Here is a 70,512-nt window from a genome sequence, read left to right as displayed (position 1 = left end):
CTGCAGACTACGCTGTCTGCTTAACGCCGCAACAAGCAGCCTTCATCTCTTGCCTCTGTAAGCAGATGACTAGTGATAGGTGTAGTGGTGGAACTGGAAAACTTGGTTTGAAACAATCACTTTTCTTCTAGACAATGCTGTTGTGTCTGTCCCCTATTATACAGCTTTTAATATAATGAGCTTCCGTATTCTTTTAGATACAAATGCTAATCCCTGTTGGCATCCCCAGTCTGTTCTTTGCGGTGTACTCCAGATAGCATTTCACAGCGTAGCTAAAAGAACTTGGTGCCATTAGATCAATTATTAATTTCTTAATTTAGTGTGTGCCCTAAAATGTGTAGAAGATAATAACCCCTGCTTATACAAGAAGGTCTTGATATTAACACTGTATTCCTGTATGATTATAATGTGTAGATTATTATTTAAGCTACTCTGTGGGTAAGAAACTCAAGTCGCATCCCAGCATCCCATGGTGCCTGGTACTGTGTAGGTGCAGATTAACCCCCTGAAACAGTGATTGAATTTACAGAACTATTCTCTCTCCAGAAGTTATCTACTATTTTAATGTTATCGGTCAACCATTCCATGATTCTAAGTATCTTTCTCTTTTCAGCTATGAAATCAGAATTTTTCCTACTTTAATATATGTACTAAAATGATTACATTATACAGTAATGTAGTATTGCACAACTGTGTGAGCAACATGAGTAATTCTTAAAAATAACTTGGCGGGTTTTAATGACCCTTTTTAGGTTGCTGAAGAAATTGCACAGAGCGGTTTGGTTTCAGTCTGCTCTGAGGTTCAGCTGACAAAGTCGATGAGATATATCGTTCCCTTGACTGGGTGAATCCAATCTGTTCAGCTCAATGTTTCCTTGGGCAAACATTGCTTCATTACTTTCTGCTTCCTTCCACTAGACCAGTTTTTCTCAGTTACCCTTCATGGTCCCTTAGAAATAGTCCATGGACTCCTAGGAGGTCAGCAATTACAAAGCGGTGCTGAGCCACGCTGAAGATGGAGGATGCACAGGTATCCAATGACCTGGAAATTTAGGATTTGCGTCAGCTCACAAGACATCAAAAGACAGACTTCAATGAGGATGCAAAGGCCTTAATCAGTGATGTGGACTTTCTCCCATTCCCATTTTGTGAGGAGTCTCCTGGACTGGGCTGAGACACCTAGAATAGTCCTTTCTGGCATCTGCACTTTGCAAGAGAGGTCATAGGATCATGGAATCGTTTAGGTTGGAAAAGACCTTCAAGATCATCCAGTCCAACCATTAACCTAACACTACCAAGTCCACCACTAAACCAACTAAGGGGAGAGTAATAATTTCATGTTTCCTGGCTTGGTGGCTGGATTTAGTCTAGTCTACCCTTGATTGGCTTAGAGTAGACTTGAAGGTCTTTTCCAACCTAAATGATTCCATGATTCTATTCTACGATTCTATGATTCTTTTTTAATGAAAGTAAAATCAGGAATCACTAAGGTTGGAAAGGAGCTCTAAGATCCCCAGTCCAACCATCAACCCAACACCACCATGCCTGCTAAACCATGTCCCAAGGTCAAAAAATTGAAACAGGTTCAGCCCAGCAGAGAAAAGGTCTGTGATAAGGAAACCTGCCCTCAGCTTCTCCAGGGGAGGGGTGAGATGACTTCCACCTAGTTTTACATTTTTCTCCTTTGACAGTCCGTGGCTCCCAACATCTCGGTCTGCCTTACAGCAGTGAACTGGTCCGGCGAAACCAAATGACCGAGCAAGCTTCACCAGGTCTGTTCCTCAGCTTTGCCTGGAAGTTTAGGAGAGCATTTAGTGCAACAAAATGCTTCAGCTGACCACCAAAAATGGCTTATAGCGACCCAGGCGAGAAGCTGTCAGAGCCATCGATGCCCGTGCCACGGCTGCACGGGGAAGGCCGGGGCTGCTGTGACAGCCACCCTGGTTGTACCCACAGGGCGATGCCAGCGGTGCTGCATACGGCTGGGGACGAGTGCCCGTGTCCCCGGGCAGTGACATGGCCATGTTCCCCACAGCTGCTTCCTACCCCGGCCAGCCCCGAACCCACCTAATTGCTGCCTGTTTTGGTTCGCAGATCATGTTTTCTAACAGAGATGCTGACCACCCCTGCAGTGAGTTTACCTCTTCTGAAAATCTTCTGGCTTTTCTTAACTATTGGTCATGGACCTTTTCCGTAGTCTGTGGAAAAACATGGTTCTGACTTGCCGGCTGACTGCCAGCTGTGTGCTGTCTCTTGAAAGTGGGAAATACAAGTTTAAAAATACTTCTAGCAGCAGGCAGTATGGAAATTAGATTTCCCAACTCCTCTGCGAATGCCCAGAGAAATTCCATAGAAGTTCCTCACCAGTCGTCTTTAAAAAAAGGTAACAAACCCCAAACCCCAAGAGATCAGCTTGGCTGAGCTGCCAGGAGCAGTAGGTTCGGGGCTGTTAATCACAACGGGGAAGTGCCTCTTGATAAGCCTCACTAAGGCACCTAATTACCTCCGTGGGACTTGCAACGTGTCCCAGTCCTCGGTGTTTCCCTGCTGCCTGTGTCTGGAGAGCTCAGTGCTGCTTCTTGGCGATGGTTTTTTCCAGCGTGCTGGGTTTATAGGTCCGGGTGGAAGGAACAGGGAGCGTGACCCCCCTGCTGCAGCGTGACCTACAACCCTGCTCCAAGCAAGGGCCACTGCACAGGAAAAGACAATTTAAAGTCCTCGCCTCCCCGCCGAACACACAATGGGGAGCCACAGGCATCTTGCTGCTCTGCCGATGGGGCTGCTTAGGTAGGAAGAAGTGGCTCTGCTCGTGCCACAATTCAGTTGCTCAGTCCATCATACGTGAATAATTTTGACACTGGAATTATTTTTCTAAGACCTTTAGATAAAGGTCTTATTGGGGCAAATGGGACAGGATGGGGTTTTTTCTCAGCATGGTATCAGACCTGACTGCTGTTGCTCGTGCACCGTCACCATCGGTCCAGTGCGCCCGCAGGCTCTGCCGCGGCCGGCTCTGGAGTACGGGGGAGTTACGAGTGGCTGGGGGTGCAATGCTAAACCTGAAAGCTGAATAGTGACTTCGCTGCAGCCGAACCCAAAGGTGTCAGAGCTTCCTCTGCAGCGACAGCGGGGACTGGGCAGTGACTGCCACCTGTCCATGCGACATAAACTGCCCTGTATTAGCGAGGTCAGTAAAGCAGTCCCAGTCCTGTCCCAGGAGGAGGGAGCATGCATGGGCAAGGAGTGGGACCAAGCGTGGTACACGTAACCCTGGCTAGGTGCTGCTCTGCTCGTCCGTCCACGGGGCTACGGCTTTCCCCAGCATCCGCCTGATCTGCGGTCTCTGCCTGCGACGAGCAGATGTAACCCACGACGCGACTGTGGCACTGGCTTAGAACAGAAATAACTCTCCTCCTTATCCCAGTGGAAGGCTAATGAGCACGGAAACACGATTACATGGCAAACGAGTTGAAATCCACTCTTTCGTAATCGCACACCGTGGCACACGCTATCTTTCGGCTCCTAATGATGTCTCCTCCCGCCACTCACGCAGCGCAGCTCACAGGCAACGCAGGGAGGACATTCAACAAGAATAGCTGTCTCCATCCCACTGGGATGAAAAAGTCTCAGTCAAAGTAAGGAAGAAATATCCTCCTCTCTGAAAGAGCTTTTAAAAATCTTCACAGCCAGGTCCCGGCGTTATTCAGGGACGTTAGCACTTGCTGGAAAGGAGGATGGCAGAAATGTGCGTTAAACGTCCGTTCCAGCTGAAAGGCCAACAGAGCACAGATGGGTGGGTGTGATGTTTTCAGACACACTTCATCCTCTACTGGCAACGCGCAGCGGAGAGGCAGGACAAAATGGGATCTCCAGGGCCAGCAGCTCCCGCCCCTGCCGCTGCAGGGACACCGCTCCCCGAGCCCCGCCGAATGCAAAGCTCCCCCGTGCAGGGTGGGCACTCTCGACCTCGCCTTCCCTTTTGTGCGTGAATCGGCCAGAAAAAGATTTTTTTTTTAAGCTGATATTCTCCGTTCAATGTGGTCTCTAACTTGTTTGATCGGTTACTTATTCATTGAAATGTGTTTTGTTCTGTGGCCTGCCAATTACAAATTGTGCTCTGAATATTCAGTATTCAATAATTTAGCCCAGATCACATGCTAGAGCTAATGTTGCTCAAAATTAATTGTCTTTGGGCAAGTTATACCAAGTCATGTACTTTAAATTACTCAAAGGCAATTAATTTTGAGTGGCACCTTGTCACAATTCAAAATTCACAAGTAGTCAGTATTTCAAGTGTTTGAGGTTTACATTTCTTTTCCATGAACATTTATGTGGCTCCTTAACGACTGCAAATAGAGAAGCAAAATTAAAAAAAAAAAAAGAGAGTGTTGAAATTTCAATTTAAAAATTAATATTAAACACTATTTTCTTGTTCATAGTCATCTCGAGACACTACCTTTTATTTTAAGAAAAACTATCTGCATAATTCTCTTCTCATAAGGTACAGCACTGGGAATTAGATCCTCAAAGCAAAAGAGAAACAAACAGAAACTTTTACTGGTAAAAACTGGTGTGTGCAAAACTGTGAAGACATCAGAGACAAGAAGAAAATTGTGCATCTATAGCTACGAGTTCTTGCAGAAAGGAGGCTTAAGCTGCGCCAAGCGAGCCTTTTACCTCTCATGAAGATTATAAAATATTGATGGATTGTTTCCATGGAAAATAAAAGATATTAGCTTTCTAAAGAGAACAGGATCGCCCTGTGTAAAGCCTCACACGCTGTTTGTGCTCCAGGCACTAGCAGTGAAAACACCAATACATGAGACCTGCAAATAAAAAGCAAAAAGAAGAGGAAGACAGAGAAATAGGAATAACTAGTAAAAGGCTTGGACAGATCCTAAAATATTTTAAAGCAGGTTTTGACTGACAGTCACGGAGTGTTTCAATGCTTATATTCCCCAGTGTCTACCCAAGAGCAGGCACCGTCGGAGGCTCTGTGTCCCCCTGCTCTTGCTGCTCTGCTCACGGGGAATGAACTCCCGCGAGCGCTCTCGGGCCAGCATCACACCAAGAGAAAACCAGCAATATTCTCAGACCGGGAGGATATTTTGTTTACCTACAAAATCAAGGCCAAGTGGTTTGTGCTGTGCTCCGGATATAGAATCATAGAATCATCATAGAATCATAGAATCGTTTAGGTTGGAAAAGCCCTTTAAGATCATCCAGTCCAACCATTAACCTACACTACCAAGTCCACTCTAAGCTAATCAAGGGTAGACTAGACTAAACCATGTTCCCAAGTGCCACCTCTGCCCGTTTTTTGAACGCAACAGCGGAGGGACCTCGGATAGCCTGGAAAACGCAGAATGAGAAACACAACCATCGCAGAGCCTGGGGAATGATGTGAAAAAGGCCGATTTCCTCCCGTTCATGTCCGTTGCATAACAGTGCCTATGGGTAGAGGGGAATAACTAAATAACGTAGGGGGAATCTTGAGCAGGCTGTGATGAGTACACCTAGAGCACGGTCGGGGTGGTGATCGACCACGCGCAGGGTCCACCGGCAGCCCCAGCACGGCATGCACGGCACGTCTCCCGTGCTCGATGGAGCACTGAGCAGCTATTCAAGCTCATTTGGATGCCCAGGCCAGCGGCTCCCCTGGACTGCAGCATCTCCACACATGAGCAGCTCTGCAGAAGCCACCCGGGACCCAACTGGGTCAATGCTGAGCAGGAGCTAACAAGGCTTGATGAATCTGATTTGAATTTGCGCCGCTGATTGCCTCTGCGGTGAATCTTTATTTCGTGTCTTACGCTTTCATTTAAATGTGAAGAGCCACTTCTCGGCAAAGGTGCGGAGCACCAAGGCCACATTTGTTCCTTCTGCGCCAAATCACCTGTTCCTTCTCCAAACGAGGTACAAAGTGCTTGTGAAGCACCTACGGCACGCGTGTTCCCACGTATTCCTGTGGCCCCTCTTGTTCCGATGTGGGGGAGCGACCCAGTTCCCCGAGCTCAGGCTGCAGCTGTGGTTTAGACCCCATCGGGATTCGCATCTTGCCCCCACGTGCTGCTTCAGCAGACAGGTCACCCCTGCCGTCCCCGCCAGCCCAAGGACGTTCCCCAGGCAATGCCGTCCTGCCCGCTGGGGCACATCTGTTGCGTCAAGAGAGGCTTTGGAAGGTCCCCAATTTATCGTTATATAAGTCCGGTCGCATTCAGTGCACTGAACTATCACAATTACGGATTCACAAATAACATAGGCACCTTTCGTCTAGTCGTGCTGCATGAACTATCACGGCCACACTTAAAGCGTCTGGTCGTGTTCAATGACCACTATCACGCTAGACCAATAAATCAAAGCAATTTATTAAAGCAACAGACACACAGGTTCTTTGGATTACCAGTGATAAATTCACTGACTGCAAGGCACATGCAAATACCAAAGCTTTGGATAGTACAGATGCATCACAGGACCTAAAAGTGACTCTATAGAGGTTTCTAAGTTTCCCGGGGAGGCACTTGGTACAACCAAGTGTTAGATTCTTACCCAAAGGCGTCCCGATGGGGGGGAAGAGAGGCTCAGCCCGGCGACTGATCCCAGAGGTCAGAGTAGTACACGATGGTATCTTGCCCAACATCCCCTCTCTCTTAGGCCAATTTATAGTACTTTTACCTTTCTGGTGGAGCTTGAGGGACTCTAGTCATACATACTTTTGTTACGATTGCTGTAAAGTTTTCTCGCTTCATTTTAAAGGTACAGGCTCAGAAAAATTCAGAGCGCAGGCTCAGTGAGGAGCGGTCTCACCTTGGAGGCGGATAGGTTTTGGGATGGGAGTGTGTTCTAGTATTATAATGACATTATAATGAGTAAAGTTTACCAAAAGGACAGCATTTTATCAAAATCATGACAGCTTGTCGGCTCAGGGCACCAATTATGCAGCTTATCAGTGCCATGGTGCTCTTCTGAGTCCCTTATCTCAGAGCAGGGCCGTGGTATCTCCACACCACTCCTCCCTCTGGACAACTCTCCTTAGAGCCAGCACACCAGGCTCCCCTGATGTTGCTGACACCCAAGGTTGCAGGCTTAGGGAACTTCCTGTGGGATAGATTCCTTGCATCCAGCTGCATTCCACCTGGAAAGCTTCTTCAATGCTGTGCCTTTCTTGAAATCGTAAATCTAAGTCTGATGTCTAAGTCACCTCCCGCAATTACTCCACACACATCACACAGCCCTTGGCTCCAGCTTCTCGCTTGGCTCAAATTTTATTCTTCCCAGGCAGAGTTTCTGAAGAGAAAGGTGCCAGATGGGGAGCAAGAGGTACTGGCGAGGAGCGACCAGGTGCCCGGCAGCGCTGGCTGCCCGCACCTCGCAGCCAGCAGCCACGCACCTCCAACCACACGCCGCTTCTGCAGGGTTAAATTAGCCAGAGCGCATCCAGAAGCTTTTCTCAGTGGGTCGTAATTTTATGGAAATCTTGTTAGATTAATTTTTAGCAGGATAACGCACTCCTGGTTCTCTGCACTCCACGCTATTTTCCAGCGCCCAGGAAGTCGGGCTCGCTCAGCGCATTAAGGAGCACTCTGTTTCCAGGTTTTGCAGATTAATTTCATTCAGAGCTTTTTAGCCCTCGCTATGCTGTACGTAATAAGAGACACTTCTCGTGCAAAGAAAGATTTTTTTTATGTGATTCCTAGCTAAAATATCTTCCGTTTGATATTCTGGATGGGGGATGTATGAGCATACGTGAATACCTTGAGGGGCTGATGGCTCGCACAAAGCTACCTCAGCGGGTGTTCTGGTGGTGACAGTTGGCTCACATTGTATAGGATCCCCAAATCACCCCTGCCCTCTGTCTCTGTGACCGCCTCACAAAGTCACCCTCACTGAATCACTCTTGGGGACTTGCAAGATGGTCAGAAGAGATCTCCACAGCCACGCTGTCTGCTCGTTCTGGGCATAGACCTGATCTGCCCGATCCTCTTCATCCAGGCAAATACGTTCTGTTTGCACTAGAGCAAACAATTTTGAGCTATTGGTTCAGAAAAGGGGGGCTGTCACCTATATTTTTGCCATTCCACTGGCTCACCTTTTAATTGAATTATCCCATTCTCATCAGTGCATATCCTTGCATAGGATTACTCAGTGCTTCTTTTTCTCCCTTATTCCAGCATTTTTGGCAATGATATTTGCACTGCTTCCTTCCACTGCAGAAGTGCACAACGTCGTCATCCAAGTTACTGGGGTAAACCCTGGTCTTCCCTCATGTCCCTGCCTAACCGCCCCGGATGGCAGAGCAGCGGGGACCCAGGACGTGTCTGCGCAGCGAGGCTGTGCCTTCCCCGTCCTCCCGGAAAACCCACTCTGCGAACGAGCAGCTTCCTTTCCCCTGTCGCTAATTAACTCCGTGCACGAATCAATAGAAAATCCTGCAGTTCCGACACCAACTGGCGCCTCGGGAGACCATGGCTACCACCACGGGAGAGGGGGAACTGCACAAAGCTGGGTGTTTTTCTTCTGCCTGCTTTTCTGAGTTTATAAAAGTGATTCCACCTCATTTTAAAGCAAATTCGCAGCCAGCTCTGTTGAAACGCAGGAGTAGCTTGCTCCAAAGAGATGCAGTTTAGGCCTGCGTGAAATATTTTTCTGTGGCGTTTCATTCTGATTTTGTAATGTTTCTGTAGATAACATGAAAATGTCCAGAGGAAACTTAGGGAAAAGGAACCCGCGCAGACACAGTGTGATAAGCTGTTATAAATCAGCTCAAATGCAGTTAAGATAATGAGACAGGTCTGTTCAAATTAGAGCATTTTTTCCTATCACAACAGCCCCAGGTACTGAAAAGGAACATTATTACATTTCCAACTGGCCAGCACTTACTAATTGCTGCTTCTGCAGCAAGCGAGAGTCACGGGAGACCAAGTCAAAATCAAGGAACTGATGAAGTTCAACGCAAGCTTTATTATACAGCTTTCTTCAGCATGAATAAACGCAGACACACACGGTTCTTTAGGTGCTGATACTCGGTGTTTGCAACGTCAAAGTGATCCTGGTTTGTTCCTGAACAGTTGGGTACATCAAATATTTAAAACACTGTAACACAGGGACTTAGGAAAAATGGGTGCATTTTGAAGTTAAATAACAGATCTGATTTTAAAGAGTGATGCAAATTACTTGCAATTGCAGACTGAATTTTTGACCAGGCAGAAATGATCAAGGTCATTATCTGCTGGCCTTGACAATGTTCTTTTTTGAGGAAAATAACCTTTTCTGGGCCTTAAAAAACATCTGGGGCAACGTTCTAGATGAAAAATGTATTTTAATCCAAAAACTTAGTTGCAATAAATAACTAAATAATCAGGGCTTTTCTTTTTAACGTCGTTTTGGGCAGAAGAAGATATTGGTTTCTGACGAACCTCATTCATTCCTCTTATTCTTAACTAACCAGACCCTGGTTGTTGAATCATGGTGCAGAAAATACGAGCATACCCTGTGGAATTATTATTGCTTAGGAAACATATAATGGATTAAATACCCTACCGGCATGAACTGATGGAGTTTTGTTGAGCTCGGTGGAGTTACGGTGGCAAGCACCAAGAGGTGAGCTCTGACTCTGTGTATGAGTGCAGACATGGACTAGGCTGGACGAGACTATTTCAGTGAGGAGGGACCTACAACAATCATCTAATCCAACATCCAGCAAGCGCATGAACCAGAGGAAGGGGTGACAGGAGCTCCCAGGGACCCGAACCATTCCTGGATGCCCAGCACAACTGGGAGAGGATGTGGGTGTCAGGGGAGTGGAGGAGGAAGGGTAGAAAGCAGGATAGACATATGAGACTTACTCATTAAATAAATCTGCAATACGTGCCTTATCTAATTAACTCGTTGGCCTTGTGTAATTAAGTCAGCTGTTTGCTCCAGATTCACCTTGGTCATATATCTACTTTCTATGTTCTCATCTAAATCAGCTTTTTACAAATGGCTTCTACTACTGCTTGCGAGTAGTAAAGTGGGTGGGTTTTTTTTGCATAGAGGACCATGAAACACGCTTGATACTATTTAAAACATATAGAAAGTTTCTCTTCAAAGAATCTTGGCAATTCAGGCAGTCCTTTGGTCAAAGGCAGGCTGGGAAAGAATATGAACATGGGACACGTTTTAGTAGACGTGAACACTGGGGACATGAACATTGGGACACGGTTTAGCAGGCATGGTGGTGTTGGGTTGACGGTTGGACTGATGATCTTGGAGATCTTTTCCAACCTTAGTGATTCCTAGTTTTACTTTCATAAAAAAATAATCCAGCCACCAAGCCAGGAAACATGAAATTAATTATTACTCTACCCTTAGTTGGTTTAGTGGTAGACTTGGTAGTGTTAGGTTAATGGCTGGACTGGATGGTCTTGAAGGTCTTTTCCAATCTAAACGATTCTATGATTCTATGAAACATGCTAGCAACATTTTGTCATTACTCAGCTCAGTCACGCCTGTCTCTCATTGCTTTCATTAAATACCACTAATTGCTACTGGCAACCCTTTGGAGGGCCACTGGGCAGGCTTATGAGCGTTAAGGCTCCCCACAACAGGCCACGTACCCGGCACATCGCGTGCCCCAGCGACAGAAATCCTGCCTGGTGCGTGTGCCTTGTTCGGCCGCCGTAAGAGAGCAGCGTGCCCCAGTCCTGACGGACCCACACCGAGTGAGTTAAGCAAGGTTACAGCAGATTGAGTGCATTTGCATGAGAAGTTCGTAGTGGTTTAATGAGGTTGAACATACATTCATTTAGCTTGCATTAGTGAGATGAAAAATTACGCTCTTAATACTTTGTGAAAAACCACAACTGAGCCATGAGAACTGGTTTAGGCTTACTTAAAGGCATACACCAGTTTTGCTAAACATAGTTAAAATGATTTTTTTTTCCCCCCTCCAAGTAGTGCAGGCCTTAAAGAAAAAATTTGAATAAGAAATAACTTTCTGGGATAATTAAAGGAAAAACAGGGGGGAGAGACAGAGAGATGGCTGCAACTTCTTCCTTATTGCTGGCGAAGAGTGAAGCTATGCCGGGCGGGCAGCTGCTGCCAGCTGGTATTTGTTCCCGGCTGCGGGCACAGGGAGAACAGGTGAGATAACATATTTGCTTTCATTGTGGTGCAGTATCGCGGCTAATGCAAATATGCTCGTCACAGGGAACATAAATACCACATCCTGCTCCTACTCCCAAAGCAGATCCAACCCTCTTTTTTTTTTTAAAAAAAAAAAGGCGTATCAGGAAATACCACCCTTTCGTTATTAATTTTGTATGGCTTTCTCTAATAACTCTGCGAAGTACTTGTTTAGCCACTGCTGCTTCACATGAAATTTCTCTATCTGGAAAGAACAGGATCCATGCACGTTTCCTGTTCTTGTGAGTAACGCTGAATTTTAATTGTTAGAGGAATAAGCAGGAAACTGAGGTTACTAAGACATTCGCCTTTAATTTAAGAGACCCAAAAGAAACACAACTACCATAGTTTTATTTAACATTTAGCAGCCTAGGGGAGATAAAGGGAAAACTTATCTAGAAACCGCAAGGGCTTTAGAGAAATGCTTCTGCCTGAAACCATCCATCATAGCAAAACATTTCCAGTTACATAAAAAGAGCTGGCAACCAGCAGAGTTACTAATTGCCTGTGTGGCCAAACTGAATCACTGCTGATTGCAAGCCAATTTGTTGGATACTGTGTGGGTGCGAAGTTCTGAGCTGTGAGGCCTCAGAGAAATGTTTGCCAACAGTTTGATCTCCTCTGTCTACGAGCGCTGGGCATTTACCAGCGGGGAAAGGGGCAAACAGACCAGCAATAACCCGTTTACGAATGCTGCAGCAGCTAACGCTGGCAACCGGTCTGACTGATCTTAAACGGAATGATTGCTGTTCCCAGCTGAGCTGCGTGGAAAGTATTTTTCAAACAGGACGTGCGCGCCGTCGGTAAGAAGGTTTATTTGTAAGCGCTGCAGCCCAAAGAACAAAACTGTTCAGAAAAACTCTTCTCATGGCAGTGACAGCACTGTTTTGAGACATTGCCAGCAACAAACCCCAGGGAAGGGCAGGAACCGTTTCAACAGGCCTTGAAGTGCCTGTAAGGGCTAGAAAGTGGGACTGGGTGCAGGATCTGCAGCTGGATCGTCCTCCCGGCATCACGAACGGTTGCCTGCAGCTATCCCAGTTTTGCAGGTATCTCTGGACACACAGAAATCAAAATAGAAAAAATAATGGCAGCGGGTTCCTATATGATCGCATAGGGTATGAGGCTCAAAGTCCCATTCTTTGTTCCTCACCCGACGACGTGCTCTGCCTACCAACCTACTTCACCAGCGCGATACCTCAGCATTCCCCATCACGCCTCACCAATGACCTCACACACAGAGAAATGACATATAGAAGAGGAACTACAAGTTATACTTCCCAGTACGCTCTGCTGAAGCTATGACAGGTCCAAGGATTTGAGTGAAATTGTTAGAACTCACTCTGAGCACGCAGCTCTGCCACCCAAGGGCTTTGCAATGTGCTATAACCTTGCCAAAATATGTACACAGGGTAACGCCAGCCCTTATTTTTCTGTGCTGCCCTGCCTCTGCTGCCTAGTGCCTTCTTACTTTCAAAGCAGATATTTTGGGGCCAAACTATGCTAGCAGTATGTGCCAGTTAGCAGCAGCGTGGTGCAAACGTTGTTCTTGCTTTCCACGTGAATACCAACGCGCGGGCCGAGAGAGAGCACGCCTCTCCCCCAGCCCTGTGAGGCTTCTCAAGCGCTCCGCGATGGAGACGCCAAATTCGTTTCAAGTTAGGGTGAAGAGCTACCCTCGCGTAACGACAAGCCCGTAACACACACACGGGAGCTATTGAAGGACAGCAGGTACTGCACATTTAATGGTTGGACTGGTGTCGTGGTTCAGCCCCAGGCAGCGGCTCAGCACCGCGCAGCCATCGCTCACTGCCCCTGCCCCGATGGGATGGGGGAGAGAATCGGAGGAGTGAGAGTGAGAAACACTCCTGGGGGGAGATAAGAACAGTTTAATAATTGAAATAAAGTAAAATAGTAATGATAATAGTAACAATAAAATAATAATAATAATAATAATATACACAGCAAGTGATGCCCAATGCAATTGCTCCCCACCCGCCGACCGATGCCCAGCCAGTTCCCAGCAGCGATCGCTGCTCCCCGGCCAACCCCCCCAGTTTCCATACTGCCCATGACGCCGTATGGTATGGAATGGCCCTTGGGCCAGTTGGGATCAACTCTCCTGGCTGTGCCCCCTCCCAGCTCCTTGTGCCCCTGGCAGAGCAGGGGAAGCTGAAAAGTCCTTGCCTGGCATAAGCAGCACTGAGCAACAACCAAACCATCAGCGTGTGATCAGCGTTATTCTCATCCTAAATCCAAACCACAGCACTGTGCCTGCTGCTAGGGAGAAAATTAACTCTATCCCAGCCGAAACCAGGACAGCTGGATGATCTTAAAGGTCTTTTCCAACCTAAGCGATTCTATGATGCTATGATTCTAACCGCGCCGTTGGGCTGTGTGAGCCCACCGAAGGTACCCCAGCCCTAGGACTGCCGTGTGGGAGCGCTTCAGAAAGAGCCGCGCTTTAGCTACAAAAGGCTGGTTTGGTTTTTGTTGTTTGTTTTTTTTTTTTCCCCCAGTAGCATGGAGTGATTGGGTTAGCAGTGACTGGATTAGCGCTGGATGAACTCCTGCAGCCGCAGCGCTCGATCCCCACAGCGTCGGGATAATGGAATAGCGGCAGGGTTTGAAACACAACCTGACTGGCCAACTGCCTCGGATTGAGTTTTGGGAATTAGGAGATGGATTAGAGGGAAAATTTGCGTTCACTGGAGCTAGCAAGGCTGTGGAAAGAAGCCCTTTAAATGTCTTCCCCCAAGGATTCAGGGGGGTGATAAGTAATAGGCTACAGCTGCTCTTTGCTTGGGATCAGGCCGGCAATGCCAGAGCCACGCTCAGCCCGGGCCGCTCCCTGAGCTGCAGGTAAAACCTGAAGGCCTATAAAAGCGATGGCAGGTCGCAAGCCGGGGCTGGCCGGGCTGCGGGCCTCGACTCGCAGGCTCCTGCCCTCTCCCTGCTTCCGCGAAGGCAGGGCCGGGCGAGGAAGAGCCGGGTCCCGCTGGGGGCAGGGGCTCTTCCTCAGGGCAAAGGTGCCCCTGGTTTCCTCAGGGGGGGCAAGCTGGAAACGCTCCACTGGAGAAGGGCCGGTTTGCCTGAGGGGAAATCATGGAAAATCACGGAAAGGCACCCCGGTGTGAGAGCCCTTCCTCCCGGTCTCTGCGGGCTTGGGCCTGGCCCGCTCCCGGCCGGCTGGGCCCCGTCCCCGGGCTCTGCCGCCCGCCGCCCCTGAGGGACGGGCGATCCCCGGCCGACCGGGCCCCGTCCCTGGGCTCTCCCGCCTGCCGCCCCCGAGGGACGGGCGATCCCCGGCCGACCGGGCCCCGTCCCTGGGCTCTCCCGCCTGCCGCCCCTGAGGGACGGGCGATCCCCGGCCGACCGGGCCCCGTCCCTGGGCTCTCCCGCCTGCCGCCCCCGAGGGACGGGCGATCCCCGGCCGACCGGGCCCCGTCCCCCGGGCTCTCCCGCCCGCCGCCCCTGAGGGACGGGCGATCTCCTCCCCGCTCGCCCAAGCCTTCCGCGCCTCCCCAGGGGACGCCCGTGGCGAAGCGGGCCGGCGGCGGGGGCTTTCCCTCCGGAGAGCCCGGCCCTCCCCTCTCACGTCCCGTCCCCGCCCCGGCCCCGGGGCGAGCGCCCACATCCGTGCGCCGGCCCCGGCAGCGACGCCTCCGCCTCCGCCTCAGCCCAGCCTCGGCGCCGGGCTCCCGCAGAGGGAGGTGCTCCGCGCCTCGCTCGTCCCTCCATCGCCGCCGACAGCGAGGGAAGAGGCTCCCGGAGCACAGGTCTCTGCCGCCCGCGGGGAGCGGGGGGGGGAGCGGGGCGACCCTTCCCGCCCCGCCGGCCGCGGCTCGGCCGTTCCCGCCGCCCGCTTGAGGCGAGGCCGTGGGCCGGGGCGGCCCTGGGGCTCCGCGCCCGGAGGGAGGGTAAAATGGAGACCGGGGGTGGGGGGCCGGTTGCGGGGCGCTTGGAAATCGCTGGGGTGAGGTGAGCGCGGAGGCCGGCCGGGCGGGAGTCCCACCCGCGACATGCGGCCGCTGTCGCGACTGCGGGCTCCTCATGACAGGTGGGTCTGGGGCGTGCGGATTTCTGGCGTGTCCTGCCTCTTGAGCTGGCGGGTTTGCCAAGGGCAAAGACCCGGCTCGTAGAGAGGGCAGGGCGGTGTAAAGCATCCAGCGAAGGCTGGGCGAAAATGAATGATGCACGTAAAGCGAATTGGTAACGAAGCGCTCTTATTCCGGGCTGCCCAAATATAGGTACCCCGAAATAGCTTTTCCGCGAACAGACGCGTTTTTATGGCGCTGTGTCTGCTGTCACTCCTTCGTTCGGGTGGAGGAGTGAGATGAGAATACGCGATGAAGCGTAGAAAGAGATCAGCTGAACGCACTTTTTCCTTTAAACAACAACAACCAAATAAGTAGCTGGTTCAGAACGACCACGAACAGTATCGTTATGCCAATGTGTGGTTAATGCTCTTTTATACCTGTCAGATCAGATTATCGTGGAGAGGCTGCGTGCGGTTTTATGCACTTTGCAGGGATCAGGGAAGCAGATTTGGTCCCCGAGTTTGTAGCCCAGCACGACTTCTGCAGAGCTGAACTGCACCGTGTTTGCGAGTGGCTGTGGCAGGAGGAGAAAGGCAGGTACACGGAGCAGCAGAGAAATAGTTTGCCTCATCTGAACCCTATTACAAAAGTTCTTTTCAAGTAGCTCAATGCCGTGGGCTGCAGGCAAAGAAAAAAAAAAAAAATTGCCAAAGGTAAAATTAATTGCATACTTGCAGGCATATGGGGGAAAAAAGGCCCGAATCCTGGAGTTATGCTAATTCACACCAGTGAGAGAGAGTGTGACTCCTCTTTCAGTTCTTTAATCAGACTTTGACTCAAAGGAGAAACAGTTTTCCCATGCTGAAAAACTCTTCTCAACAAATCTGGTGGGTTTTGGCTGCGTGTGAAGTTCTCAAGATGGGGTGTTACAAGTAAATGCGCAAGAAGGCACTGTTGGCAGTTTTGCACACAGCGTTGTTGGAAAGCTCTGTTAAAACATGGTGCTAGGGAAGTTTGAGCAGCTGCAGAGAAAAGCGACAGCTCTCATGGTGCGGTGCTTATTTTTGCCTTCAAAGAAGCAGCAATGTATTGCAGCCCGCTAAAATGTGCGAACTGGGGAGTAGCAACACGCTCCCTTAGAGCGTGCCTAGAAACTGCTAAGGCTGACATATCACAACCTGGTCATTACTGAAATACATGCTGTCACTGTTTAAAGCTGGCATAATAGCGTCTCGAAAAATATACTGCCCTTGAGAGCACGTCACAAAACACATTTGTACGCTGCTTACCTGTATATCTGCAAGCCCTGCCTGCTGAAAGTCCCAATTTGCATTTGCGAGGACTGGATAGAGTTTTTTATTTTTTTTCCCCCGGGAGAAGCTGTTCTTTTCTCACTGTTCATGCATTGCAGCCTCAATTTTCCAAGCTGATTTTCCTGTTAGTGTGTGGCAGGTATTTGGCCTCAGAACTACTGCATAGGCGACTGTAAGTATACGTTGTGCTGGTTCCCATGAAAGCTTTGATTTTGCTCTTTCTTTTATTGAGGAGCAAAATAGCTGAGAGTAATTCAGCGAAGTCTGTGTTTTGCATTTTGTGTGTTGAAATGCGGCATGGGGCGGCGACGCTGGCAGTAGCACGGTGCGGCAGGGCTGGGTTTGATTCGGGTGGCGTTAGGAAAAAGTTTGAGCCTGGCAATCAGTCCTTGCCCCGTGCCACCCCCAGGTGAGGTTGCTGGCCTGGGTGGAGGTACCCGTGTCCGACAGCCGAGAGAAAGCGCGATCCTGGGCCTGCAGCCGAGCGCTCCCTGCTGTGATAGTCCCTGCGCTCTGTTCTGGTTAATGCAGCGTTATGAAATGGCCACACAGCACGGAAATAGGCAGTTCTGTGATCTAACCCGCAGCAGGTTTATCAGGCGATGGATAATTCTCTGGAATGACGGGTAGAGAGTAGACCATGTAATCTTGAAATTCTGTTAACAGGAAAGGAGCTTCAAGGTTTATGTTTCCTTTTGAAGAACTGGCTAATTCCCATAGGTTAGAGTGATAAAACTCATTGCTAATCTTGCTTGTGGCAGCTCCTAATTCACTCCTCATTCTTTTCCTCAAAACCTTTCATTTGCTTGTCTGCCCCTAAACTCCTGTGCCCGCTCCCAGCGCCATCGGCGTGGGCCAGGCAGGGCTGGCATTAACCGGGGTGGGGCGGGTATGGCTGTTCCTTGAGAGATAGGAGAAGAACCAGCTAACGTGAGAACTTTCGGAGGTGGTGTTTCTGGTGTCTGCCTGCCACGTCCTCGTGCGAGCAGAAGGCTGCTGGCGCGGAGGGAGGAGAAGCACGCCCTGGGAGTGTGCTGGCAGCGGCGCGGTCGCAGGCACGAGCCTTATCCCAGGAGGAGCATCACGGGGAGTCGAGAAGACGGGCGTGAGAAGACCTTTCTCCTCTCCGGTACAGCCTCAGCTGGGAGAGAGAAATAACTGTTCTCTCTGCAGCTTTAAGGGGTTAAAACTTCTGGGATAACCAATTCGTGCCTGAGCAGTCCCATAGACTTTAATTCCTAAAACCGTTCATGGAATAATCAGATTGCTTCAGTGTTCACATAAGATTGTCTGCCGTAGAAAGAAGAGATGACTTACTGTTTCAAAAGCAGTGATTTACATGTATAATAGCCATTAGCTTGTTAGAACTAATGACTTTCTATCTTGAGGATCCCTCTTTCAGTTCGCAGTCCTTAAAGAGCCACGATAAATGGGATCAGATTATTTGACAAGCCAAACCATTTTGATCGCTGTTGTACATTTTTATTTAAACAGAATGGCACAGGGAGTGGAAATCTGCCTTACGGTATGGAGGGAGGTGTAGCTGCTATTGTGGCTAACAATTATTGCAGGGACTGTTTAAAGGGACACTCCAGGTGTTGGAGCTTTCCGAGCCTGTCCTAAGCAATATGGAACAAAAGGCATTAATTTTCAGTGATGCCAAAAATCTTTACCTGTCTGACAGCAAAAGGGAAACTGCTCTGAGCATCGCAGTTGGACTGGATGATCTTAAAGGTCTTTTCCAACCTAAACGATTCTATGAAGTGCAATCAAATGTATTTACGTGTATAGCATGCCCTGGGATCAGGTGTGAACTGAGTGTGCAAGCGGCAGGGCCGGTCTCTGGCCCTTCAGGGTTTGAGAGAACCGTGTAAAGCTGCACTTCAGCCACGGAAAAGCCTCCGTGTGTTTCTAGGTAAGCCCCTGCACAGGCCTGGGGTACAGCGAAGTGAGTTTGCCACCCTAATGGAGGTTTGATGTTAAAGGAACTGAAAACCTAGCCGAAAGATTTTGGGAAAAGCAGCGATGTGTAGAAATATGGACCTGTCAAGGGTGCAGGCAGCCAGTAGCTTAAACTACTGTAATAGCAGCTTTGCTTTTTATTCACTAAAACAATGTTCTCCTTCGTCGGGTGTGACTGAGATCTCCCTGGCTGCAGTGTAAGCCCAGCAGAAGCAGCAGCAAGCAGGTCCCTTCCCCTCAGTGGCTGTCCTCCCGCTCCGGAGGACGCCGGTAGCGACTGGGAGCATTGCATTTCGAAGTCAGGTCGGCAGTGTCTGTAGCAGGTATCTGTAACAGGGCAGTCTCAAACAGGCGATTCATTTCGGGCAACGTTGTGCATTCAGTTCAGTTCCTGCCAGCCTCAGGCAGGGAAGTGCAGGCCACCTGCAGAGCGATACAAATGAGTAAGTCCAAGGAAGCTGTTTTTTTTAGGAAGAGGATAGCTGTTAGAGGGACCATCAGCTTTACAGGAATGGTGGCCATGGCGTTTCAGAGCTCTCACGGGTGGTGTGGCCAGCAGTAGGCTCCACTCTCTCCTTTCTGTCCATTCCCAAACTGATACAGCTGGGTTTCCTTTTTTTTTTTTTTTAATTCCTTTACTGTAGATACAGCAGCACAAAATAGAAATTCTCCTAGCCTTAAACTTGATGCAGACTTTCCATTAGATACTTTGCTATGAAGATGCTCCGAAAGACAGGTCTGGGTTGATTCGGGGATCAGTTAGAGGGCTAACGATGGCCCCTGGCTGATTGTGGTCAGCCCTGCGTTCCCCAGCGCTTCCGAAAATATTGTTGGAAGGCGATTAGAAAGGATCCACGGTAACAAAATTGAGCTGTATTGGCCAGCCTTTGGGATGACTAACTGTAAACCAGGGTAACTGGTTAGCGGAGCGATGCTGTTTCCTACCGTCAGGGGCTGGCCCCAACTCTTGGGACAGGCTTTCTAAGCCGTGGCGTTGACTTTCCTCCTCCCACCCCCTTGCTTTTTACTCTGTTGATAACTGTTCCTTGCACATATTGATTCATGTACGCAGGAAGAAGGGTAGTGTTATAAAAAACAGCAGTAGCTGGCAAACGTTCAGGTCTTTTGGATGTAATCATCCCGTTTGGAGTCTTCATCAGCATATCAGGGTTCCTAAATTTAAATAGAGATCTGGAGAAAAACAGTGTAACAGTTACGTGCTTGGTGGCAAAGGCTGGGCTTTGTCGAAGGAACTTTACAAAAGATTTATGATGAGTTTTGGATTCAGAACACGAATTTGATAAGGTCAGGGAGAGATGAAGTATGGATAATGATACCATGCTTCTGCAGTTAAAAGGGAAGTCTAGCCCACTTCATGTCTTTCAGATAACTATATTAGCTCATAAATTTTCATAGAATTTCTTTTTTTTTTTTTTTTTTTCCCCTGACACACAGTCAGATAAGTAACATAATGAATGGTAGCTTTCGCTTGCCTTCAAAAGAGCAGGAGAGATGTGGAGGGTTTGAACAGCGAGTCAGCCGGGAGCTACTCGGCGTCTCCTGGAATCTGCGGCGTGTTGGGCTGCGCCGGCTGGGTGGCAAGTGGCCCTGCGCTTGTGACAGCAGTCCCCATGCCCCCCTTCCCTCCCGTTTAACCAGGGGTACTTCCCTGTGCACGTCCAATCCTTGTACACCTTTTGGACTCCCTCAAAGGTAGTTACGTGATCGATACGTGTTTTGTGAGATTTTTTTTTTCAGTGAGCCACTGAAACTTCCTCATACTGGCTTTCTTCCTTCTTAAATACATTCCTGTAAATGTTGTTAATGATTCTGCTTTTTCTCCTTTTTAAAGTGTGAGCAAAAGGTTCGAGTATTTGCCATCTGGGTTATTTTACAGTGGCAGGGATTCTGCTGCCTTTTGCAAAATCCAGTTCTGGCTTGTGTATTTTGCAGGTATTTTGTAAATTATCATTATTTTCTGGACAGTAGCACAGTTATATTTGTGTAGTCAGTCAAGCGTGATAGACTGGATTATGTGCTAAATACTACCGTGGCATAGTCAACCCAGAACTAGTTCCTATACTTACCAAGCAGGTTTTTGAAACGGCGAAATAGAGGAAAATGTGTACGGTCACTTGTGTTGTAACTCACCTCGTACTACGTGGTTGGCCTAGAGGAAAAAAGCACGGGGGAAGTGTCGCGATAACGGCTTCTGGTAACAGTTGGGTGTGGTCCTTGTCTTTGCCTTTTTTTTTCTTTTTTGTATTGCATGTATTTTTCGTATCGATTAGTACTGAAAATGACTGAATTAGTCACTCTTCTCCCTTCCCCACACAAATGTAAATACGTATTTGCTGCGTGTGTTCGGTAGCGAGGGAGTTTTTAAGCGATGGCACCACATCGGCTGGAAGGGAAGGGCTTCAGCACTGCTCTTCCCTCTTTAAGTACAGCGTGGGGTAGCAGAGCACGCCGTGTGAGAAGAGGACCCCAAAAGGTGTGGGTATGTGAACAGAAAACACGGATGGGCGTGGGTAGCTGAGAGCGTGCCGCTTGGTTTATTCTGAATAATATCTGTGGGACGTGCAGCGATGTGAATGGGTTCTAGCTTAGGAAACGCCTGGTGTTTACCCATCTATTTAGGAAGCGGTATTTGGAGATTTTGCTGGTTTTGCTTGTGCAAATGCTCGCTGTGGGCTTCTCATGAGTTGAAGGGGAATTTAAAGTGGAAGTCCTGATGGCTGCTTCACAGGGCACACGTAGCCCTGAGGAGCGTGGTAATGAACTCGCCCTCTTACCTGTGGAGTTAATTCAGCCTGTGCTCAAACGGGTGAAAGCTGACAGTCCATATATTTAAAGCAGAACTTCTAAAATGCAGTACGTTCTGTATATATTTTTTTCCTCTATTAAAAAGGGTATCCTGGCTTACTAAAAGAGAGTAGTGTGTGGCTGTGGCTTGCCAAGAGTCTTTTACATACTGAAGCCTGAAGCTGTCTGTGCTCAAATGCTGCGAGGCATCCGTGCCAGAAAGCGTCCGTCTGGTTCTCCGGGGGTTTCCACTGTAAGGAAGAAAATGAGGAAAGATCATTTCTTTCACACTAATGCTGCATTTGTTATGTATGGTTGCTCACGGCTCCTGTATGGAAATTATTGTGTATGCCTGATTTTTCAGCAGAGAAGCCAGCTTTAATTTCATCTCAGCATAGCTCCAGTGAGTTGTTTGATTTTTTTTTTGAGAGGAAAAAAATGTTTGGCTCATTGCGGGCCATTTACTTGGCAGCTGTGAGGCTCTGCTTTTTTGGCAGATGATTGCAGACAAATTATAGCGTGATGCTGGGATGACTGGACAGAGTTTTATCATATCTTTCCTACATCCTGGCTCTCTCCCACTCAGGAAGGACTTGTGAGACTACTTTCTGATAATGCACTCTTAAATTTAATTCTCTGTCTGTTCCACTTGGCGTTGCAGACGTTCCTGTAGGTTCTCTCTGGTAGGGAAGAGCTGTCTACCGTGGCTGTGTTAACGAGTTTGTTGTTAATGATCTGGTCAGTGTGGGATTCTTTCTTGGATGCCCCGTCGGCGAGCGACATTGTCCCGCAGCAAGAGGGTAACAGGTTGTGGGGTTTTGAGGGCAACAGGGGACTAGAGTTTAGTTCTTCACTGTACTGGTTGTGGCTGGGATAGAATTAATACCAGTCAGAATCGTGAGGATGAAAAAAAAAAGGAAGTTTTCTGGTGTTCCTGCAGAAGACCAGGGGAAGCTTTCTGTGCTGCAGAGCTTTATGTTTCTGTTCAAAGGATGTAGCTAAAGAACTTCAAAGACCAGCCGCGTCCAGGTCGATCTTGGGATGTCTTTCTGCTACAGGCTGCATGATTTCTTTAGGAGGACAGACGGAGCTAGAAATAATGCATTTCAAAACTCTCTTTACATAGTAACTCTGATTTCCAACAGGAACCTGCTGCCATCAGTGTTTTTCATCTCCTAGAAATGACTCTGACAGGAAACCTAGCAGGCAGCCTGTCCTCCCACAGATCAGCTTCACCTAGCTCTCTGCTCTTTTCTTCGTTGGAAGTCTCCCTGCAGCTCTTTGTTTATCAGAGAGTTAATGGTGTGTCTGCGGAGTGCTTGGGGATGAGAAGCGGTCTTCTTGGTGGTACCGTGCTAAACTTGGTCAATGCCCACCTGTCTCTCAGGCCCTTTGCAAAATATTTTTAAACCATGTGTTGGTATTGGGGTCATCTCTCTGCATGCCACGCGTTGGTGCTAAGTGCCCTTGTCACCTGCATCCGATTGCTGACCCTGAAAAGATGCAGGAGTGGCATCTCCGGGGTGAAAGGATGGTGCCACAGTCATTCTGGGGGATCCTGCAGGGCATCTTCACGCGGTCCGGTACCTTTGCCTGCACTTAGGCACGACATCCCGTGACCCGGGGCATGATGGCTCGTGCCGTGCACCAAAGAAAGTTGAATGGGGTCGGTTTGTATTTTTTGATGCTATTGGGTCTACTAGGCTGTTGCTGGGCTCTTGGAACAGCACTGCATTTTCTTTGAGTATCAAATTTGTATCAGCTGATGACACTTCTAGGTGCCAGAGGCTGTCAAAAAAAGGGGAAGTGGTGAAGGTCTTCATGGTGCTGGAGAAGTCGGACTCCGGCCTCACCGCAGCAGAATCGAAGAGGAGCAGCAAGTCTCCCAATGCCAACTGCCGAGGGGAGCGCAGAGCTCGCTCCTGAAGCTTCCCCCTGGTCGGCCCAGGGTTTGCTGATTTGAGTAAGTGATGGTTACTGTGTATGTGTGTTGTGCCTCTGATACAGTCATCCCTCAGTTGGCCCTCAGGACAGCGCTGGTTTTTTTTGTTATTATTTTTACATATTTAAAAAAAAAAAAAAAACTTGGATGAATAGTAGTGGCGCTGATTTATTTTGCCGCATAGGGAACAAATCTCTTGCTGACCAGCTGCTGGTACAATATGTGCGCTGTGATTTTATGTCCTGCACTTCCTAGAGCTAATGCTATTTATGTGACATTTTTATTTGTTCGACTTTTAACTAGTAGCGTGTCGAGGGAAATAAAATCTTATTTTCTGGAACTGACTTTTCTCTCATTGCGCACGTAACTTTTCCTCGATGATATTCCCATTAGCTACTTATGTAATTGTTGGACTCCTTTCAACAGCTCTCTCCATGAATGAGAAAATGGGTTATTAGAAAATCTAGTAGACGGTCTATTTGACTAGGAAAGTCTTTTAAAATTTATAAATCTGCAAAGTTTGAAATTCAGAAGTTGTAAAATTTTTCAAATCTTTTCCAGTTCTGAGAGGCTAAGAGGATGACTAACAGGCAGTGGTGTTAGGTTAGGTTCGTCAGAATTTTAGCCTGCTTACGTTGTTTTTACTGGACATATAAATGTCTTGAGATGAAAAAGGTTCTGAACTGAGACCGTTTTTCTGCAGCGTTTGTTCGCAGCCGAAAGGAATTTTTTCCAAAAGCAAGCCGGCTGCGGTGGGATGTGCCGCTGTGCGTTTCCTCTGTGCCTTGGGTACAGAGCCGCAGAGCAAAGGCACGGTGCCCGAGGAGTAGATTTTCCTCTCCCTGTAGGCTGTAAGGGAATGTCTTAAGGTTTGGTTGGTTTATGTGAAGCCATATCTCTCTATCGAGAAAATGTTCTCTGGAGTATCTGCTGACAAGTGCCAGCTTTTAAATGATCTCTCACACTGTAGTTAGAGAACATTAAATAGGGATGGAACAAAATAATCAATCAAGAAACAAGATGCTGCTTGTGGTCTAGATGGGAATCTTGTCTGCCAAGAAAGCAGAAGAGTGTTTTTTTATATCAGGCTCAGTCTAGATGCACAGCCTGGAAGAACAGCATCAAAACTTCACAGTTCTCATCCTCTGGCTGTTGGCCATGTTGGCACAGGGGTTTGAGAGGGACGGTCGGGAGGCCTGTTTGGGTTTTTGCAAAGCCTGATTGGTAGCATGGTATTAGAGAGGCAGCGCGGGCTTCAGGATCGGAGGGTGAGATGGCATTCGTTGAGCGGAAAGTTGGGTTTGGTCTGTGTGGGCGCTTGCAGGTTGCCTGAGCCCGCGGGACAGACAGCGGGGGAGACCTTGGTGGTCCTGGCTGCTCGGACTGCAGGTGTTCCGTGGTGGAGACACGGTCACGGCAAAACGAGCCGCCGTCGCTGGCGTTACAACTTCAGGTCCATGTAGATGCTCTCAGGATGGTGAGGAGTTGAAAGTTAAGGTTCCAGGCACAGGGGTGTTTTTTGAATGCCGTCATGGAAAATCATGAATTGAGTTGCTTTGTTTTAGCCATGTAAGACTTTGGCGTTACAGCCCAGGGGTGTTTCTTTTCAGTAGCTCAATATATTGAGCCATTTAAAATCAGAGCTGCATAAAGTATATTGCACTTTTATCAAAATGCCTTGTTAATAACCTCTTAGTAGAAAATTCTGAAGTGTTTTTCAGATTTTTGCTAGAAGAAATTCTCTTGAAATAACGTCTCTTTTCTTTAAGAACCCCAAGCCTCCTCCACTGAAGAACCTTGCTTTGTTTCAGATATGGTGTGTGATTTTTATACTTCAGCTGTACGTACTCTTTAAGCTAACGCTTGTCAGGAAACGAAATGAAACATTCAGAATTTTCAAATCCAGTTAATTACAGACACGTTCAAAAGCACGCTTAGATGTTTATCTAATAGTAATTATTAGTAATCAGTAGTAATTTTAACTCTCTCGTTCTAAATGAAATTAAAATCTTCATGCTCAAGTTTCCTGTGGAACGAGAACTTAGTTTGCTGTGCTGCAGCATTTTGGAAGTGGTAAAACAGTAATGATGGCAGGGGATCAGTCTGGTCTGTGAAACTCCCCCCGCGCCCAGGCTTTTGTGAAGCGTGCTCCTCCCATCTCCGTCACGTAGCTGGTCGAGGCAAGGAAAACTGTTTGCTGGCTTCAGGTTAAAATCTGAAGGAATAAACCCCCTTTTGTCCAACTAATTGCTATTTTACTTTCCTGCACGGTACAGAGCATGAGGAGAGCAAAGTCGGAGTAACCTCACCAAAAGACACCAGTTCCCAGGCTGCCTCCTGCCATGGTGGCAGGGGCGACTGCCTCGGCCAGCGCCGGGCTGGGAGAGCCTGCAACGCGTGTCCATCCCTGGTGCAAACGGGCAGGAATGGCTGGAAAAGCAGCCAGCGCTGGGAATAGGAGTGCCCACGGCCTTCTCGTGACACATTTACAAAAATAGGTTTTTAATCATCCCAGTCTGATGTGTATTTTGCTCAACGTTTACAGGTCTGGTAAATTCTGAATATTCTGCTTTGCACATTTGCATAGCAAGGAGATGCTGAACTTCAGCTGCCCGAGAACATGGATATTTGGGAGTAGTGCCTAATCCCAAGTTAATACTTTGTATTACCAATCAAGCATTTGGGGGAGAATCGTCTCCCAAGATACCTTTCTTTTTCTGATTTGTTGCATGAAATGCCTAAAGAACAGTTGTTGCGTTCATCAGAAATACTTTGATTTTGATAATCCTCAAACTTCTGGGGAGAAATTAATCTTGTTCAGTGGAGCCTCGTGGTAAACTTGGGATATTCTGGAAAGGATTAAAAGGCCTTGAATTAATTTCTGTGAAGTTGCTGAGTTGGTGCTCTGGCCTCCCCCTGCCCAGCACAGACCAAAGGCAGTGCAAGGCAGAGCAGCGCTGTCACATCAGGGGCCTTTTTCTCTAGGTTCGTTAAATCTTTATCCTCAGAAGAGGAATTTCTCAAAAGCTTGTCCCACCTCTGGATGGCTCTGTATCTGTCAAAGGTATAAATCTCGTACGATGACACTGCTCAGTACGCAGCCAGCTTTTTTTATCCTTAAAGCTGTTGAAATGCAGGGTAATCAAAACGGGCTTAGTTTGCTATTTTAGTCAAAGCAGGTCAGTACTTGCTAATTTAAATGCTCAGAAAGGTAGGTTTTATTCTGATGGAAATTAAGTCTCTGTCGTGGTTTAGTCCCAGCCAGCAACTCAGTACCACGCAGCCGCTCGCTCACTCCTCCTACCCTGATGGGATGGGGGAGAGAATCGGAGGAGTAAGAGTGAGAAACACTCCTGGGTTGAGATAAGAACAGTTTAATAATTGAAATAAAATAAAGTAAAATAATAATAATAATAACAATATAATAATAATAATAGTAATAATAATATACAAAGCAAGTGATGCACAATGCAATTGCTCACCACCCGATGACCGATACCCAGACAGTTCCCGAGCAGCGGTCGCTGCTCCCCGGCCAACCCCCCCCAGTTTATATACTGAGCATGACGTCATATGGTATGGAATAGCCCTTTGGTCAGTTTGGATCAACTATTCTGGCTGTGCCCCCTCCCAGTTTCTTGTGCGCCTGGCAGAGCATGGGAAGCTGAAAAAGTCCTTGACTAGCATAAGCAGTACTCAGCAACAACTAAAAACATCAGCGTGTTATCAACATTCTTCTCCTACTAAATCCAAAACACAGCACTATGCCTGCTGCTAGGAAGAAAATTAACTCTATCCCAGCCGAAACCAGGACAGTCTCGCACTGACACAAGCAGTAGTTTTTATGAATGGGATATGGCCCAGGGTCTCCTGCTCTGGTACCACAGGAATTAGTCTCAGCATAGAGATCCAAATGGAACAGCTGTTCATCCCTGCTAAGGATTAACAAGATGTTAGGAAAAAGAGAAGGCTTAAATTATGTTGAGAACAAGGTAAGAGGGCATGTAAACTGGGTGGTGTTTCATACGATTCCAATGTTCTCATCGTCAGGGCGTTTCATACCTGTGAATAAATACTTTGTAGGTCTACTTCTTACATAGGTCCCCTTTCCTTCTCCTGTAGAGCTTCATAGCAAATACTAACAAAGTAAATACAGTAATGGGAGCTTTAGGTTTATGGTAATACAACACTCCCCTTGAAATAATAAAAAAACCTGCTGGGGAAGCAGTTCGGCTGGAGAAAAGGTGCTCCTCCTCGAAATGAAGGCTTGCCCAGACTGGGAAGTAGTTTTATGAAGGTGTTCTGCTCAAGCTGGGTGTCCGTGGCGTGGTTCTTGCAGGAGGTTGTGCTGGCAGACGTTGTGCCCTGCCTCGGATGGAGGATGAACGTTTCTGTTGGTGGGAGCCCAAGTGACCCCGAACACAGGTGCTCGGTTGCGTTGGCCAACCGGGAAAAGACCAAAGTAGAAGAAAATGCTGAAAAGCTGTCCGTCCTTTGTATCTGGCTTTCCCTCCCAAATACGTTGTGCCACTTGACTCAGCAGATTGGGAAAAGCCAGGAACTGTTGTGTGGGGCCATGAAAGCCCCATGGAAATAATTTTTTAGCATGCACTTTGCTCTGGGAGCTCCTGCCTGGGCTGTGAAGCAGCCCCGGTAAATAGGATAAATATTTTCCTCTTTCTGCAAATTTGTGTTACTTTCTGACGGGTATATTTGTTTTACAAGTGCTTAAAGAGGTAGGTTTTGCTGCTCTTGTTCACTGCTACGTGTAGAAAAGAGCCTACAGCTGCTGTCGAGGCGTGTAAGCTGTCGGTGGCTTTCTCCGGATGTCGGCCGCTCTCGGGTGGCTCGCTGGCCTGCGGGCGATGCCCCCGCTTGCCATCGCAGCAGCAGCTTAACCGAGGCACGGAGCTGAACCCAGGCGGTGGGCTTGCCATCTGCTTCTCTTGCTTCTTCGCTCCAGTTAGGATCCGCGGTGTTTGATGAGGGGGTGGTTTTGGTTGTGTGCTTCGCAGAATCATAGAATCATTTAGGTTGGAAGAGACCTTTAAGGTCATCAAGTCCAACCATTAGCCTAACACTACCAAATCTACCACTAAACCAGTTAAGGGCAGAGAACAAGGCAGCTCTGCGTTCATCTGGTTATACTAGGGAGTAAACTGCATTTGAGCGCTCTCCTTTTATTAACAGTGGCGCTGGGATAATAGCATCCTCTGCTTTTTTTAATTAGATCTTGTAGGGGGGTGGAAATATTTCTTTTGAGATAAAATACATAGGCCTGATAATGTCACATAATACTGGTTAGAGCTTGAGCCCTGAGGATGGTCCTAGCCATGCCTGAGTTCCCTTCTCATGCCTGTTTCTGCACTACCCTTTTTCTTCAAACTCATAAGAAAATACTTGGAGCAGAAGGATTTAGCCCTAGGTTTCATACCTCTGTTCATTATAGGCCTTATTGTTATCCTCAGAACAAAAATAACCTTTTTGTCCCAAACTCTATCATTCTAAGCTTCGATTTTATTTATGTAGAAAATTGAAAGTGTACACTGTAATATCTCCTGGCACCTGAACTGAAATTGCGAGTTTCGCTGCTGCTTTGTATTAGCCTTTTTCAAAGTACACAAGCATAACTTTCAACCCTGAGCACAGGCAGCAGCATTTCAGTGAACAAAAATAGGAATGAGGCAAGAACAGACAGAAAGGGGGTTTTGTTATCATTAAATCCATTTTTTTTCTCCTCTTTACGTAGGTTCCTAAAGATTAGCACTATGACTGATGGAGACTATGATTATCTGATCAAACTCCTGGCCCTTGGAGACTCTGGGGTTGGAAAAACAACGTTCTTGTACAGATACACCGATAACAAATTTAATCCAAAATTCATCACAACAGTAGGGATAGATTTTCGGGAAAAACGAGTGGTAAGTTGTCTCAGAGGAATGATACCACCTTCTTTTTTTCTTTGTTCATTTCTGCTGAGAGCAAATTTTATGTGATGTGCACTGCCTCTCTTACTGTGGGGTACAGCATGTGTTGATAATGCTTTTCCTGGTCTGGTTTTTGGCTTAAGGCAGTCGTAATTAGGAACTGGATAAAGGGGAAAGGTGCCATTATCCTGGTGTTGGACTGTAAAGTGGTTTATTGCACAACTTTCCAAGAGCAGGTTTCCATAGCGCTAGTGAATGAGGTGTCTTTATGACCAGAAATAACTCTGGCCTCCAAACTCATAATTTAAATAGAAAAATTAAATAGAAAAGATGGAAACTTAGAGAAGCGCAGAAGTTTCGGCTTACTTCCAGATCACCGACTCAGCTAGCGAAGGCACAAGAAGCGGTTCCAGCAGCTGGACCACGCTGCTCCTTCGGTTGCTGCCAGCGGCACGGCTGGGGGCTGAGCACGCCGAGCCTGTGATCAGGAGCCCTCGTAGGTTAGGATCAACGTGCTTCCTAATGCAAGGCGTGCGAGCCTTCTCCGCCATGCTTTTGTCTTGATGTTAAATAGAAGAGGAGTCTTCTGTAGTGTCATTCAGATGCTTTTTGTGGATATGAGGGCGCGCTCGCTTTGTTTTAATGTAATGTGACTAATGTATCTGCTCATAGATCCTGACAACCGATACAGACTAAATGTAGGGGACAAATTCAGCTTTCTAATAGGAATCCCTCTAGCTTGCTTGAACCGTAAAACCATAATAAATACAAGAGATTAGACTCTGGGCAATTATCTTAGTCATTTCCTTAATAAAGAGACATGTAAATACTTGCCCAGTTGAAGGACGGAGACCTCTTTAAATTAGATTCTTTTTAATTTAACATTTTAAGCTCCTCGTATGTCACTAGAATACCATGAAAAGATGGGCATCACTCCCCCATTCACCTTCCCTGGCAACGTTTTCATGACTGCCAGTATTTGTGGCTGCTGTGCCGAGTGCAGTTTTGCCATGCTGACAGGGGCGTGTGGGCTCTGCCTGGAAGATGGGGGTTCAGGCATCCCCCTAATAAAAGAACTGTGGATCTAGATTATGTCTTAAATTTCTCATAATCAGCAGTATGCAAGTTCAGGCCAGTTAAACATGATGCTCAGGTTGGAGTGGAGCCTGGCTGCTTCTCTGCACTGTGGGATTGCGCTGATGTAATAAGAGTAAAATATTAAAACCACAATTTTATTGCAAGGAAATGTCTGAACATGCAAATTGCCAGAATACTCTTTCCCTGGCTGGTCAGACGCTCGTTAACGTGTTTTGAACACGGGTGCTGGATTCTTTCCAGAAGGTTGAACTTTTCTGCTAAAGGTTGCAGACAGATTTCTTCCGTAATTTTCCATTACCATACATTTTGGGGTAAGATAGTTTATAAGCGTGGGAGAAACTACATCTTACATGAAATTGCCAGCTTTGAAACGTCTTGAAGGTCTATCTGATAAATTGTCTTCTAAGAAAGAGATCCAAAAGGTTAAATATGTTTTTCCTGTTGTGTAAAAGTCATATTAAAAAATGACCCTATGAGATTCCTTGCTTATCATGCTAAATGTTACAGGAACATGCTCTAGCAAACAAGTTGAATTCACAAACGTGGTGCGGTTGATCTGTTGATTCTTTTCTGGTTTTCAGATCAAGCACCTGCCGCAAAGGAAAGAAAGGCACGTTGCAGTCGGAAGCTACCTGTTGAAATGACAGCAGTTTAAATAAGTCCACAGAATCACAGAGTAGTCGAGGCTGGAATGGACCTCGAGAGGTCATCTAGTCCAGCCTCCAATTAATATTAACTTGGTTGTGCAGGAGAACCTAAATGCTGTATTTTACAGCCCAGGGAGGGCAGATGAGGAAGTGTTCCCCTTCCCCGGGTAAGGTCAGTGCAGCCTCTGGATACGGACACGTCCATAAAGTCCGTATTCTCTTGATCCAAATGCAAGGGCAAGATTTGCCTGCTTTTAAAATTGCTGAGAGGCTGCTAAACTATCTCAGATAACAAAACCGGCTCATACTTATTTTATCTCGCTGTCTTTTACTGCAACAGCTAATTTACACGCTGTTTCTGTTTAATAAAGAATTGAGCCCCAGCGAAAGGTCACAGTGATTTCTTTAAGCACTATGAGTTTGCAGTTGCAGTTAGTAAGGAAGTCATTAATGTCCAACAGAAGTTAATGAAGAAAAAATAGCTTCTTATAATAGTGGTTAATCCTGTCAGCCAGCTGTAAATTTTGTAAGAACAGCAATGAAACAGAACACAGACAGCTTGCTCAGCACAGTGCTACGCCAAGTTTTAAAGAACTGGTATCTAATTTGAAGTACTAAATATGACCAAACTATCTTTAAAGTGCAGCTTTCATAGGCGTTTCATGTGGCTCCTGGGTTTTTAAATATTATTATAAGCAGCCCTCTGAAGTGGCTTTTAGAAGTAAGAGCTTTTACTGAAGGACTGAACTTTTACTCCTTACTTATTGTTTGTGCAAAATCTAAGTCTGTGACCCACGCGATGGATTTCGGCATGAGCTGTACGGCTGTATTGATTTGACTCTCTTCGTTAGGTATACAACAGCAGAGGACCAAATGGATCTCCAGGAAAAGCCTTCAAGGTACACCTCCAGCTTTGGGACACAGCCGGACAGGAAAGGTAACAGAGTTCAGCTCATTGGAAAGCAGTTCTGAGTTTTTCACTTTTCTGGGTAAACCATTAGTCCATTCGGGTGAAAAATATGAGAAATCCTTGTGGTTTAGGACAAAGACAAATATCCTCCAGAAATAAAGTTTTACAACAACCTTTGTTTTCTTTAATATTGACTATATCGAGTAGCATACATCCGTCGACTAAGTGTGTTGTAATCTCAGCAGGTGAATCCGCTTCTATCACTGGGATCTGTGATACACCAAATGCTTCAGTGTCTTTTTTTTTCTTTTAACCAACCCTGCTCTCTCGGTCTCGGTCTTGCTCTCGGTTAAATCAGGCAGAATTTGAACTCATAGATTAGTCACTGGCAATGTTTATATTCTCACATATAAGCTTCCTCTGGTAAATTACTAACGCACTGATTAATAAAAGTTGACTGGTGTGATGCATCATAGCTAAAATGAAAGTCAAGAAGTGTTTTATTTTGTTTTTACTTCCCAGGGAATGTGTGTCCACTAAATCTTGCAGACTGTTCCGATTTCAAGATATTTTTTAAATAGAATTTTTGCACCAGCAATTCAGAAAAGCTTTACTTTATCTCTTTTTTCCTTTACTCAGTTCAGGCTTGCCAGAAAAGTGCTTACCTTAGAGATCACTTTATATTAATAGAGCTATGTTGTCTTTTTTCTTCCACCTTCAGATTTCGAAGTCTCACCACAGCGTTTTTCAGAGATGCTATGGGCTTTTTGCTAATGTTTGATCTCACCAGTCAACAGAGCTTCTTAAATGTCAGAAATTGGATGAGTAAGTAGAACCGTAGAGCTTGCATTTATCGGTTGACTTGAAGCTTTCTTGTGTATTTTAGGCTTCTAGGCTTTATGCGTGTCATTATTTGTGAGCTGGAAAATGCTCAAAGAAAGTAGTTACGTCTAATGCAGCCATAAGTGGGGTACTTGCAGCCTGTAACTAGGGGTGAAAGCTTCATCAATTTGGAAGGATACATGCTCCTCTTTTTTTTGCATGATAGACCGTTTTGGGCATATGCTTGATAATCTTGTTTGGATTGGGTACAATTTGAATAAATCCATTGCCTCTTGAAAATGCATGGCATTCGACACTTCCTTGGCCATGCCCCATATTTTAGATGATATACAGGAGCTTGGAAACTGTACTTCGGATATCGCTGTTATCTTTATGGTGTGTTTTCTATTTTTAAAGTAGAATGTGATTCCTTCCTGTCTGCTTTGAGGTTTAAATTGAAATTAAGATTGGGCTTTGAGGATATGGTTTGAAAGCGCGTAGTGTTTGCCGTTGTTGGTTTTCCTTCAGACGACGGTTAGAGTAAAAGTGAAACAAAGGTTAAATTCTTAAAGTTTGTTTTTAATTGAGGGTATTTAGAGTGCTGGGAGGACAGAGGCCAGTACATTTCCAGCTGGCAGTTTTCCAGCAAACAAGCTGAAGTGGGGATAACACGAGAATCCAGATAGCTTTGTGAAAACAGCTCCATCTTCTTCAGAGATTCTTTCCTCCCACTAAACAATCCCTGTAATCACAATCTTCCACTGCTTACCAAGCTGTGTCTCTAATATTCTCCTGTGTATGCTGCACCTTCTCAAGTCCCGTCCCCTCAGGATTTAGGCAAATATAGGTAAATGGCTTTGTACAGTTACTTACGAAGGGTAAGGCTGTGGACAGTACTTGTGCCTGGATCTTCCAGTGGATGAAACTGCATTTAAACCATTGAGTACATCCAGGAGAAAAACACGCTGGAGGATTTTGTCCTGTACTTCTGAAGACCTGCGTTTGCAGATGACGTGGGATGTTGTTTGTACTTCCACGATGTCCTTATGAGTCTCGTAGAATAAAAGTTTTGGCTGGTGGAGGTTCTCCTCTGCTACAGCACTGTGTTTAGTCACCTCATTGCAGTTAAGTCTTGTTGTATGTTGGTAAAATAAATACTGGAAATAATTTTCTAGTACCGTTTCTCCTTCCCATTTTGAAAAAATCCCCTTAGCAAGTAAAAGTACGACAAGGAAATGTGTTTGGGGAGCAAGAAAGGTATTTTGAATTATTTTGTCAACAATCTTGGTCTCTAAGGCGTTTCCAGCATTCTCTTAACTGCTGTTTATTTTTGCTTCTAGGTCAGCTGCAAGCCAATGCATATTGTGAGAATCCAGATATAGTCTTAATTGGTAATAAAGCTGATTTATCAGACCAAAGGGAGGTAAACGAAAGGCAAGCAAAAGATCTGGCAGACAAGTATGGGTAAGCGAATTATGACAGAAGCTAAATTTAGTCTATAACTGTTGTAAGTGTAGCTGACGACTGGCTAGAGATACTTGCAAGTATACTTATAAACTTAAAAGATTTGTGGGCATTGCAGTATCACATACACCTATAGTGATATCCAACTTGTCACACTTTCAGATTGACCTGTGTGAATAGGAAATAGATAGAATGAAACACACTGTTCTGGTAGTTTGGCAAAAATATTACAACATGAGAAATAAGGCTGAAATGAAACGTTCTTGCTAGAAAACTGCATTCTTGGGATGCTGGCTTGTCCTGAGAGTTCGGGACAGAGTATACCAAAGGCAGGTGAACACTCAGTGTCATGAACTAACTAACAGTCTTTATAATTTGCTTTTCTAGTTAGTTTGAAAGAGGAGATACCTGTGGATTTTGGTCAGGTTCTAGGTGTGCAGTGGCACTGAATTTATTTGTTTTTCCCTGATAGATAATAAATCTGTTAATGGCCTTTTTCTTGTTCTAGTGAGCCTTCTACATTTCTTTGCACTAAAACCACCTGCAGAGTGCCCTGTAACTGGATAAATTGGCTGATAGTTAGTATAGTTAGTAAATAGTACTGTGGGCAGAAAGAATGTGTAAATTTTTTTTTTTCCCTTAGTTGCCCTTACTGTCCCATGAGGGATGTTCAGAGAGAATTGGGCCAGCAGCAGAAGATGGCCTGAGAGACTGTGAGGAGTAGTAAGCAAATTAGACTTAAAAATAATAAAAGCATATTAAAGAGTTGTCTGCAGCCAGGTGAGGAAGACAGTGACACAGAGGAGAAGGTAGCTCATGCCAGATTTCATATGATGGAAGTACTATCATAAAGAAGAGCAATTGATAATTTTCTCTTCTGAAAAAGATGATTTGGAGGGCAATTTTCTGCATTCAAAGGGGACTTCAGAATGGAAACAGCTAAGTTAAGTTGTGCTTATAAGTAAATAGAGAGGGAGGGAGATAGTACTTACAAGGACTGCTAAATAGCAAGAGTTGTAACTATCTGCCTAAAAAAAAGGTTTCTGGTATGTTCTGTGGTCCCTGAAATTCTCCGTAATGCAGACCTAGGTTTCTCTTTAAAATGGACTTTTTGGTTACCTGAAAGCCTTTTTCAGCCAAGGTGTGTGCTGATGTTACGCAATTTGAAGTCAAAATGCCAGGATACATTTGGTAAATTAAGGTGGCATTTTTGTGCTCGTGTCGCCATGCCACCGTGTGCTAGGAACAGGAGTTTGGGTTCTGCCCGGCAAGGAAATAGAGTCCCGACAAACCAAAAGTCTGTCCCATTCGTGTCATTGCCACCAAATCCACCACTGATAGCCACGCTGAGAGCGTTACAAAGAGCTGAGTCTCGGTTGTCTTGAAAAGTCTCTCCAGCAAACCTTTTCCTTTCCACCGTAGCATACCGTACTTCGAAACAAGTGCTGCTACCGGACAGAACGTGGAGAAGGCTGTGGACACGCTTCTGGACTTGATAATGAAGCGTATGGAGCAGTGTGTGGACAAGACACAGGTCTCCGACACAGCCAACGGAGGAAGCTCGGGAAAGCTAGATTCAGCAAAACCGGAGGAGAAGAAGTGTGCCTGCTAAACATCACCTCTAAACTGTGAGAACGAATGAAAAAAATTTCATCAGAATATGGCTGACCTACCACCAAATTCAAACGGGCTCTCTTGAGCCGTGCACAGGCACAAAGTTACATTGTTTTATTGGGGTTGTGCATTTTTCTCCAAAGAACTGGTTTAAAACTAAAAGCTGTGTTTCAGTGAGGCTCTTGTGCTGAAATGATTCTTCCTGATACGGTGCCATCTTTGTGGAAAACTATCCCACCTCTTCTTCCCCGCTCCCATTCCCCCAGCCCTCATCTTTATTTTTCATGTGATCAGGATACTGAATAGAGGAGAGCAGCTTTATTTTTTTAAAAAAGGAGGGAAAGAACCTATTGTCTGCATACACTGGATATTGAAATTAAAACGGAGGTGGGTGGTTTTCTAGGTCTGTGCTGTTTTTCCACAGAATCCCGTTTCTTTGTAATTCCTAATCTGCATCAGGGACCGTGTGTTTTCTAAGGCAGAGATACAAAAGATTTTATGTGGCTTATTAAGAAAAACTTTTATCACTTGCACAGGGTAAGCAATGCTGTGAATCCGTCCTGGCTGAATCACTGAGATGGGGGGGGGGGGGGGAGGGGGAGGGGTTGTGTGCGTGTGTGTTTTGTGTTTGGGGACAGGAAGTAGGGCATTTAATTTTAAAAAAAAAAAAATAATTATCAGGGAATTGTGCAGCATTGCTTGTGTTGCCAATAATCCAAGCAGGGATTGGAGTGTCATGGGAAAAAGTATGGAGAGGGATTCTGATGCTGCAGGGACAGTTTATAAAAAGAAGAGAGTATAATGTATGGGAACAGAGAGAAACTATATTTTATGAAACAACTTCTTACTATTAGCAAAAAATATTCTCCCCTCCTTAACTTAAGGGAACTATCCTTTTTCTTCTTTTTCTCTGGGTAACTGCGTATCGCAGGTAGGACATAGGGAAGAGCTTTTGGCTGTTGGCACTGCCTAGAAGGGAACTGTAAACTGCTGCGCTGAGAGACGCTCTGAAATTATTGCTACAGCTTTGTGGGTCCTCGGTACACTTAGGTTTTCAACAGAGGACAGACTTCTCATACTCTTAAATTCCCTGCAAGAGGGCAAAGTGGAAAAAAATGTGGGGACTTGGAATGATGGGAGTCCAGAATACGTGACTGATAGATAGAAGTGCATCGCAGAAGTTCGCAGGTATCTCAGCGCAGAGGGTAGGAGTTGCTCCGTTGGTGCGCTGCAGCGGCAGGGTGCAATGCAAAAGATTTCTTCTATGGGTGAAAGCAAGTTCCAGTGAAATAGCAAGTTGCTTATCACAAAGACAGATGCAGGAAAAAATAAAGAAAAAGACTATATTTGTAAGTGTAGATCATTTTCTAAATACAGGTTACAACATATTTATTAGTCTACCCTGTCCTTTTTTGTAGAATAACCGTTCTGTTTTTATACAGGTGGTAGTTAAAGGTCTATTTGTCTTTGTTGCGCTTTCAGCTACTTTCAGATCACTTGGGAGGGCAGATTGGGGGTAAAAACGGATCTCTTTACAAGTCAAGCTTAATGGGTTGGGTTGGCAGGATTGCAGACTTTCATTTATTTAAATGTTTTCAGCTTTGATTGATTCAAAATTGCAAACTTTGTGACTAGCAAGCTCATAAAGTGTTTCAGTGCCTCCCAGAAATGGAGAATTTACCAGATTCACTGCTGAAAAAATAACAGTTTTTTCTGCCCAGCTCCTAAAACGATGTTTACTTGATGATTTGGCATGTTAACAGGGCAGATGGTGCAGCCGTAGGAGCAGACCCACTGGGTGAGTAACCAAATAGCTGCCGTTACCATGCCAGAAATCTAACTTGCAGGCTGTAAAGATTATGTAAGTGATAGACTATACCTAAAGGCTATATAGAGCGTATACTGTACAAACAGGTGTAATGCGGGTCCTTTTGTAGGCTATAAGCAGTCCTAACACCTCAAGAGGTGAAACAGCTGTTGTGGTAGTCCGCAGGTGATTTCCCAGGCAGAAGGTGTAAGTAGACTGATAGCAAACAGGCTGATACTGGGATAGGTTCCTCCGCTACCTGAGATACGTAGACTGGAAGTTCAGGGTTTTCTTTGAAGTGAAGTTGTATTGCTTTTTAATATGTAGCATAAAACGTAAATGTAATTTAAAAAAAAAAATTGTAATATGTCTTGAATTCCTGAAAATGAAGATCTGAGGAGCTCCCTGTCTTGTTTTCAAAGAAATCTCCTTTTGTGGCATCAGATTTTTGTCCCTTGAACAGGAGTGAAAGAAGTGGCTATGAACGGTAAATTACAGTCAACCAAAGCGTGTTTCCCAGAGCAGCTGAAGTCTAGCTTGTCTGAAATCTGTTACGAAGCCGGAAGTGCCTTCAGTAGCAGACAGATGATGCACAGAAAGATATGTAAAGTCCCAAACCTGGCGCTGTTTCAAAGCACCTTGATGAAGCTCGGTTGCTTCTGTTTATCTCTCCACCTGCTGAAACTAGCACTCTTAGGATAATAATAGTTAAAAAAAGAAAAAAATACAGCAGTGATACCCAGAACAGTTTGGTCTGGAGAAAAGTTTCTCCTCACCTTGCCAGTGAGCTTCAGTGACTGAATTGTCAGAGTTGGGATCGGTTTCCAGGGAGCTCCGTTCCGTAAGGATACAGTCTCTGAAACTCTCCAGCACGGATGGAGCGAGCAGCATGGCCACCTCACAGCCCAGTGTTGCTCAGGGGGTCTGTTTAGGAACGACAGCAAAATGACTGTAGTAAAAATTCCATTGCTTGGTTTGTATTTATATACTTGCTAATGCAAGAAACTGATTATTATTCTGTGATGTTTTTAAAAAAAAAAAAAAAGCAATCTGTGAATGCATGTGAAACTATTATCTCGAAAGGATTTTGCCATCAAAACTTTGTTTGGAGGAAAGGAAGAGAAGTTTAAACGCATTTCCTTTCCTGGTAGGTGGTATAGTAGCTTTGAGATTCTTAAATTAAGAGGAACATGATAAGTGATTCTAAATGGCTGCTAACAGCTTTGTTGCTTATCAGGTTAATTCTCTTTGCAAAAAAACTAGATAATGAACTCTTACTAAAAATCACCTTCTGTCCATCATCATGTGACTCTTGTTCCATTTTTTTCATTCATAACTGTTCCTCTTAGGTTTCACACACCCACCAGATTCACATTCTTGTATGTCCACTTGGCGACGTCTGTCTGCCTGCCTGCAGCGTGACGGCTCTTGCGAACGCCCGCTGAGACCTGCAGCCCTGCACAGATGACTCAGGGCCGCTCCTTGCTGCTGTGGTAGGAACTGAAAGCGATAGCAGCGTTAAGGTTCGCCAGTTCTATGTAATATCCAGGAAACAATGGTAACTGCAGCAAAGAACGAACGCTACAAGGGAGCTACTCGCGGTCTTACAGAGCCATGCCTCTATGGAAAGGAACTTTCCTATCCCACGTGCTGGAAGACCCTCTCTCAGTTCTATCCAGCACCCACTTTCTGGTTGAAGGGCTTTCCTTCGCTTCTGCTGTAGCTCTGTAATGGATCCCCTGAGGTGATTTTTCCAACTGCGGCACAGCGAGCCCCTGCTAGCTGCTTGTGACCTGCTGGAAAAGAGCCGGCGGACCGGCGCGGCACAGCCGAGCCGTCTACGGTGGGTAGTGCCGTCCTGCGTCCAGGCTGCTACGACGCCAGCGAGGCGCAGCATCTTGGCCCAGCACTTTACTAGTTCCAGTTCTTCTGACTGCACTGTGAACTCCTGAATGTATCCCTCGCTGAAGCCATGTAGCCTACCATTTTCATCCTCTTCGCACTCCTGTTGCTCGAAGCGTTTCAGCCCTATAAACTCTTCCAGGGCGCCGGCCTGGGATATGAATTTGCTTTCTCTTAACGTCTCTGGTAGGATATAGCCTCATCCCATCCCACTAGAACTTGAACCCAGATTCTGCTCTTGCAAAATTCGATTATACATATTTGAATTGTAAGTCAAGCGCTTGTTTTTGGGCACCAATACAGCTTGTTTGCAAGCCTGCTAGATATCCCGCATCAGGGCTAGAGAGGGAGAGAAGGTCCTGTGATACTTTACCCAGGGTGATACTAAAAATTAAATGTCAGTGCGGGTATTCTAACCCTGTGGGCTTTTGTCTTGAATCTCAGTCCAGGCACTGGTTTCTCAAGGTCTCTTTTTGTGTCCTTTTAGAACTACCTTACTTAGTTTTTCCAGTATCCCTCCAGTAAAGTGCTCTTGCCGCAGACTTTATGGTGCGGCGCGTGTGGTAATTTCTGAACTGAACCGTGCTGTGCACTGACAAAGGTGACAGCAGTACCCACCCTTCGGAGGTGTGACTCGCGGGACCTTATGCTGTTTCCTTTTCTCTCTGCATAGTTCTGCCTTCCTCATCTCCAGCAGCCATCTGGGGCTGTGATATTTACCAAGACGGTTCAAGCTACCTGACTTCTTGTTGTTTCTGTTCCCTTAATCCTCGTGGCGTGTCCCAGTTAACTCGCGTGTACAGCGTAATGGCGTTACGCCTCTTGTCTCGTCCTTAGAGCTCACCGTAGTCCATTCTTCTTCCTGATCTACAAGTGTTCTTGTCCTCCCGCTTTTAAGCGTGAATGTAAAAATGTGGCATCCAGGAATGTTAATACACTGTGCTAGAGTAGTGCTGGAGTGCTGACCTGTGGCTGTAGGCACTACAGTGATCCCCTGGTTGCAGCTCCTTGCGTTCGCCTGCAGCCTTTTGCTCAGCGTGGCTTGGTGGAAGAAACGTGTCCCTTACCCGTTGCTAAATAATTGCATTGCCAAAGCACGGTGCCAAAGTCTGGTGTTGCTGCTCCGTTTAGTGAATTCAGACCTTGGGGGTAATACTTGGAGGAGTGAGGAAACTTAGGAGCAGGGAATGTCTTTAAGCTGAAGTTGCTGCTCTTACTCCGGCCTTTGTGCATCTTTTGCTGATCTTGCCCTCACCTTCCCCAGCCCCTCGCCTTGGAGTAGTAGTGCCAAAACCTTTTTTTAGGAATGCAAGAAGGGAAATGCACTGTTGTCAAATGGATTTTTTTTTTTTTTTAATGTGTAGATTGAAAGTACCTTTTCAGCTGTAGAGACCACTCCAGCAGTGAATTTACACTGCCTGTGTTTACATTATGCTGTGGTGCCTCGGCCAGCCCTGCTACCAGGTGGGCAAGGGGAGATGCGAGCCAGCGCCGGGGCAGGGTCCTGTGCTGCGCTGCATCCTCAGGAATAAAACAAGGTACCCGCAGAGACAGGCGGAGGGGTGGGAATACCTAGGGCTGGCTGGAAATTGCAGGATGGAAGCGGTACTAGAGACAACACACTTTAGATAAGAGAAATGCCCTTAAATGTTTACCAGAGAGCCCGGTTTGAGAAGTTATTTAAGCTTGTGTGTAAGTGCTTGGCTGAATTGGATCTGGAGTGCCTCTGTGAAGTAAGGAGCTATTGTCAGGGCAAAGCAACTGGAGCTAAAATGGTGTAAAATGAAAAAACACTGCACAGAAGTACCTACTCCATGAACATACAGATAGGAATGAGCTTATTTTTTATTATTTTATTTTAAATATTGGCCAGCCATGAAGAAAATTACGCCATCAACTGGAAAAGGCCAGGAGAGCATTAGTGACTGTTCTTCAGTGCACAGTTTTTAGATGCTGAAGCAGAAGTCCTTACAGGATGTATTGCTGACACGTAGCAATGCCCCTTCGGAGCCGTGAGAACGCTGGAAACGGCGGGGGGTCAGGAGAGAACGTGTGCCACGTCATGTATTTTAGGCTTCACAGTCATTTCAGCTTCTGATTTCATTTTAAGAAATATTTCAGGCTTTGCAATCATTTAAGCTTCTTTCATTTTATGAAATATTTCAGGCTTCACAATCGCTTAAGCTTCTCCTTTCATTTTATGAAATATTTCAGGCTTTGCAATCATTTAAGCTTCTCCTTTCGTTTTATGAAATGTTTTTTATCTGCCGTCAGCTAGTAACGTGTGGGTTTTCTCCTTGTTCTAATGACTCATCCCCAAATCAAAGCATTTGACAAGGGAGTGACCCTCCGCTGGGGCAGGGGCCCTGCTCTGCCCTGGCAGGTACCAAACCGCGGTTCGGCGGAGGGCTGCCTCCCCGGGCTGCCCCGGCAGAGCAGCGCATCCGTCTCTCAGCCCCTGCCTGATGCCGTTTCCCCACTTCACCATCTCCTCTGCCAGCCAGGCCGCTGCGGCAGAGCCGGCTCGGAGACCCGGCCAAGTCCTGCGCCCAGCATCCAGCTCCGTGCCCGCCTGTCCCTTGGAGAGGTAGCGGCACTAAAAACCAGTAGCAGGGGCTGAAGTAACTCTGTCTTTTCTGCAGCCTTTGCCTTCTGTGGCTTTTTACAGACGTTTGCAAGAGGAAAGGTATTTGCTTCTCGGAAAAAAAAGAGGGGTTTTGGGTGCCTGAGTGCCTGAAACATGCGGGTTTTTTTTAAAAAAAAAGAGACATAAGGCAAGAACAGGCAATTTGCTGACTGCTCACACGGCTGCGGCTGGCAGTAAGTACGATGTAGCACAAGACGTTTGAGAGCAGCTGCTGTTTCCTTGCTGTCTTGGTAACTTTATAAAAACCGCTTGCCTTAACTGTTTTCTGAAGGCTATGTCTTATTTAACGCTCCGAATGTGCAAAGGGTTCTCATACATACATTTACATTTTAGAGGACTGGATCACGTACGAAACTTTGTTAAAAGTTGTATAGGATGTGATTTTGATACCCTCTCCATAGCGACTCTTTGGGACTGTGGCAAGGTAAGAAGTTTTCTCTCCTGGAACTATTTCAATCTATGGATATAACTAAAGTTTTCAGCCTAAAGTTAAAAAAAAAGAAAAAAAAAAAATCTGGAGCTGTTATTTTAAAATTTGTATTCTTGGCACTATAACTGAAGAAAAGTAGCAAGCGTAAAAAAAATAACCTCAAGTGACTGCTATTTTTATACAGGTGTGAACAGTGTAGGAGTTGCAGACCATGCTCTGATCTTACTTAAAAGGAGAAAAAAAAAAAAAAAAAGTGGTGTAACTGATGCAGAGCTGTAAAAATAAATAGTTTTTTACCTGACTGCTAGGAGACCTGGCTTGAGGCACCTTTAAAGAGAAAGCCAAATTTTCACAGCTTCTTTCCTGTCTTTATAATTCTTCTACTTTAAACATAAATTCCCCCCCCCCAAAAGAAAAAACCAAACCCCACCTATAAACCACCTATATAGGATAAGTTTTGTGTTTGGGGTTTGTTTTTTTTCTTTCTCCCCCCAGAGGATGCTGTTGACTTGGGACTATTCTCTTTGATGCTGGGCAGATCTGTTTCTAGTTTAATATTATCATTATTTCTATCTAAGCTAGTTAAAGGCAACAGAGGAAATGATTCGTTGCTATGCGCTTTTGTTCCGCGCGGCTACCTAGTTAAACGTAACTGTAGAAAGTAGACCCTGAAGTTGTCCATCCTCATCTGACAAACTGTATCCTAGAGGAAGCCTGTTGTATCTTACTCAACTTATGGAAGTTAAACGGTTCTTCTTTGGTTCTGTTAAGGTACCTTTCACCTTCCGGATAAACACTAAGCATCCTGTATCAATTACCTTTTAAGTGTTTCCTTCTGTTACGCTACTGTAGGCATGTTTTACGTTTGTCTACAACAGATCTGTGCTATGCCTAGTGCTATGAGTGTGACTGAAACAATCTTGAACACAAACAGTGTTTTTCATTATAAATGCCCCTTGATTGGACCGTGGCGCTTGCTTACCGATGTTAATGTCACTCTGTTTTACCAAAGTACCCGTGGCTTCAAAACATACTGCCAAACTGATTCACTGGTGTCTGGGTTCGTGTAATACAGCCGAGGAATGTATCCTGTGACTCAGTTTCTGCACTGTTATTTTCAGAATAAAAGTACATTTTTAAATCTGCTGTCTCGGATGTTTTTGGGGGCAAGCAGCGGTTTCTCCCTAAGAGGTACAGCAGCATTACCAGTCTGTCAGCTTAGGAAAACAAGTGGAGGACCAGGGAAAGAGGCTTTTTGGGGTGCATTTGCAGCCCTTGCCCACGGGTCAGCACCCAGCCTGCCCCGTGGCAGCTCGGCATCAGCACCCTGGCTTCAAGTTCAGCTCCCTTTCTCCCAAGGAAGAGGGATGGGTGAGGATGGACCTTGCCCTCACTTGGCAGGGAAACGGCACCATTGACAAAGCTCACGCTCTTAAACGGCAACCAGGTAAGGATAACGCGGCCGGCTGCGTGCTGCGGTGCCTGCCCAAACACACCGCCCGCCTCGCCCTGGCGTTAGAATCATAGAATCGTTTAGGTTGGAAAAGCCCTTTAAGATCATCCAGTCCAACCATTAACCTAACACTGCCAAGTCCACACTAAGCCAATCAAGGGTAGACCAGACTGAACCATGTCCCCAAGTGCCACCTCTGCCCGTTTTTTGAACGCTTCCAGGGATGGGGACTCCCCCACCTCTCTGGGCAGCCTGTTCCAATGCTTGACCACCCTTTCCGTGAAGAAATTTTTCCTAATTTCCAACCTAAACCTCCCCTGGTGCAGCTTAAGCCCATTTCCTCTCGTCCTATCACTAACTACTTGGGAGAAGGGAGAAGTTGGAGAACTTGGGAGAAGTTAAGCAGGTGCCAGGCTTTTATTTGCACCTTAACTCCATTAATCCCGGAGTGACACCGTGTATGAATGACGCAGCTGAAGTTAGGTAAGAAAAGGAACAAACTGAAGCTTAGTGCCTTTAAGCCTTATTTAAGGATCAATGCCTTTATTTTTCCCCCCCCCCCCCCCCCTCCCAAGTGCTGCTGGGTCTGCATGTCGTGGATTAGAAGACGGACCAGGGACACGGCCGTTCTCGGGTTCCCTCTGTCCCACAGCGCAGAGGTAAACGCGAGCGTGCAAAGCCGCTGTCGCTCCCCGGGGACGCGGTCGAGCTGCCGAGGCATGCCGCGTCCCTCGAACGGGATTGCTGACCACCGTAGCACCTCTCCCGCTTTGGGGAGGAGAAGGAACAGCCCTTCCCACTGCGGCAGCTGCTTTCCCCTCCGAAAGGGATTTCAGCCGGAGGAAAGGTTCGGGGAGGAACTTCATGCTCCCGCTGACGTGGGTGGAAAACTTACTGGTTGCCGTGGAAAGGTTTCAGGAAAGCAAGAGCCAGGTTAACCCAGAAAGGGGTCCGCTCGCTCCTTGCCTGAGGACGCTGCGACGTTACGGTGCCGCTACGCCCAAAGCGTGCTGTGCCCGCGGGGTGGAACGCTGGAGGAGAGCTGAGCCCCCCCGAAAGGCCAGGGCCACCGCTCCGCCTCCGCCCTGTGCTCCAACAGCAGGCGGGAAGGCAGCGACTGTAACAACGCACCGGCTAGCCACAGGTTTATTTTGCAGTCTCACCTACGTGAGAGTCGTGGTTAAACTGAGTCTCTGCAGCAGTCTGTGTAGGTGGGAGCCCCTTTGTGCAGGCAGCTGCCCGCCGCTGCCCGCAGCAGGGCAGGTGCAGAGCTGGTCCGGGGGTGCAGCATCCCCCAGGCGTGGCCGGGGCTGCCTTTGCCGCCGGGGCTGCGCGGGCGTCCACGAACTCACCGCCTCTCTCTTCAGCTCTCGCCTTGTTTCCAGGTTTATTCTTTCAAGCGCAGCTCTGCGGCACCGCTTCTGCGCCTACGTGGCGTCGAGAGGCAGCACGTGCCGGCGGTGCTTTGCGGTAGCAAAGAGGCCGTAGGAGCGACGGGTTGCAACGCGCAGAAAAAGTCCTGATAAAGGTAGGAGGCAAACATCCACTCATTCCTTTAGCTCTCTTGCTGCCTTAGCCTGGTGAGCATCAGGTAAGGGGATGCTCTAAAACCTCGGGGGGTGCTGCGGAGGGAAGCACAAGAAGGTAGAGATCGCTCAGACATCTCAGCCTGCCCAAGCCGGGCTTAAAGCACCACAGCCATGTATGAATGTCGGGGTTCAGCCCCAGCTCAGCACCACGCAGCCATCGCTCACTGCCCTGCCCCGGTGGGATGGGGGAGAGAATCGGAGGAGTGAGAGTGAGAAACACTCCTGGGCTGAGATAAGAACAGTTTAATAGTTGAAATAAAGTAAAATAGTAATGATAATAATAACAATATAATAATGATAATAACAATAACAATATCCAAAGCAAGTGATGCCCAATGCAATTGCTCACCACCCGCCGACCGATGCCCAGCCAGTTCCCCAGCAGCGATCGCTGCTCCCCGGCCAACCCCCCCAGTTTCCATACTGCCCATGACGCCGTATGGTATGGAATGGCCCTTGGGGCAGTTGGGATCAACTCTCCTGGCTGTGCCCCCTCCCAGCTCCTTGTGCCCCTGGCAGAGCCTGGGAAGCTGCAAAGTCCTTGCCTGGCATAAGCAGCGCTGAGCAACAACCAAACCATCAGCGTATTATCAGCGTTATTCTCATCCTAAATCCAAACCACAGCACTGTGCCTGCTGCTAGGGAGAAAATTAACTCTATCCCAGCCGAAACCAGGGCAATGAAATAAGTCAGAGCTTTATAACTATGGCCCTGGGTATGGAGAAGCCGATTTCAAATGCCTCTTCTGCTAACTGAGAGCAGAAACTTGGGGCCAGATCTACTACAGCAAGGGACTGTATCCCCCAGAAAAGGCTCCCATTTAATCTTGGACGGATCTACAAGCTGCCGCAGACGCCCGTGGTCAATACACCGAGCTCGCCCCACCAGCCCAGGACCGGCAGGAGTCAGGACTCAGGCTACAGCCATCACACCGCCAGCTAAGTCTGAAGCAGAGCTTGAGTTTTTCTTCTCCTTTCTAGAGAAGATACCCTCTGCAAGACGAAGTTTGGTGGCTCCCAGCAAGGCCTGGCTCAGCTCACTCTGACCCTGCGGGGACGCTGGAGGTGGCCTGCAAGAGCCATGGGCTCAGCCGTTCCCGTGCCACCTCCCGCGGTACTCACTCTGTGCAGACAGCTTTTGAAGCTTTACTCTTGGGCTGGCCAGACCAGAACTCCACTCTGTCTTTCAGTTCTTTATTCTGCAAGGAAAAAAAATTAAAAAATAAATAAACCAAACCCTTCTCAGCATAACGTAGCAGACAAGAGGCAAGCCTGGATGCCAGCTAGGACCTGCTGCTCCTCCAGAAAGGTTTTTGGGGGTCTTGTTGGGGGGGGTATTTGTTGTGTTTGGGTTTTTTTTAAAACCAAGTGAAAGATGCAGTGCAAAGAAACACCACCCCAACAACGTCGCAAGCCCGGCAGCGTGACGGGCCCCCTGACCGTAGAGAACTACTTTTGCTCTCTCCCTTCACATAGCTTTTGACTTCCCAGCCTTACCTGCACTTCCAGCGCAGTCAGTTTCTCTCTCAGGTTTTCTATTTTTTTATCTTGGCTTCTGAGGTTGTTTTTCAGTTTCTCTGCCTGAGAGTTAGGAAATAAAGTTTGTCAAGAGATTTGAAACCTTAACACATCAAAGACATCTCTGTGTTGAACAAAACCACAGAGGTAAACGTCTCGCCGTACCAGGGGAATCGCAGACCATTCAAGTCCCTAGTCTTTTACCATAGAAGTCAAACTAATTGATTAAATGATTTATAAAAAAAAAAATTTCTCAACACACAGTGTCGCATTTTCCTTAGGATAACAAGTCTGCCTCTTGTTGGCATGCGTACAGAAACCTGATTACGAAAGCCAATTAGCGCGGGGCCTTGCCTTAGCTGGCTGGGAAAAGGCAAGCATGTGTTCCACGAGGCGAGGGGAGTTCATACGTACAAAAGCAGCCGGTAAGTAAACCAGCTGATGTCGTATCGTGCCTTTGGGAAGCAGGCTGATTGCTTTGAATTGTGTTGTAGTCTTTCTAGGATGTCGGCCTGTTGGCTTTGCTCATGGGAGCAGCTTCACTGACTTTGTGTGAAGCCAGCTGCGGGGTGGGCACCTCAGGCAGAGCATCCCCGGGTCAGGCAGGTCCCCCTCGGGAGCACGGCATGGAGCGGGGAGCCACGTTCCCCCTGGGAACGCTCTAGGAGAACTCAGGGGTCTGCCTGAAATCGCTGACTCCACCACAATAATCCCATTTTTACAGTGATGCTATTTCCATCTTAACACTGAAATCATAAAATCATAGAATCGTTTAGGTTGGAAAAGACCTTTAAGGTCATCAAGACCAACCATGAGCCTACCTTTAAGGTCATCAAGTCCAACCATGAGCCTAACACTACCAAGTCCACCACTAAACAACTTAACGGTAGAGTCATAATTAATTTCATGTTTCCTGCCTTGGTGGCTGGATTATTTTTTACGGAAAGTAAAACTAGGAATCACTAAAGTTGGAAAGGAGCTCTAATGCGTGTGGGGGTCTGAATGCGGGGTGCACAAAACCAGGCACAGCGTGACAAGCTGCTTGTCCCCAGCGCACGTGCTGAAGGCAAGAGCCCAGAGCCATCTCCCGTTTCTTTTCCCGACCTCTGAAGACCTGCCCGGTGGGATGGCCGCACCAGCCTGACCTCCTGAATCACGCCGTGCAGGCCGTGGTGCTGCGCCTGAATCACGCGCTGCAGGTGGCAGATCTGCTCCTGCAAGGTGGAAATCTGCTTCTGGAGATCCAGGCACCTGCGGACGAGAGCAGAAGCACCCCGCGTTCAATCCCTAGGGACCGCTGACCCGCCCAGCCGCGCCTGAGCTGACCCCGAGGTGGGAAGGCTTGTTGCTAGCGAGGATGTTCTTGAGGATACACAGAACTACACGTATAAAGGCTTTTTCATCAAGCAGAACAAATAAAGCCATAGTCTGAGACATATTTTTCCTGATAGGACCACCCTTACTAGCTGTTGATAAGTAAATTCATAAATAATGAAGGCTTTTGCCTTACCTACTGCCTGCACAATGCCACCAAAGCAGCATCGACTCCACGCGAGAATCAGGAAAGGGAAGCAACTCGTGCATGCAAGGTGGAAGGAAAAGTACTAGGAATTTGGGCAGAATCAATATCTAAGAGCTGCAGGACATCAAGGTCTGTCTTGGCTTCTTCAAGCAATCACAGTAAATCAGGTTTTGAACCAGTTGCTTTCAATCATGAATAATTTTAACTACCAGAAGGAACTTGAGCAAGCGATATCTGGCATTCTATGTGACATAATCCCCCAGAAAGAAAGAAAACCACTTTATCACATGCATTTAATCACCGTTTGCTGTCTTCGGTCCTCGACATCATCTGTTGAAGCATCTTTTCAAGTGCCATTTTCTTCTCTATCAGAGTTTTCTTTTCCTAAGGAAACGGTTCAAGCTATGTAAAAACTGCATTGCATTTACTGTCGTTCAGTTAGCAAGAGAAGTTTGGCTGGACCTTTAACGGTTCCGCTCAGTGTCTGAAAACAGAATTCAGCCATACCCACCCACATCAACCTGCGTCAAGATCCAAACCAGTCTGACCTCTTTGCATCAAATCTGGAAGGGATGACAGTACTGATTTATCATGAGAAAAGTCCAAACTCTCTTAAAATAGCAGTTCTCTAGTTAATTAGCAAAATCCTTAGGTCTTGCGAGAGTCCATGCTCAGCGGCCACGGGATACTGTGTTACTGCTACGTCCACCTCTCAAACCTTGTCCACAGAGGGAACAATCTCAACAAAACTGATGACGAAACCCCTTAGTATCAGAACGATTACCTGCATGTGATGGGGGTGGCAACACCCTCACTGACCCCGTGCTTACAGCAATCCCAGGATAGGGAAAACTTAGTTTTAGAATGGCACTTCTATGGGAGTAATTCCCACTGCTACTGAGCGCGTACATCAGAAAAATGATGCACGGTGCCCTCGCTTCTTCCAACGCAATTAACACCGCCAAAAGAAAAGTCACAATAAAGGAGAAGAAATTTTCTGCAAGTTTTGGTGCACGCGGTTGTCAGATTGCTGCAGCAGTCATTTGCCTGCCCAGGATTTCGGGTACTGACGGTCAATTTTTCTGAGAGTCAAGAAGGAGCAGTGCTAGTTTTTAGTTTTTAGTGCTAGGATGGCTACATTTTCATTTCAAAAGCTAGAAGTACACCGATGGGGGGAGGTGACAGAGCAACTATTCAGGAGCAGAAATCATCAATAGCTACACATTCAGGCTTCTCCCTGATGCTCTACAGTTTTTAAGCAAGTTCTGAAATAACTGAAAGAGGGAGCTCCAATTGTACGGTTTATTTATAGTTACAGCTAAAGGTTCTTAATTTGGTGTAACACGGCAGACGCCTTTTTAGCCCCAATTCCAACAGCTAACAAGCCCCAAACCCTGAAAGCAATTAACTCCTCTTCCCAAGCGCCCGCACTCCCAGGGCAGGTTCCTCGCCTGCGCCGACTCCCGGTGCCAGGATGGATGGACAGACGCGAGGAGCGGCCGGACGTACCTCCTCCATCCTTTGCACGCGCTTCTCCATCTCTGCGATGCGGGTACATTTTTCCCTGACGCCTTCGGCGAGGCGGGTGACGTCTTCTGCGCTTTGCTGGAGCTTCTCTTCTTGTTGGAGATTGTAGGCCTGGGGCCAAGAAGGGCGTTAGCGCGGGCGTGCGGGGAGCTGGTGAACGCAGCGGATGGACAGCGGTGGGGCTCAAGGAATTCTGAGCAACTCTACCAACCCAATCCCGAGAATCAGGGATAAAACCAAAATAATTTTTCTTATTCATTTTCCTATTTAACTTCCCCACGGCGCTAGCAGAAGAGACTCAGTAGCTCTTGGGTGGAAGTTTGCAGCACAGAGAGCCAGAGCCCACATAAATACTTTGATAGCCAACAGGACGGTCATGCCCACACGTGGGAGAGATGTGTACCTGCATTTGCTGCTTCTCATTCTCATGGCTCTTCTTCAGTTCTTCGGACCGAGTCTGGTAATTCTCATAGAGTTTCTGGGAGGCAGATCTGAGAGCCTGTACACCTGCTTCTCTCGTGGCTTCCAGCTAGAAAGAGTAAATGTACGACGCATATATATTCCCCTTTAAAAACGTGATGTTACAATCACATGCCAAAAAATAAGCCCTCTATACCAGATCAAATTTCAGCATTTACCCTTGTTAAAAAAAAAAAAAACAAAAAACAACCCAAAAAAACCCCACGAGAAAGGAATCCTAAACACCTGTGGGCAACATCTGACAGGCATTTTAGCTTCCAAATAAAGGCAGATTTATTCAGCATTGAGCCATCCTCCCATGACAAAGGCTGACGGTTTAAAAGCAGAGATGCATTTCCAGCGGCTCGTAAATACATCTGCTGTCACCTACCGACAGAGCTGACTGCGCTGTCTCACTAGCCACACACGGGCTGTGTCCCCAGCAGCAGCTTTCGACATGAATTTCATTGCCTGCTGGAATGCAAGAGTTTGCAGCAGGCGGGAAGCGGAGCAGGGTCTGCCCCTTCCCTGAAGAAAAGGCTCCGGCGCGGGATCGCTGAGCCGGCACCGTGCTGCAGCAGCCGGGACCCAACTCCAACTGGGCTACAAAGCACACATCTTCATCTGCAACCTTAAAAAATAAAAAAACCAAAAAATACCCCAAACGCACCTTGATCTTCAGCACCTGGTTTTCCCTGCTCACCAGCAGCAGCTGCTCTTCTGTTTCCTTCACCGTCCTTGCGACAGGACTGCAGCTCCAGCTCCAGCCGCTCTTCTGCGGCTCCGCTTTATTGCCCGAGACTTGAGGAAGCTGCTAAAGGAAATGCACGTGGAAATTATTTAAAAAAAAAAAAAAAAAAAGAAAACCAGCTTGAGCAATCAATCTGACTCTAAAAGACCTGGAGTCTTATCAACACCCCTCTCCGGCTCGCAGGGAGCACGGGGCAGACGACAGGCAGCTCTCCGGAGAGCCGGCTCCGAGCCGCTCACAGCTCCTCCACCTCCACGAATTAACTGAAATTAAAATGTTCTCCTCGTTCAGCTCTCCAGGTCTTTACATTGGAAAGCATTTGCGTGTCGATTCTGATAAATAGCTCTCCTCCACTCTCCGCAGTGTAATTGCACGGGTGTAAGATTAATTAGCTTTTACAATATTGCAGCATATGTTGCGAGGCTGCATAAGTGCACGTGAGTAAACATCGTCCAGCACTTCCCCTTACAAGAACTACTTACTCCAGCATATTTTAATTGTTTGAACACAACATTTCCAAATCTGTTTGCTTCCTAGGGGCTGCCTCTTTGTTCAAAACCACTTGCTTAAAGTGGTTTTAAGTTGCTTAACCCACTTTTTTCCCCTACAGGTGTTCACAAACACGTGCCCGGCGCTTGCCTCCTGTCTGTTTTGAGAGCTGGTGTGTGGAAGGAACACGACCTGCAATCGGTCAGATTTACGCCAGAAGGCACCGGCATTTATACGGCCTTTCTAATATTACACCAAGTCCATTTGTTAAAAATAAACTACTACAAACAAAGGGCAGTCTGTACTTTTTTAAAGGGTTTAAACCATAAATCACTTTCTTTTCACTACAGAGGCTTTTCCTCGACCTCATTCCTCAACTGAGCAGAGAAAGGAGTAAGCATTTTTTAAAAAGAACTTTTTGTGATTGATTATTTCTTAATTAGCCGTGCTTCAGCCCACTGACCCTTCCTCTCCCTCATCCCACAGTGCTCTTCTGGGCTCAGCTGGGATGCAGAGACTGCCTTTGCGTATTCTCATCACCGTGCTCTGCTGCTTAGAGCAGAGAAATAAGATATCAGATCTACTAAGGGGAGTCTCATTGCTCACAAGATCTCTGATTTAAAAAAAAAAAAAACAAACACAACAGGGCATGTCCCACCTGTTCACGGTGGTGTCAGCATCAAGCCGTGCACCGCTTCCCAGGCCCTGCACGAGCTGGTGAATATCATTTTTTTCTCCAAAAATGCTTTGTGTAAATGAGTTTGGATTATGAGCTGCTTAAGAATTCATCACAAAATTTTCAAAGTTACAGTGCTATTCTGCAACTTCATACATTTAATTGTAAAGGGAATGAAGAAATCTTTATTAACTTAAAGCAAAAGTCTGAGGTCTTCTCTCCTGTCATTACACACACTAAAGGCATTCATTAAACGCCGTTCTTCCTGCATTTCCGCTGGCATTCAGGAAAGGAACAACTCGAGACTATTTCACACATCCCAAACTACCCTATGCTCTGCTCTCCAAGGCGCGCTTGGTTTTGCTGACCGACACCTCCAGGATCTGCCTGTCCCACGGGTCATCCTCCTCCTCCCGAGATGCTGGTCCCCCATGTCCCCCAGACCAATATTTCTGCTTGAGATGAGGCTGCTCGCTGCTCCAGAGCTTCCTCCTCTCTCCCAGGGACCAAGCCCAGCCGTACACCTCAGCTCAGCCTTGATGGTATAGCAAACAGCTTCAAATACAAGCTTGCAGGTGTATTAGTACGCACCACCAGCACGATGTGCAAACTGCCCAGCAGCTTGAACGGCAGCTTTAGGTACAGGTATTTTTTTAACGCATCGTATCTCACATTATTCTCATTGTTTTTAAAGTATAATGCATCCATCCTACACTTTCTAACTGCTCAGTCACTGTCATTGTATGCAAAGCGAGCAAAGAAGCTCCAACCACATGTTCGTGCATGCTCTCTTCCATCTCCCCGTCTTCTTCCCTAGGACGGCAAATTTTTGATAAACCTTTGATGGACCCAGCACAATCGTTAGCCCAATATCAGTCTGCTTATCAGCCACGCTACCAGGCACCCTTTCTCTTCAGCTGCAAAGCTGAGACTTCACGCCGCGGACACGCTGATCTCGGCCACCGCTCACAGACCTGCCCTAGTGCTGTCCCGCTGACCGCGGCCAGGCTCCCGTGTCCGTCTCCTCCCCTCTCCCAGCAAACAGCCCCAGCTCTGCCGCTGAAGAGCGCTGACTTCGGGCGGGGACATTCACTTAAGCGTCTCTTGCAACGGTGCCAAACCAGGGGTGCAAAAACCTCACCAGTTCCAAAGTGGTTTAACCCAAAGAGAGTGCATGCTATAATTAAGTCACTACTGCAGAGTAAATAGCACTTCTAGCATCGTTGTGTAAATCAAAATGTTTTTCAGGTGTGTATTACCACGCAGGTCAGAATTTTCTTTTCCGGTGGTTATCAGTTTTGCTCACCATATTTCCTGCTGAAGCAAAGAAAGGAACAGAACAGCGACAGCTGCAGAAATACCTTTTTCACATATTCAGCTTCCTCAGTGATTTGGGCACAAGAGGATCCATAAAGGACGTAATTTCCCTCCGAGCCATGGTCTTCTTTTGTTATTTGCTCAGTGAGTAGCAGGGTGGTCATCACTATACGTGCGTTTGTCTGTTCTGTACAGTGAGAGAAGAGAGGGGCTTGTTTCATTACGCAATGATGAAGAGTAATTCCATTATTCCATCCCATTTAATTCCATTTCAGCTTTAAGGACATGCTGGAGCCAAGCAGGCATTGCAAGCTTAAAGCAGCAAACATTAAAGACCACTTTAAAAAAAAAAATGCAGACTCCTGATTTCCTTTTTTTTTTTTAAATGGATGGGAAGAGAGATGTATTCGGACATTCTTTTTCCTGAAGATTTCAGTGACCTTTTGCTAGCAACCTACACCCCAATCCTATATTATTTCAGAAAACATGTGGCTGGAGAGCCCAGGCAGCAGATAAGTGAATAACTCACACATGCATGCAGTTTAACAAAGAACAAACCAAAACTTTCGCCATCCATCTGCAAAGTTTATAAACCAAACCCAATCGCGCCACGCACAGTAATCCCACTGCCGTCAGGGAATTTAGTCCGCGCTTGGCTCTGCGTTCCCAGCGACGACGCCAGAGCAGAACTGGTTTTAATCAGGTTCGGGAGGATTACCGCCATCCTGCTTAGATGCAAGAAGCAGCACAAAGCGTGAATGATATCATAAGTTTCAGGAGAAAAGAAAAAACAAACCCAAAGTACATGGGGGGAATAGATGGGAGACAAGAGAGAAGGTTTTTTCTCTCCCTATCAGGCGGAGAATAAAGTCCCAAGCACCTTCGTTAGGTTTGTGCTGTGCAATGGTGACATCCAGTGTCAGCTGCGCTGCTCTGAAGTGAGCGCCTGTATCTCCAGACACCCCTTCCCAGCCCTGTCCCAGGTAGGCAGGGTGCTCCCAGCTGTGCAGCAGGCAAGCTGATTTTTAATGAGCACATTCAAAGGGTCTGGAGCCAATTAAGATTAGCACGGAGGAACAATAAAGCCACTTAGAGAGCATGGAGGGTGTGGATAGGCTCACAGTGGAGGAGGCAAGATGTGGTTGTGCTTTACAGAGCTTACAGATATTTTAAGATAATACTTCATTTAGAAATACATTTATTTTAAAACACTTCGAGGTCCTGGGGCTCATGCAGTTTAGCTCCGTAGCAGCAGTCCTGCCTGCACGGTACCGATGCTGCGGGCCAAACTCACGTGTTGGTTGAGTCATCCCAGCAGCGCTACCAGGAAGATTACTCAGGCTAGCACATTTCTTAACTGGCTCATTTTCTAATAAAATATAATTGGGTGACTCGAAACATTTATTGCTGTGATGGAGGAGGAATGCCATTCCCACGGAGAGCTGCACGGAGCTGGTTTGCATAACTGCCCAGGTGGATCTGCGGCGGCTCACCCTCACCAGGGCCATCTCTATGTACCATCGCCTTGTGTCCCGGACAACAGAAGGCTAAATCAGAAATTATCTATAAGTGCAAAGAAATTTAACAGATGAGCTTTAAGCGCCCCAGGGCTACTACTTCAAACTCCAATTCTTAGGTGATTTACAAATTCAAAGAGCAGTAAAATGAAAACTCTTATTGTTTTCTTTTTTACCCTTCTCCACCTTCTAAAAGTCAGGACCATGAGCAGATGCCACCTCCCTGGCCATCACCGAGCTGCTCAGTTCTGGACGTGGGAGAGAGGAGGAAAAGCAGGGTGCACAAGAGCGAGCTACCTTTCCTACCATAGCTTCTACTTGAATAGAAAAAAGGAGGTGGATATCCAGCCAGAACCCTCGAGGGCTTTGACCTCAAGCAAAAAAAAAAATCACTCACACCAAAGGTCGTCCCCTGATTTCACAGTGCCACAGTTCATCCAGGCTGGAAGATGGTCTACAGCTCCTGACAGGAGGGTGCAGGGAGGGGGGTGTTGGGCTCTTCTCCCAAGGAACCAGCGATAGGACGAGAGGAAATGGGCTCAAGCTGCGCCAGGGGAGGTTTAGATTGGATATTAGGAAAAATTTCTTCACGGATAAGGTAGTCAAGCACTGGAACAGGCTGCCCAGAGAGGTGGGGGAGTCCCCATCCCTGGAAGCGTTCAAAAAACGGGCAGAGGTGGCACTTGGGGACATGGTTTAGTCTAGTCTACCCTTGATTGGTTTAGTGTGGCCTTGGTAGTGTAGGTTAATGGTTGGACTGGATGATCTTAAAGGGCTTTTCCAACCTAAACGATTCCATGATTTGATGATTCTATGATAAAGCAGAAATCCCGGACACCTACAGCCGCGGCACAGAAGAGGTTTCTCATGGGCACAGAGGATGGTTCCCAGCACCGCTGCGAGGGGTTAAACAAAGTTTGTTCTGTCTGGCTGCTGTTTTCCCTCCTGCCTGCAATCCAGCAGCTCCTGAGTCACCCAACACAAAGGCGACCCAGGATCAATTCTCCTTTCAGCTAATTCAGGCTGAAACCTCCGCCCGCCCCCAGGGCTGAAGTCCTGGAATGGAAATGTTTTCCAGCTCTGAAGCAGCTGAGCCAGGAGAAGGAGTGATAACAGGCAGGGCTCTCCAACTCGACCTGCGGGCCCTGGGCTGGGAGGCAGAAGTCCTTGGGAGCATCCTCCTTCCCCAGCTGGGCAACCAGCAGCAGCGGAGCAGCAGCCCGCAGGGCTGCACAGCTGGATCTCCAAAATCCTCCAGGCACCTCTGTCCTCACGGCGGGGGGGCTGGCAGCAGAACCATCACTCCAAAGCTGCCCGTGCCGCCCCAGAGCTCAGCACCCCGCTGCCTCCCCAGCCCGCCCGTCAGGGGGTGCTCAGGGTGTCCCTAAAACACCCTCCGGAAAAAGCAGCGACGGGGGGAGTGCCGCGGCCGCCTGCAGCAGGCAAATGCTCTCTCCGCTTCGGAAGCAAGTGTAAAAAGAAGTGCCAAGTTCATCTATTATTCACAGACTTTCCTTGCTAGAAGGCACGATTTAAGAGGCTTAGCGTTTGCAGAAAAATCCCGCTGCCACCCTTCATAAACGCTCACCTTTCGGTGACCCATCAAGCACGGGAGATTTGCTTTGCTAGGCCTGAGGTTGTCGGCACAGGTGTGACAAACGCGGTAACGTTCGAGTTATATTTTTATGACTATAAAAGCACGTCTCTCTGCTTTTGCTTACGATGGGTTGCTTGCTCCGAAGCTCACGCAAGAGAGAATCCCGGACATGCCGGGCAGGAAAGCACCACCCTCGCTTATATACGGAACTTCCCAAATTATTCAGAATAACGTTATTTTGAGTAACATTCAATACAAAATCGTGTCTATGTTATTGCACTCTTGGGCAGAAAGAGGTGCAGCTCCGTGGCTGCCTTAGCAATAGGTTTCGCCCAGGCCAAAAAAAGCGGCGGCGCAAAGGCGAGGCAGGGAGCACGGGGTCCCAGGGTGCATGGGCTGCGGGTGCCCCAAAACAGCGAGGCAGGGGACGGCGAGGCTCGTCACGGCCAGGGCAGGCTGGCAGCTGAGGGGCACGCCGCCGAATTTGGAGGGACCGGAGGCAACTCACCTGCAATCGAGACAGCCGGGTATTTACCATAAACCTCATCTCAGGGCGGGCAGCGGGACTAGCTACGGAATGAAGGCAGGGCTGGGGTCGTTCAAATCGAAATTAATCCATTGAATTGCAATTATTGGGGATAGTCAGCTAAAGTAATTAATTCCACGTCAGTCTCCGGCTGAGCACTGTAACTCAAACACAAGGTTCCTGCTTTTTTTTTTTTTCCCCCCGCCATGCATGCTCCGGGAACAGCCAGGTAAATAAATAACCACGCTTCTTCCGCAGCTGAACAGGAGTTTATGCAATATTCATGCAATATTCACACCTTTTCCTGTCTGGTGCCTGGGCCCATCCACAGAAAAGCAGTTATTTGTTACCGTTGCTCTCGCAAGTGTTTGAGAAACAGTTTTTATGAATACATGAATATACATGTAAACACAGCCATCTCTCCTCGGGCAAATGTGCCTTTTTTATATTCCCCCACTGCACAAAAGCGCTTCTGCAGGCAGCCGAGGGAGAGTATGAAGATCAGATAGCCGGTAACCAACAGCACAGCACACAATTAAGTGCAAGAAATCAGTGGGGACGCTTTGCAAACCACCCACAGACTTTTGGCCACGAGACGTTCGCTCATCCAGACGGCATTAGCTATGCACAAGCCGTGAAGAATAATTCACTTTTGGCTTTACGCAGACTCATTAATGAAAGCAGGGATACAGGAAAGGAAAAAAAAAAAAAAGGGTTATGCTTTATTAAAAGCATGTGGTGGTAGGCGTGAAAGGTACCTCCAGGGGACAGGGATTTGTCAGGGCTTGGTTTCCTGGGGTGTGCTAATTTGGGGGAAATACTGAAAAAGCCTTTATGGTCCATGGAGCTGAGAGCCAGCAGCTCACTCCCCGAAGCTGGGACGGGACCCGTCCCCGACAGCCCCTGGAGCTGCGGGGTTGGGGAAGGGGCTCTTTGGCTGCCCCCAGGGTTGGGGAAGGGGCTCTTTGGGTGCCACCGGTGCTTGAGGAAGGGGCTCTTTGGGTGCCCCCAGGGTTGGGGAACGGCTTTTTGGGTGCCCCTGGGGTCAGGGAAGGGCTTTTTGGGTGCCACCGGGGTCAGGGAAGGGGCTTTTTGGGTGCCACCGGGGTTGGGGAAGGGGCTCTTTGGGTGCCCCCAGGGTTGGGGAAGGGGCTCTTTGGGTGCCACAGTGGTCAGGGAAAGGGCTCTTTGGGTGCCCCCAGGGTTGGGGAAGGGGCTCTTTGGGTGCCACAGGGGTCAGGGAAAGGGCTCTTTGGGTGCCCCCAGGGTTGGGGAAGGGGCTCTTTGGGTGCCCCCAGGGTTGGGGAAGGGGCTCTTTGGGTGCCCCCGGGGGCTGGGGAAGGGGCTCTTTGGGTGTCACCAGGGGCTGGGGAAGGGCTTTTTGGGTGCCACTGGGGTCAGGGAAGGGGCTCTTTGGGTGCCCCCAGGATCGGGGAAGGGGCTCTTTGGGTGCCACCAGGGGCTGGGGAAGGGGCTCTTTGGGTCCCACGGGGGTCAGGGAAGGGGCTCTTTGAGTGCCCCTGGGGTCAGGGAAGGGCTTTTTGGGTGCCACCAGGGTTGGGGAAGGGGCTCTTTGGGTGCCCCTGGGGTCGAGGAAGGGGCTCTTTTGGTGCCCCCGGGGCTGGGGGGGAGGAAGGGGTGCCACCACTGCCCCACAAGGATCAACCACCTGCCCCTGAAGCCCCACGCAGCCGGAGCCAGCACTCACCTTTGGCAGGAGCGGACATGCTACCTGCTGGTGCCGCGCCCGCACGGAGACCCACGGCAGCTCTGCTGCCGCTGCCGGTGCTGCTGCCGGTGCCCGCCCCGCCCACCCCGCCCTCACCTGCGGGCCAGCCCCGCCGGGCTCTCCATCACCCGCCGCTCCCTTCCCTGCGCCCGTGGGGTGCTCCGTGGGGTGCTCCGTGGGGTGTTCCATGGGGTGCTCCATGGGGTGCTCCGTGGGGTGCTCCATGGGGTGTTCCATGGGGTGCTCCATGGGGTGCTCCATGGGGTGCTCCAGGGGGTGCTCCGTGGGGTGCTCCGTGGGGTGCTCCATGGGGTGTTCCATGGGGTGCTCCATGGGGTGCTCCAGGGGGTGCTCCGTGGGGTGCTCCGTGGGGTGCTCCGTGGGGTGCTCCATGGGGTGCCGCCGGGCATCAGGTGGGCTGGCTCAGGTCCCAGCTGCGGGGAGCCAGCCACCAGCCTCGGCCAGAAGCACGGCTGCCGGGGCACGTCCAAGCCGAGGGGCGTGTAGAATCGTGGAATCGTTTCGGTTGGAAGAGACTTTTAGGATCTTTGAGCCCCACCGTAAATCTAACACTGCCGAGCCCGCCACCAAACCACATCCCTGCACGTGCAGGTGTCACGAGCGGTGCCTGCAACAGGCTTTTCCCTCGTGGATATGCCATCAACCTTCTCTTTTTCCACATGGGCAAAAACAGATGGGGAAAAAGGAGCTGTCTAGAGATGTCCCATCCAGCTGGGGTGATTAATACTGCCTCTTAGTACTAACGAGGCAGAAGGAAAGTGGAAGTGAGAAAATTTGGTAAAACCAGAAAAGCGAGGCACAGAAAAGCAGCTATGTTGAAGGAAAGAGGAACATCTTGGAGAAGAGAGCTGTAAGGAAAAGTATTGATGGGAGTGTGTCTGAGAAAGCCACAAACATATTGGGAAACAGGCTAAAGGGGGAGAAGATAAAGTGGAGAATGGGAAGATAAAAGTGTGTAATAAACTCTTTTACAAACAGGAAAGTCGTGATCAGCCAGTCTGGTCCCCTGAGATCGATATCCCTCTAAATCGCGTAAGAGCCATAAATATATCAAGTTGCACTCTGTTTTCTTTTTCCAGCAGCATTTTGAATCTGAGGGTGCTTTTGCCCGGGGCTCAGGTGCCGCACACCCGTATGTGCCCTGCCATGCATGCCCTGCCATACGTGCCCTGCCATACATGCCCTGCCATGCGTGCTCTGCCACGCGTGCCCGGGGCAGCGGGACCCTCCTGCCGTGCACGCACCGCACCTCCGTGGGGCAAAAGCCCCTTCCTGAGTGTCGTGGTTCAGCCCCAGCCCCAGCTCAGCACCACGCAGCCGCTCGCTCACTCCCCCTGCCCCGATGGGATGGGGGAGAGAATCGGAGGAGTGAGAAACACTCCTGGGGTGAGATAAGAACGGTTTAATAATTGAAATAAAGTAAAATAGTAATGCTAATAGTAACAGTATAATAATGATAATAATAATAACGATATACGAAGCAAGTGATGCCCAATGCAATTGCTCACCACCCGCCAACCGATGCCCAGCCAGTTCCCAGCAGCGATCGCTGCTCCCCGGCCAACCCCCCCAGTTTCCATACTGCCCATGACGCCGTATGGTATGGAATGGCCCTCGGGGCAGTTGGGGTCAGCTCTCCTGGCTGTGCCCCCTCCCAGCTTCTTGTGCCCCTGGCAGAGCATGGGAAGCTGAAAAGTCCTTGACTGGCATAAGCAGTACTCAGCAACAACTAAAAACGTCAGCGTGTTATCAGCGTTATTCTCATCCTAAATCCAAACCACAGCACTATTACTTTCTACTAGGAAGAAAATTAACTCTATCCCAGCCAAAACCAGGACACTGAGCGAGGTTGCTGTGATGCTTCCAGGTGGCCCGTGTGAGCCCTGTGCCTTAACAACAGGCTTCTGCTGGAGCGTTAAGAGGATTTTCTTATTAATTAGAAATGGGGAGGGGGAAAAAAAAAAAAAAAGCTTCTTTTTTTTCCTTCTGCCTGCAACGTGCCACCCCTTTCACGCCTCTCCACAGAAGCAAAGAGCCTCAAGGGCAAAGTCGGGCCCCGCTCCCAGCCCCGGCTGCGGAGCAAACACGAGAGCGGCAGCGCCCGGCTCCAAGGGCGGCTCGCAGGGAGCGAAGGGCGAGCGCTGCCAGGCACCGGGCACGTCCCCGCCTCACCCACCCGCCCCTGCCCTGCGTTACTGCTGACTCCTGGGCTGTTTCTTCCCTAGCAAAGGAAGCTCTTAAATCTCTAAAATGGGGGGCCCAAGAGGTGGCTTTTCTTGCTATCAGACCAATTTAAATAGCTAACCACCGATGGTTAATCTTTAGCACATTCCCGGGACTAACGACCTTCTCAGCAGGCTCCAGCTGTTCTCTGCAGCCCAAGAAGGCTGAATCCAGGGTGGTGATTTCATTTGCATTTATTGCTCAAGGAAGGTGAGGCGAAACGCAACCTCATACATCTTTGAAGCCACGTGTAGAATTGCTTGCAAACTCTGCTGCCTTTTGCCGTGGGAAATCTCGGATGGCTGAAGACCCAGTGCTTTGCAGCGTGATTGTGACAGCGGAGCGTCGACACGGGGTGATGTGGGGGTCCCTCTTTTGGTGGGCAGGACCGTTGGAGGTGATTTATGAGATACTGAAGGAGCTGACTCCCCCCGGGTGTCCACGTAGGGCCACGCCAGCGCTACCGGCACAGCAGAGGCATTCTGCAGCGCTGTCGAGATCCACCACACAAAAATGGGCTCCGGCCAAGCCGTCCTAACCCTCCGCATCAGCCCCTTGCTCCAGCACAGCAGTATTTGGCCAGGCCATGTGTCGTCCTGCCCCACACAAGAGACAGGCTGAGCCTCTCCATTAGTGGTTGCTAGACAGTTTGGACTCGGGGACTAACCTGAGTCCTTCGCCCGTGTAACACCCACGTGGCACCAGAGGCCAGCGAACCCTGGTAATTTAGGTTAGCGATTCAGTCTTGCCCTGGGCTCATCGCTCCTCCTTCCTGTTTTGATCCAGCTATTGCAGCGCACGTAGGTTTGTATGGGATGTGCAGCGAGCTCAGCATATGACCGGAAGGTCTTTCAGCTCCGGGAGCTGGTTCAGTTAGGCAACTATTTCATGTTATTATTCAAACATCTAATTTTTACCTGCATAAAACCACAGTTATATCCACAAAGTCACAAAAAAGAGAATGGAAAAGTTAATACGTTACTACAAGTTCTCCCTCTAAACTTCAGTTACGTGTTTTGATGACTAAAGCGTTAAGCTTATTTGCAAATTTGGGGGTCTGGCCCCAAGCCTGTTGAATACAATGGAAAGAAACCTTGTGTATGTCTGCGAAAGAGGCTCTGCTGCCAACTTCTCCAGTAACTCAGCCCTGTCACTTTTTCCTCCAGGTGCATGATGGCTCTTCCATGGGTGTGACTGCCGAGACCGGCGAGCTTCAGCAATCCCGTCCCAGGCATCAATTAGCGTGACGTCGCTCCTCAGCTCCGGTGTAGCTAGGGATTTCCTTAGTGGGAAGGCTGCTGATCAACAAGACCCGACACATCCCTCTTTGGGAACCTGTTTGCCCTGACTCACGGTTCTTCCAGCCACGGCACGCAGCCGGCTCTTCCACGTGGCCCTCTGCCACGCGTCCTCCCAACGCCGCGCTGCCCGGCTCTGCCCGCGGCTGCGACCCGCACGGCTCGCTCTCTGCACCCAAAGGAACTTATCTGAAGCCAGCTTGCGTGGAAAAAATTAAGCAAGATTTAAAATGAGGGTTTATAAATTGTAATAGAGATTTGAAGTTCCTTCAAGCAAAGCTCCCCGTGCATAAACAGCCTTTCATTGATGACTTTTAAAATGCTTTCCTTATGTAACCCCAGAAAAGAAGGTATTTAAACAGAGATTTAACGTTAGAGTTTTTAGATAAGAATGTCACATTACATTTTGGCTCTGACAAGCCCATCAGCTCGGTAAAAACCATGAGTCATTTGTCTGCTGCCTGGTGTGAGTCACCCTGTGCTGGAACAGAACCGAGGAGACAGCGATGGCAAATATCCTGTGTCCCCCACGGTGCCACACGCGTGGGCTTTCACCACTGACGCTTTCCCTGGACCGACCCCAGGCAATGGCTGACAGGCGTTCTCCTACAATTAAAATCCTTCTGCAGCTGATGTCTGTGTTCCATCTCTTCAGGATCCTTGCTGCAACCGCCGAAATCACCCAGAAACTGGAGGAATGTGCTAGAGGAGGTCCCAACTCTCATCACATACATGTTAGCTGTCGTGGTTCAGCCCCAGGCAGCAGCTCAGCACCACGCAGCCGCTCGCTCACTGCCCTGCCCCGATGGGATGGGGGAGAGAATCGGAGGAGTGAGAGTGAGAAACACTCCTGGGCTGAGATAAGAACAGTTTAATAATTGAAATAAAATAAGGTAAAATAATAATAATAACAATATAATAATAATAGTAAAAATAATATCCAAAGCAAGTGATGCCCAATGCAATTGCTCACCACCCGCCGACCGATGCCCAGCCAGTTCCCAGCAGCGATCGCTGCTCCCCGGCCAACCCCCCCAGTTTCCATACTGCCCATGACGCCGTATGGTATGGAATGGCCCTTGGGGCAGTTGGGGTCAGCTCTCCTGGCTGTGCCCCCTCCCAGCTCCTTGTGCCCCTGGCAGAGCCTGGGAAGCTGCAAAGTCCTTGCCTGGCATAAGCAGTGCTGAGCAACAACCAAACCATCAGTGTGTTATCAACATTCTTCTCCTACTAAATCCAAAACACAGCACTATTACTTTCTACTAGGAAGAAAATTAACTCTATCCCAGCTGAAACCAGGACATTAGCAAAGCTGCCTCAACCGCCTTTACATGTCTGCAAACATGAAGGGGTTTGTGGCTGCGCATTTGCACCACAGAAAGTAACCTAGATTGTTCGAGCTAATGTTCAAACTAAAGAGTAATAATCCTTCAACAAGGAGCAAAAGACAGCTCTTTTGCCTCAAGTGTTTAATAGTCACCAGGGAAGCCTGGTAATTAATTTATTGCTTTAATTATACAGTGTGTTAACTGTTCCTGTCAATGTCTTTTTAAGATAAGAGTTTTGTTGCATGAGTAGTTTGGGCAAGAATAAAGAGTATTTCTTATCTTACCTAGGCTGAAAACACAACATTAGCAGGAAAATGAAGCCCTCACTCTTCCTGCAGTTTATAGAGACATTTTAAAAGCATCTAACCAAGACTAGGAAATGCCTGCTTACTCCTGACTAAATAGGTCCTCTCACAATATTTGTTATTTGAAAATGAAATAAATATTGTGTCTGGTCTAACCAACCACTAATTTGAATCAATTAAATAGAAACTAAAGCTTGAAATTTGTTCCTTCCATTTCATATGTACAGAAGAGCTTGTGAACCGAAGAGCTTGTCATTTTTTTTCCCCCCAAATAAATCATTTGTTCTAACAAAATGCTCTCCCTATAAAACTTGCTTCGCCGGAATTAAAATTAGGGGTGGTTATTGGCAGGATTTGTATGCTCTGTCAGTACTAAATAATCCTACCAAAGTTTACTTGCCTTTCTAAGCAGTCCTACGTAATTATCCAGTTGCATATTGAAATTGTCCCTATCGCTCCTCTGGGCCAGGGCGTACTTGGGAGCTGATGCTCGTGGCTGATAGTATTTATGAAAGGACCTTCCCTTCGCAGCTGCCTTTCCCGGGATGCCCAGCGGGGTAAGGGACACGGCTCCCGGGGGCACGCGGCGCTGGCGGGGGGTGGCCGTGCCGGCGTGTCTCGCCCGTGCGCGGTCCCAGGGCAGAAAGAGGGGTGCCAGGCAGGCGGTCTGTGCTCTCCCGGTCTGTCTGGGTAGCGGGGAGGACATGGCGCTTGGGGTAAACACCCTGTCCTCTTTTCGTCTCTAGATTCCTCTGTCTCCCACAAATCCTTTTAAGGTCCCAATTTCTGCCATGCGGCTTCGCTAAGTTGGAAGAAAACCCTCACAGATCCCCAAGGCCACCAGCGGATCACGCAGTGGCACATTGCCTTACTCCTTACGGGGCTCCTTGGGCCAGCACAAGGCTGGCTAACGAGCTCGTGCAAACCAACTAACGGAGTTACACGGTGCATGGAGACCACCCTAGAAAGGGGTCTCTGGTTGGGAAGATAGACTGTCCTTACACCAAGAAATTCAAAGGAGTCGGGAAAAACCTGACCTGGACCGCTATGGTTATATTTACACCTGGCTACTATAAAGGAACAGTACTAATTTTCTGCACTTAGTGATGAGGAAAGTAAGGTCTGGAAATTGTGAGTCACCAATTTCCACCCTGATCTGCTGTGCAGCTGTATGGCGCAGTAAAGCACAGGCACCTGGATTTTTTTAATCTTCATACACGATTGCTTTTAGAAACTAACTATTTCCATGGTCTGATGCTGAAGAAGAAGATCCAAGACACACATTTTCTTGCCGATGTGAACGCTCTGGATGATAAATGATTCAGTGATATTCTCTTGCCTACTAACAAATCAAGCTGTCTTCTTCCATTCTGGGTTTTAAAGCTATGGTTTTCTTTTCCTCCAGACCTTTTCCCCCCCATGAACATAGTGGAATACACAAATGAATAAATCTTCTTGGATTTGCATTGCATGGTGTTATCCTCAGCTGCAGGAAATACAGGAAATACTGGAAATACTTGAATCTGTCTTTCACAGCCTTGGGTCATATAATCTGTGTTTAACCTGTAGCAAGAAAGCTCAGCCCAGAAGAGCACCAGATGAGCAAGCACTGCTGCACCAGACCCCATCACTTCGCTGCCTGGAGAAGCCCACAGCCTCGACCCTTGCGCACCGAGTTATCCTGGAGGAAATGAGTTGCAATGCGTGGCTTCGACCCCAGTATGATACGGGACTGGGGGGACGCTGCCTGTAGATGGGCGATGTGCATTTATAGCCGTTCGAGCAGGAAGGGGGGGTTTATCCTAGGTGAGGGCACTGTGCACGGGCACGCCAAGTCAGGGGCTGGCACCGTCCTGCTGGAGGTGCTTCCGGCAGGCCCTTGCCCAGCAGATACGCCCACGGAGCTCTTGAGGGTGAGATAGGGCAGGGCCTAATCCTGAAGTGCTAACGTAGCTGAAACATGACTGAGAGCTTTGGCAGGTCAGCAGCAAATACTGATGATCGACCTGGAGGTCTATCAGGAGAAACATCTGGGCTTACCCAAAATCTCCTTGGTGTTGAGGGTAGGCATTCACGCTTGGTTTCCTAAAGCAGCGCTTAGATGAGACACCTAATTCTTTTCGCAGCTTTAGCCTTGAGGCGTTTTCCTGCCTCTCAGCACGGGAAAAGATCCTGTTTATTTGAGCATTAGTCAGGTGCTTGAAAAGCGTGGCCAGGAGTGCTCCAATGAGCGGGGCAGCGGGCGCTGTGCTCAGGAGCCAGCGCGTGTAAGGGTGGAGGAATGCTGCGGTGTAGACCTGGTAGATTCCAGTCTGGAAAGATGAAGTCATCATTACAACCACAGAGCAACTCGCTTCAGCGAGGAGGAGTTATCAACATCGTTTTACAGAGTTATGTCAGAGACCTGCCGCCTTACAGCACCGTCCTGCATCATGGTATTTCTCTAGGACCGGGGAAATAGGCGAGGTACACGAATCCCTGTTGCACTTTTTCATCCTATCACCCATCATGTTCTCTCACCGATTTTTCAAGCAATTGTGTCATCAAGTATTAAACTGAAAACACAATAAACCCAACATGACTACGGCACAGATTTGGACCCTTACTAACCTTCCTTGTGGGTTACAAGCACTCTGTAGTCCGTACTTTGGGAATGGCTCTAATTAAATCCCATTACCGATGTTATTTTCTGAGTGGTAGTTTGTCTATCAGCATCTTTTCGCTGCTTGGAACTCATTTGCTGTCGTACCTTGGCATTATGTTCGGAGTCCTCATGCCAGGAAATACGGTGCCAGTAAATGTCAGATGGAAAATGAGAAAACTGCTCAAAAAACTTGCAAAAACGCAGTTAAAAAGCTGTTTAAAAATATAATTTCAGTGTGTTTTTATAGTACTTACATTTATTTTGATAGAGTTGCCGTATAGGGTGGAAATGAGATGTATATGATCTATGTCATTTTTTACCATCTAGACACAAGGGTGAGAATAAACTTAAAAAATGGAAAGGGTCTCCATGCGAAGCCTTTCATTCCCAGCAAAGGGTTAAAAGTCACTGGTTGGGGGGCACTTTGCTGCTGGCATCAGCGGGGCTGGATCTCGGCCAGTGATTTACTGCCGGGAGCATGGGCCCAGGGTCTGGGGCGTCGTCCGGGTGGGCTGACCCTGCCGAGTGATGAGAGCACCGTTGTTTTCGGGAGGCTCAGTGTACGTGCACATGCGCGGCGAGATGGGATTTTGATGAACTGACGATGGTTTTAGCGATCAGGCTGGTGTGTAATACATGAGTCTGCACTTGTCTCGGTGTCTTACCAAAGAGCAGAAATTCTTGAATTTTAAAATAAAATAGCCCTGGCAAATTTAATTCTGCGAAGTCCATTTGGCCTGAATTTCTATCCAAAGGTGTCTCTTCTCGCCACACAATAAACACGTATGAATAATGAATTCTCCAAACCCAATCACTCAGTGCCGCCTTGCTTGAGTGGGTTCAGTGAATCGATCACTTGTGTTTGGAGGTAGTCATTAAATTCCCTTCTGTTCAGCTGCTTCCCACAGGACTGGTCTGCGATCCATGTCAATCTCCTTCTCCCCATCCTACAGCTGCTGCTCTGGGTCTTCATTTTGATAAACAATCTGTTAACTGAAAATGGAGCCCCAAGTTACTGTAGCTAAATTATAATTATTCTACTCATCAGAAAGCGAGGCTTAGAAAGAAACATATTGAAAAATGACAGACAGTGATAAATTTGGGGTTTCTGTTCTAACAGTTTTGAAAATGTGCCACTTCCATTTAATTCTGCATTCGAGAAATGATAGCACTGCTTACGGCTCTTTACACGGTACCAGATTTTATCTCCTAGGCATGGCATTGCAGAGGCGACATGATAAAATCATCTTGGCCTCTCACTGGAAAAAAAAAAAAATGCCGATGTCTCAGCAGTGAAGCCCCAGCAGTATTTAATAACTCAACCTGCGCTCGGTCCACGAACCACATCCTGACTTCCCGCCCGAGCAGACGTGTCATCCCGCAGGGCGGTTGCTCAGCTCACCCCAAGCCGGGCACGGATGTTTTGCCGGATGAATCACCCCTCTTCTACAAACTGAATTTCACCTCGAAACGCCTAAGGACCCAAGATGCGCTGTCATTCACTTTAAAACTGCTTCCTGTTAGCCTTTCTTCTGCTTTTGGAGAGTAGCCTCTCTGCTCTTGTAGCCCTCGGGCTTTCTGTTCCAGGTACAATCACCGAGCGAGATGGCATCAGGCACTTGCAAGCTCTGGCTTTTCGTGGTTTATGCTCTTCTTTAATACAGTAGATGAGGAGATGACAAGGTGAAACATTTGGAAGCAAAGACGTGGCAGCACCTGGGGTTTTTGTTGCTTTTCCTTGAATAGCTCATTAATCAGGAATATAAGGATTGGACCGCTGTGAACTGGAGGAGATAAGGTTATTGATCCGTCCACACATGACGTGAAAATTTGATAAGCAATGGCAGCCAAGCGCCGTTCTCCCCTCGCAAAGGCAGAGCCGCAGTCTTTCAGCTGAAAGGAGCTGTAAGTGGGTTATAAATGGCCGTGCTTCCACAGGTGTCTATGTCTATTTTTAGGTGTCTCTGAGGCAAATGCATATTCTCAGGACATACGTCGTCGGGGAGCCGCGCCGATTGCTCACTCCTCAGCCTCGCCACAGAGACACGTCGGGGAAGGATGGATGGGCTCCGCAATTAGTGAGGAGTTTCCCTCCGGGAAGTGCCACAATTCTTACTCGAGCACGGGTCCGGAGGAGGTGACAGGGCGATGCCTGCCCTTCCCCACCCACACGTGGACACCTTTATCTCCTGCTTTTAGCCCCTGTGATAAAGGTTGAAGGTGCGAAGGGAGAGATGTGAACTGAGGTCCCAGGTGAGCCGTGCTGGGTGCTCGCTGGGCTGCCCGCCTCAAGCCACAGCCCACGCCGCGCTGTTTGTGAAACCGGATCAGGAAACAAATAAGAACCTAAATAATGATTGGCAGAACTAAAAGGCGCTGACCTCAAGGGACTTTTGACCAAACCCTTAGGGGTGTTGTTGCTGTCATGTTTGTTTATAGAATTATTTAAGCCTTGACTATTTAACCTGGGAGGCTACATGGCAGCATTGCTTTTGTCGTCCTATTTAACACATTTAATTAACATTAAATTAATCATTCTGGACATCTATAGAATCATAGAATCATAGAATCGTTTAGGTTGGAAAAGACCTTTAAGATCATAGAATCATAGAATCATCGAATCGTTTAGGTTGGAAAAGCCCTTTAAGATCATCCAGTCCAACCATTAACCTACACTACCAAGTCCACACTAAACCAATCAAGGGTAGACCAGACTGAACCATGTCCCCAAGTGCCACCTCTGCCCGTTTGTTGAACGCTTCCAGGGATGGGGACTCCACCACCTCTCTGGGCAGCCTGTTCCAATGCTTGACCACCCTTTCCGTCAAGAAATTTTTCCTAACTTCCAACCTAAACTTCCCCTGGCACAGCTTGAGCCCATTTCCTCTTGTCCTATCGCTTGTTCCTTGGGAGAAGAGACCAACACCCCCCTCCCTGCCCCCTCCTGTCAGGCAGTTGTAGAGAGCGATGAGGTCTCCCCTCAGCCTCCTCTTCTCCAGGCATTTCATGTCTTTTAACTGAACTTGATCCTGGTTTTTGCTTTGCTAGGATGTTTTTGCTTTGCTAGGGCATTTTTGCTTCGCTAGGAAGTTTTTGCTTCGCTGGGAAGTTTTTGCTTGTTAAAAGTTCTTTTAAGCCTCTTTGACTTCATGGGGAGGAAGCTCTGAGGCTTTGAAGCTGCCCCATCCATCTCCTATCTGCCCAGGGAACTGCAAAGGGCAAACGCTGCTCTTGACATACCGGTAGAGCTAAGATTAGAGCAGAGGGTGGATGGGTGGTAACCACACCACGAAGTCCTGAGCACGCCGTGGGAGTGACCCATGTGCGTGCTGGTCCTGCCCCAGCTTCCCGGCAGTGCCAGGAGAGGTGCGGTGTCGTCAGCCGGCACCGCCTCGGTTCCCAGGCTTGCACCAGCACCGGCACTTGTGCAACCCAGCGGCGAGCGCTGCAAGGAGCTGCAAGCGCGCCTGGCACAGCAAGCAAACGACTGCGCACAGCCACTTCGGCTCCTGGGTCCAAACGGGCTCT

General features: G+C 47.8%; 2 protein-coding genes across 2 annotated transcripts; one reads left to right on the top strand and one right to left on the bottom strand.

Annotated features, from left to right (window-relative positions):
• Positions 1-28,996: 28,996 nt before the first annotated feature.
• On the top strand, positions 28,997-35,819 carry RAB27B (RAB27B, member RAS oncogene family). The gene is made up of 5 exons (XM_009489127.2): positions 28,997-29,149; positions 31,752-31,837; positions 32,532-32,635; positions 33,973-34,096; positions 35,519-35,819. Exons 1-5 carry the CDS (start codon positions 28,997-28,999, stop codon positions 35,706-35,708), a joined length of 657 nt encoding a protein of 218 aa, XP_009487402.1. The 3' UTR covers positions 35,709-35,819.
• A 9,685-nt stretch (positions 35,820-45,504) lies between these two features.
• CCDC68 (coiled-coil domain containing 68) lies at positions 45,505-59,163 on the bottom strand. The gene is made up of 10 exons (XM_075727181.1): positions 59,145-59,163; positions 53,841-53,983; positions 51,234-51,374; positions 50,508-50,633; positions 50,087-50,215; positions 48,879-48,961; positions 48,201-48,306; positions 47,035-47,118; positions 46,660-46,736; positions 45,505-45,571 (listed from the first exon to the last, which is right to left on the bottom strand). Exons 1-10 carry the CDS (start codon positions 59,161-59,163, stop codon positions 45,505-45,507), a joined length of 975 nt encoding a protein of 324 aa, XP_075583296.1.
• Between the last annotated feature and the right edge of the window lie 11,349 nt (positions 59,164-70,512).

The sequence above is a fragment of the Pelecanus crispus genome, chromosome Z (assembly GCF_030463565.1).
Source record: "Pelecanus crispus isolate bPelCri1 chromosome Z, bPelCri1.pri, whole genome shotgun sequence".
Taxonomy (NCBI): Eukaryota; Metazoa; Chordata; class Aves; order Pelecaniformes; family Pelecanidae; genus Pelecanus; species Pelecanus crispus.
Note: the sequence above shows the minus strand (reverse complement) of the source record. Positions and strands in the feature narration are given on the sequence as shown.

Excerpts from the sequence above, each read along its gene's own strand:
- RAB27B (XM_009489127.2), top strand. The coding sequence starts at position 28,997 with ATGACTGATGGAGACTATGATTATCTGATCAAACTCCTGGCCCTTGGA. Across the intron at positions 31,838-32,531 it reads GACACAGCCGGACAGGAAAG|ATTTCGAAGTCTCACCACAG; the intron begins GTAACAGAGTTC and ends TTCCACCTTCAG. Across the intron at positions 34,097-35,518 it reads GATCTGGCAGACAAGTATGG|CATACCGTACTTCGAAACAA; the intron begins GTAAGCGAATTA and ends TTTCCACCGTAG.
- CCDC68 (XM_075727181.1), bottom strand. Across the intron at positions 48,962-50,086 it reads GCGTGCAAAGGATGGAGGAG|GAAAAGAAAACTCTGATAGA; the intron begins GTACGTCCGGCC and ends CCGTTTCCTTAG. Across the intron at positions 47,119-48,200 it reads TGCACGGCGTGATTCAGGAG|GCAGAGAAACTGAAAAACAA; the intron begins GTCAGGCTGGTG and ends CCTAACTCTCAG.